The sequence below is a fragment of the Tripterygium wilfordii genome, chromosome 2 (genome assembly GCF_013401445.1).
Source record: "Tripterygium wilfordii isolate XIE 37 chromosome 2, ASM1340144v1, whole genome shotgun sequence".
Taxonomy (NCBI): domain Eukaryota; kingdom Viridiplantae; phylum Streptophyta; class Magnoliopsida; order Celastrales; family Celastraceae; genus Tripterygium; species Tripterygium wilfordii.
The window spans coordinates 4,828,548-4,899,991 of NC_052233.1; the positions used below are offsets into that span (position 1 = coordinate 4,828,548).

General features: G+C 37.6%; 3 protein-coding genes, 4 long non-coding RNA genes and 1 pseudogene across 7 annotated transcripts; 2 read left to right on the top strand and 6 right to left on the bottom strand.

Annotated features, from left to right (window-relative positions):
• The first annotated feature begins 1,863 nt into the window (after positions 1–1,863).
• Positions 1,864–3,279, top strand: LOC120010029. Its single transcript, XM_038860719.1, has 3 exons — positions 1,864–1,959; positions 2,223–2,471; positions 2,533–3,279. Exons 1-3 carry the CDS (start codon positions 1,864–1,866, stop codon positions 3,277–3,279), a joined length of 1,092 nt encoding a protein of 363 aa, XP_038716647.1.
• A 1,997-nt stretch (positions 3,280–5,276) lies between these two features.
• Positions 5,277–10,170, bottom strand: LOC120008300. The gene is made up of 2 exons (XR_005470432.1): positions 9,893–10,170; positions 5,277–5,669 (listed from the first exon to the last, which is right to left on the bottom strand). It is a non-coding gene; the product is annotated as an uncharacterized LOC120008300 (long non-coding RNA).
• An 11,273-nt stretch (positions 10,171–21,443) lies between these two features.
• On the bottom strand, positions 21,444–21,543 carry LOC119983889 (annotated as a pseudogene).
• Positions 21,544–25,711: 4,168 nt separating this feature from the next.
• Positions 25,712–28,270, top strand: LOC120004851. The gene is made up of 3 exons (XR_005469657.1): positions 25,712–26,112; positions 27,871–27,987; positions 28,103–28,270. It is a non-coding gene; the product is annotated as an uncharacterized LOC120004851 (long non-coding RNA).
• Positions 28,271–36,663: 8,393 nt separating this feature from the next.
• On the bottom strand, positions 36,664–40,200 carry LOC120005860. Its single transcript, XR_005469924.1, has 3 exons — positions 39,879–40,200; positions 36,844–37,187; positions 36,664–36,733 (listed from the first exon to the last, which is right to left on the bottom strand). It is a non-coding gene; the product is annotated as an uncharacterized LOC120005860 (long non-coding RNA).
• Positions 38,184–39,870, bottom strand: LOC120005866. Its single transcript, XR_005469925.1, has 2 exons — positions 38,851–39,870; positions 38,184–38,757 (listed from the first exon to the last, which is right to left on the bottom strand). It is a non-coding gene; the product is annotated as an uncharacterized LOC120005866 (long non-coding RNA).
• A 6,876-nt stretch (positions 40,201–47,076) lies between the features above and the next one.
• LOC120016060 (calcium uniporter protein 6, mitochondrial-like) lies at positions 47,077–49,615 on the bottom strand. The gene is given in 3 exon segments (XM_038868643.1): positions 47,077–47,346; positions 47,349–47,769; positions 48,821–49,615. Coding segments are annotated over 3 exon segments (915 nt in total). The 5' UTR covers positions 49,259–49,615; the 3' UTR covers positions 47,077–47,290.
• Positions 49,616–53,497: 3,882 nt separating this feature from the next.
• Positions 53,498–56,970, bottom strand: LOC120010059 (zinc finger BED domain-containing protein RICESLEEPER 2-like). The gene is made up of 4 exons (XM_038860748.1): positions 56,825–56,970; positions 55,497–55,579; positions 55,157–55,251; positions 53,498–54,919 (listed from the first exon to the last, which is right to left on the bottom strand). Exons 1-4 carry the CDS (start codon positions 56,968–56,970, stop codon positions 53,498–53,500), a joined length of 1,746 nt encoding a protein of 581 aa, XP_038716676.1.
• Positions 56,971–71,444: the final 14,474 nt, after the last annotated feature.

Below are 71,444 nucleotides of genomic sequence, written 5' to 3' on the forward strand. Positions count from 1 at the left end.
ATCAACTGTTTCGACATTCAGAGTTCTATCGAGTGTGACAAAAATAAGTTGGAGATCTTCTGCGTTGGACAAGAAATCCGTCAATCATGAATTATGCAGGGACATACCTAATAAGCTCATATATTCTCTCATTTTAGTACTCTCTAAACTTGGTTATTGTTAGAGGAATGACTTTAAAAATGACTTATTACTTTGTTTTCCTCTTTTTTAGTTTTCTCGAACACTTGGATGATTTTTGATGGAAAATGGTTTATTTTGAGTATTTTGAAGAACTGTCAATTGGAGAATAAAGCTAAGACCGTGAAGAATGTTGGAGAATATTTTGAGAATTTTATATGAAGTCAATTAACCCAGAATTTCAAGACATGTTGAGCTAAAATATGATCTCGGCAGAATTGCGCTACCTGTGAAGAAGTGGGTCTAGAAGATTCCACAGAATTTTACCAGAGGCATATGAGATAGCTTTGGAAAGCTAGGACATCAAGCTTCAATTTACATATTTTTAGAGATTTTTCTGAAGGTTGTAACGTGGTCAGAATCAGTAAAAGATACAACAGGCCAGCTTCCAAGTTAACTTAAGAGTCAAACTTTCCTTCTATTGTTTTTATTGGTCAGGAAACCTTTGTAGCCGTGAGTTTCTTTGAGGGTTTAGTATTTGTTTTAGAGGAAGTTTAGGGTTTGAAAGAGGCTATTTAATGAGGACTTCAGAGGATTCTCATATACGTTCGGACGTTCAACACTCGAACATTAGCCGACTTTCTAGGGTGTTCTCCAACCTTTCTTGTGGTATTCGTTCATGACTATGTATAAGTAAACGCTTTTGCTAGGGCATGATGAAATCTTAATATGATTCTCTAGTTTGTTTATTGTTCTTTTCTTTGATTGCTCTTTTGATGTTGGATTTCTAATCACTATGCTATATACTTGTTTGATTGCTTGGATGATTGGCCACCAACTAAGTTTTCAATTAGGTAATTTGATGCAAGCTCACGTAGATACCATACGGAGTTTGGGACCAGCTTCTTGTGATTAAGAATTGAGAACGCCTAGGGTAGATACCATACTCTTAGGGTTTATTGGCATGTTAATGAATTCTTGCACTTAAGGACATCTTGTATGTTCATATTTGAGTTAGATACCATAACCAAATTGCATGTTAAGATAAACGAATTAGCCTAGATACCATAGGTAATTCACGCCTTAGTGAATTCCCCAACAACATCGATTGAGTAGATTAAAGGTGAGGTAATCAACAACTAGAGAGGATTATTAAGATGGATTCCTTGTCCTAGTGCTTTCATAAATTTGCTTTCACAACCAAAATCAATAATTTTGTGTTTTCTTTAATTCGTTGCTTTAATTTCGTTACTTGCTATCTAAAATCAATCATCTCCCAATAATTATTTCTTTTGCTAGGTTTAGTATAGTAGTTAATCGTATTGTTTATCCAATCCTTGTGGTTCGACCTCGTTCTTGCATAACCTATTCTACTATAGACTTGTGCGCTTGCGAGTATTTTAATTTGGGATTTTTGTTTGCCTATTTTAAGTGATCAAAAATTACTATCATGTTTTTGACGCCGTTGTCGTGGATTGTGTTATTCAATTTGATTAATTATTTGTGCTTTACTTACATTTAATTTTGTTCAATTTTTTTATTTCAGGTTGTAAAATCATTGCATTTTAGCTCGAGGCAAATTCTGTAGCTTGAGCCAAATCAACCAACGAACATATTTTTGTGACTGATTGGTATTAGACCAAGAGGAACGATATGATTTTAGTTTTGACTTGCGGTTGAGCTTAAACTTCGTGACATAAAAAGAAGCTAAGGGAAGAAAGAGAAGAAACTTTTGGGAAAGGTACAATGACTTGTTTCTATGACATTAATTCTACTTCAGCTTTAGAAGCAGAACTGGCAAAATTGAGACATGAACTGAAGCTACTGGCTGGAAAGAAAGAGGTTTGTGCCTTGTGTTCTAGCACTATACATACTATTAAAACGTGTCCACACAATCCCGTATGGCAAGAAGAGACTACTTCCCAAATATATTCAAAAAATAGAGTTGGGTACAATCCCTACTCTAACATGTACAATCTGGGTTGGAGAGATCACTCAAATTTTTCGTGGACAAATAAACTAGGACAGTCCTTAATGATTCCACATTTGAGCAACCAACCGAGTCGAAGAAGCTTTGCCTTGAAGATATGTTGGCCCTATTCAAGCAACTTACGCAAGCTTCAATTCAGAAATTAGAGATACAATTGGGACATCTAGCTAATGTGGTGAATGAGAGGACTCAAACCGAAGCTAATTCAAGAGGTATGGAGCATGCCAAGACAATTAGAACACTTCATAGCGGCAAATCGGATGGTAGAAAAGATGAGGATGTCATTTTGGGGGATGAGAGACTTAAAGATACACCAGTTTTGCCTCTATATTCACAAGAGGAAAGTGACCAATTAATCCTCCTAGTGCACCACCGGTTGCCCCATGGAGAGAGTTTACATACCTCCTCTACCTTTTCCTCAACAGTTCCAGAAGCAAAAGAAAGACAGACACATGCTGGATATCATGAAATTGTTCAAGAAAGTTCACATCAACATTCCGCTATTGGATGTAATTAAACAAGTTCCATCATATGCCAAGTTCCTCAAGGATATATGCACTAATAAAAGGAAATTTGCGGAGCATGAGAGGGTGATGCTAAATGAAGAGTGCAGTGTTGTTCTACTCAATAAATTGCCACCAAAGTTGAAAGATCTAGGGAGTTTTAAAATCCCTTGTGTTATTGACAATTTACGATTTCAAAAAGCTTTGATTGATTTGGGTGCTAGTGTTAATTTAATGTCTTTATCTATTTTTCAGCAATTAAGTGTTGGAGAGATGCAACCAACGTCAATAAGCTTACAACTCGCGAATCGGTCAGTCAAATTTCCACTTGGAATTATTGAAGACGTGTTGGTAAAAGTGGATTGTTTCGTACTTCCGACAGATTTTATTATACTTGATATGGAAGAACGCCGAGAAGTTCCCATCATCATGGGTCGTCCATTCTTGGCAAAAGCTGGCACTATTATTGACGAGAAGAAGGGCTTGTTAACCATGAATGTTGAAGGAGAGTCGGCGGAGTTTCGAGTATTCAAGGCCATGAAGAGACCGACGAATATGGAAGAGTGTAACCGGCTGGACATTATTGAGCAGCCTGTACACACCAATTTTGGTTCTCAAGTCAACAATGATGAGATAAAAACCAGCCTAGAGCATCCAGACTTAATGTAATCTGCTAGTGATGATGTTTTAGACAATGTAGCTATGTTAAATTCTCTTCCAACTCAGCCACGAAGATGGAGACAAACTACTGAACTTTTGGGGCCACCTAAGAGATGAGTTCTGCCCTCCATACAACAAGCTCCGAAACTGAAACTTAAATTGCTGCCCACTCATGACATGCCAATTGGACCGAAAGAGTTCTCTCCGGGCCAAAAAGTCCTTTTGAACAACTCTACGCTCAAGCTATTTCCATGGAAATTATGTTCAAGAAGGCACGTCATTTTCAAGTTGCTCAAGTCTACCCCAATGGAACTATTGATAGTCAAAACTTGGAGAGGGACAAAGAGTTTAAAGTTGATGTGCATTGCCTCAAACCATATCTTGAAGTTGGCTATGATGCTGCCAAGTCCATCACTTGAATGAATGCATTGCTCTACGTCTTGCCTAGACATTAAATAAAGCGCTTCTTGGGAGGCAACCCAAGCTCTTTTTCATTCTATTTTTTTTATTTCTTTACTTAGTGCTTAGATATAAATCCTGATATTTTGATTTTGTTTCCTGTAGGATCTATTGGACATGGGTAAATTTAGCTCGAGCTACAAATTTTCCACTTGATGGTTCGTTGAGACAGCTACAAATTTACCTCGAGCTAAACATTTTCGATTGAGATGACTTGAATGAGAAGCTTGTCCAAAGACCCTCAATATCAGGATGTATCTTTTCCTTCCCTTCTTATTGTGTGGTTGTGATTTTATTGTGATCAATGGCATTGAGGACAATGCACAATTTAAGTGTGGGGGTGGGATACATCATGCATGATGAAAATTTTCAAAAAAAGAAAAAAAAGTTTATTGTCATGTGCCATCTCTTTTGCAAGTACATATGAAATAATTTTTAGTTTTGTTATCACACAGATGAATTTGAGTTAAGAACATACAATCTTATCTAGGTTTCTTTAAACTGAGTCTTGTTTCATCTACTCTTTTTAGTTAACAATTACACTTGCACATTACACATGTTTGTGGGGTATGCCATTTGAGATTAATCATGAATGTTGTCAGTATTTTAAAAGGAGTTGTAATTTGTTGAGTTAGATACCTTGGCATGAAAAAGAAAAAGGAGAAAAAAAAGAAAAAAAGAAAAATCAATAAGTATATGCAAAATAATGGTGTGTTTGTCTTTGGTTTTCTTTGTTGAGTAACCGGGCCTCTTGCCTAGCAAGCAGTGAGTTTCGAGTAAAAAGGTAGAGAGACCAAGATGAATAATTACATGGCTAGCGAAGCCTCGTAGCCTTTTTTACTCGAGTCAATAAACTCGTAAGGGTGTCTCTACACCTAATGCCCTAAGACAACTGGTTGGGAGTCATTGGTTGAAAGCTCGTTACATGGGTCAATTAGAAAGCTTAATGAGGTTTAGCATTGCACAAGTCATGGGAAAAAAATTAAAAAAAAAATCTAAAGAAAAAAAAGTGTGAAAAAGGAAAAACTATGCCTTGGTATTTCACTTGATGGTTCCAATAATTCTTGTGATACTGCAATACTTGTGTTATGATCAATTGAATGTCAAACATTCATGTGTGATTCATGCACAAAATACATAATGACACTAATGAAGTAGATGAGATGAGAACTTGGTTGAAGTTGTCGATGATGTGAATTGTGGAGATCGAATACTTGAACTAATTTGTGTGAATACAACTCTAAATTCTCTTTTGTTGATAAGCTTCATAGATTCATGAAGCTTCTTCTTCGGTTAGCGCGTGTCCAAGTTCTTCACTAGTTCGCGCCTTCGTTCTTCTTCAGAGTGTTTTCTCCTTGTGTGCCCTAGTGAAGGCTTAGGTCTTCATCTTGAAGTATTGGGCTTCACATTGGGCCGGTTGTTATTTTCTTGTTTGAGGCTTTCTTTTATCAAGCCGACACAATCTCTTTCACATTCAAACTTGTATTATTTAATCCTTACTTTATCCCTGTCTTATCAAAGCAGGTTACCGTTTCACTTTAGTCATCTTTGTCTAAATGGGCTATAGCCGTTGTAAGAAATTAGAGCAATGAATAATATTGTTGTTCTACTTCTTCAATCTCTATTCTTCTTCTACTCTTTCTAATTTCTACAACTATTCAAAGTCATGGTATCGGAGCAGGTGGCTACATCGATTCCTGCAAGTGGAACAAATATGACTCCAACAACTACAATTGCTGAAGTATTACAATCTATAGCTTCATGCTATGATGATGACTCGCAAGTTTCGGCTGGTGAGTATAACATATCTTCATCAACTACACTGGAAGAGATTTCATAGATTTTGAAGAGTGCTAAAGCTCTCAATTCTACCATCAATCAATCTGTTGCAACTTACTCCAATCTGATGTCTGGAAACTCTTCTGGTATCTTGCCAACACCTATAAATATTGCCAGCCAATATATGTAAGGTATATCAAATTCTAAACAAGTTCCTCAAGACCAACCAAGAATGACAAACACCAACATTCATACATCAATTTTCTCTATTCCATAAACTCTACCCACAGCAAACACTTTTCCAAACATGCCTAATGGATTTCCTTCAACTCCAGCCAATAACTTTGGACAAAAAAAATTTCAAAATCGATATAGTTGCCTCCGTAGTGATTTCTCTATATCAAAGCTTATTTCTCTGGAATTGAATGGAAATAATTATCAAGTTTGGAGTTCTACTTTCATAAATGCATTGGAATCCAGGAATAAGGTTGGTTTTGTGGATGGATCTCTTCCTGTCCCTGATTCAGTACATCCATATTTTCAACTTTAGAAACAATGTAATGGTCTGATAAAGACTTGGCTCACAAACAATGTCTCATCTAGTATTCTACAGAGTATTTCTACCAGAAAGACTGCTATGGATATTTGGATTGACTTGAAGAACAGATATTCGGTGGTTAATGAGACTAGAGTTTTTGAGGCAAAGAGGGAGATTTCTAACATGAAACAGGAAGAGCTCAATATCATAGACTTCTTCTCCAAAATGAAGAGTCTATGGGATGAATTACAGGAATATGAGGAGCTACTCGCATGTAAATGTGGTTTGTGCAAATGTGATGTGTCAAAACCAGTGCTGATCAAGAGGAAAAAGGAAAGGGTTATGGAATTTTTTATGGGGCTCAATGAATGCTATAATCATATCAGCAGTCAGATACTCACAACTGAGCCATTCCCTAATGTTGATAAAGCTTTGCACATGGTCATGCAAGAGGAAAGGAAACAAAAAATTACTGAGAAAGGTGTGGTCATAACACAGGATGCTGCTACTATGGCTGTCAAGAATGGGGGACCCAAACCTCATCACAATGGCAATTCCAAACCTCACTACAAGAACAATCAGACCAAGAGAGAACAAAACACATCAATCAAACGACAACAAGGCAGCAGGGACAATCTATCTTGTAACTACTGCAAGCTTACAAATCACACCATCGACAAGTGTTTTAAGATGCATGGCTTTCCTCCAGCCAAGAATTTTCCTCCAACAAAAAGGCAGAAGCCAAATTATCCTAATTCAAATACACACTCAGTCAATCAAGTTGCAAGCAATTCAGATCAAAGTTCTGGAGTGTAGTTATCTCATGATCAGTTTCAACAACTTATATCTGTTGCCAGAAATAAGGGCAGTCAAGATGAAATTGCCGCAGAAAAGCAACATCATGTAGGCACCACTGCTTCAGTAGCAGGTAACAACCTAACCATTACTCAAGTATCTGATAAATGGTTAATAGATAGTGGTGCAAGTGATCATGTCATGTGTCATGCATCTTTATATACTACATGCCATGCAGTGCACAATTCCTTTGTTTACTTACCCAATGGTGATAAGCATAGCATCACACATATAGGAATGATTAAAATGACAGAGGATATTGTCTTAAAAGATGTTCTTTGTGTGTCTACATTCATCATTAATCTAATTTCAGTTAGAAGTTGACCAAAGATGGTAGATATTCAGTATGTTTTACACAAAATAGGTGTGAAATGCAGGATTTAGGCACTTTGAGGAAGATTGGAATGGGGAGAATGCTTAAAGACCTATATCTTTTGGAGAAGAAACAAGAACTGACTCTAGGACATCAAGCTTTTGCTAATTCAGTTATTGATCCACAGACTTGGCATAGAAGACTTGGACATCCCTCCACTAAGATTTTTAAGTTAATTTGTGATGTACCTAGTGTTCAAATTGATGATTGTAAGGAATGCCTTTTGGGCAAGATCAATAGAAAACCTTTTGCTTTGAGTACTACTTCTACTGTTGATTGTTTTGAGTTAGTCCACACAGATATATGGGGGCCAAATGCCATTATTTCACTTGATGGATATAAGTATTTCTTGACAATAGTTGATGATTTCTCTAGAATGACTTGGATATTTCTCATGTCATCCAAATCTCAAACCATAAATTATGTTAAAGGTTTTATTAACTATGCAAAGACACAGTTTAACAAACAAATCAAAGTGATTAGGACTAACAATGGTGCTGAATTTGAAATGGGAGAATACTACTTGATGGAGGGGATTCAACATCAAAAGACGTGTACTTATACTCCTCAACAAAATGGAATTGTTGAGAGAAAACATCAGCATCTTCTTAATGTGGCTAGAACACTAAAAATTCATAGTAACATTCCAAAAAATTTGTGGTCTTTTAGTATCCAAATTGTAGCCTTTATAATTAATAGGATGCCTAGTAGAGTAATAGATTATAAATCACCTTATCAGATTTTATATAATAAGGAAGTTGACTATCAGATATTTAAAGTATTTGGTTGTCATTGTATAGCAAAGAATAACAAACCTAGTACCTCTAAATTTCAACCAAAAGGGAGGTCTTGTGTGTTCCTAGGATATCCTCTAGGGACAAAGGGATATAGATTGTTAGACTTAGAAACCAATGAGATTTTCATTTCTAGAGATGTTAAGTTTTTGGAAAAGGAATTTCCTTATAAATCAGTGAATGACTCAAAGAATTCTACAGCTCAAACATAAGAACCTATTGTAGAACATCAAACTGTTCATATCAATGAAAATAATAGAATTCAGAGAAACAGAACAAGCCCAAAACACTTAGCAGATTATCAATGTGACATAGCATCATTTCATTCACATGCATCCAAAACAAATGACATTACATCTCATGATCATTTTCTGGCCACCATCACCACCACCAGAGAACTTAGGACTTATACACAAGCTGTTAAAGATTCAAAATGGTGTTCAGCCATGGACTTAGAGTTACAAGCATTGAAGAATAATAATACATGGGATCTTACTACTTTGCCTAAGGGAAGGAGAGCCATAGGATGCAAATGGGTGTACAAAATAAAATATAATTCTGATGGATCTATAGAAAGATACAAAGCTAGACTTGTTGCTCAAGGTTTTAGCCAAAATGAAGGGTTTGATTATAAAGAGACGTTTGCACCAGTGGTGAAAATCACCACTGTTAGAGTTTTTCTAGCATTGGCAAGCATCTATAAATGGCATGTTCATCACTTAAATGTTCATAATGCCTTCCTAAATGGTGACCTTGAAGAAGAGGTTTACATGAAAATACCTCCAGGTTTTCACACATAAAATCCTAATTTAGTATGTAAGTTAAAAAAATCTATTTATGGGCTTAAACAAGCCTCAAGGCAATGGAATAAAAAATGTAAACAATCTTTACTAGATTTTGGTTTTATACAAAGCAAAGCAGATTATTCTCTTTTTCATTATCATAAGGGTGACAGTGTTATACTCTTACTCCTATATGTGGATGATATGGCCTTAGGTGGCAATAACATCCATCTAATTAATGAAGTCAAGGAACACATAGCAAAATGGTTTAAAATCAAAGACCTAGGTGTTCTAAAATATTTTCTGGGCCTGTAGATTAATACTACTCAAAAAGGCATAACCATAGGTTAAAGAAAATATGCCACCGATCTTTTACAAGACACTGGTTTCTTGACTGCCAAGCCCAGTACATCTCCAACAGATCTCAACATTAAACTATCAGTTAATTCAGGAAAAACACTTGATGATCCATTACAATACAGAAGGTTAATAGGAAAGTTAATGTACTTAACATTAACACGTCTTGACATTACCTTTGCAGTTAATAATTTAAGTCGTTTTATGAAAAATCCTACTGATGTTCATATGCATGCATGCTACTCATAGAATTCTTAGATATATTACAGGTTCCTTAAATCAGGGACTTTGCTATGATAGTGCTAACCCCTTGCAGGTCAAAGATTTTTGCAACTCTGATTGGGCTTCTTGCATTGACTCAAGAAGATCGGTCACAGGCTACTGTGTCACCCTTGGCTCGTCTCTGGTTTCTTGGAAGTCCAAGAAGCAAACTACAGTTTCTAGATCCTCAGCCGAAGCTGAGTATCGTGCAATTGCTGCCATAACCAGTGAGCTTACCTGGTTATCAAATCTCTTCAAAGAACTACAAGTTTCAATCATTAGACCTATGCTTATCTACTGTGATAGTCAAGCAGCTATTCATATAGCAAACAATCCAGTTTTTCACGAACGAACTAAACACATAGAACTGGATCTCCACTTCACCAGAGACAAAATTGAAGAAGGACTGATTAAACTAACTTACCTGAAGACTGATGAGCAACTAGGCGACATTTTAACCAAAGCAGTTCCTACTCATCGCCTTCGAACTCTTACCGACAAGTTAATCATGCTCAATCTTCAAATTGACCATGCTTAACTTGAGGGGGGTGATAAGCTTCATAGATTCATGAAGCTTCTTCTTCGGTTTGCGCGTGTCCAAGTTCTTCACTGGTTCGTGCCTTCGTTCTTCTTCAGAGTGTTTTCTCCTTGTGTGCTCTAGTGAAGGCTTAGGTCTTCATCTTGAAGCATTGGGCTTCACATTGGGCCTGTTGTTTTTTTCTTGTTTAAGGCTTTCTTTTATCAAGCCTACCCAATCTCTTTCACATTCAAACTTGTATTATTTAATCATTACTTTATCCCTGTCTTATCAAGGCAGGTTACCGTTTGACTTTAGTCATCTTTGTATAAATGGGCTCATAGCCGTTGTAAGAAATTAGAGCAATGAATAATATTGTTGTTCTACTTCTTCAATCTCTATTCTTCGTCTACTCTCTCTAATTTCTGCAACTATTCAAAGTAACTTACAAAAACTATCATTTGTTGCTGCTTTTGGATGATGACATAATGATGATTTGTGTAAATAAAGGTTTGTGGGTATCATTCTGGTAAACCCTCACGAGACTATAACTCGTCCACTAGGGACACCTAGGGGATTAAAGGCTTGTTGCATACGCTAAATGTAACCGTGATTGCTACGATAGTGAGGTTCGGGGGTATTTGATAAGCTCATATATTCTCTCATTTTAGTACTCTCTAAACTTGGTTTTTGTTAGAGGATTGCCTTTAAAAAGGACTTATTACTTTGTTTTTCTCATTTTCAGTTTTCTTGAACACTTAGATGGTTTTTGGTGGAAAATGGCCTATTTTGAGTATTTTGAAGAACCGTCAATTGGAGAATAAAGCTAAGACCTTGAAGAATGTTGGAGAATATTTTGAGAATTTTCTATGAAGTCAACTAACCCAGAATTTGAAGACAGGTTGAGCTAAAATATGATCTCGGCAGAACTGCGCTACCTGTGAAGAAGTGGGTCTAGAAGATTCCACAGAATTTTACTAGAGGCTTATGAGATAGATTTGGAATGCTAGGACATCAAGCTTCAATTTACATATTTTTTGGGATTTTTATGAAGGTTGTAACGTGGTCAGAATCCGTAAAAGATACAGCATCCCAGCTTCCAAGTTAACTTAGGAGTCAAAGTTTCCTTCTATTGTCTTTATTGGTTAGGAAACCTTTGTTGCCGTGAGTTTCTTTAAGGGTTTAGTATTTGTTTTAGAGGAAGTTTAGGGTTTGAAAAAGGCTATTTAAGGAGGACTTCAGAGGATTCTCATATACGTTTGGACGTTCAACACTCGGACATTCAGTAGACTTTCCAGGGTGTTCTCCAACCTTTCTTGTGGTTTTCATTCATGACTATGAGTAACTAAACGCTTTTGCTAGGGCGTGATGAAATCGTAATATGATTATCTAGTTTGTTTATTATTCTTATCTTTGATTGCTCTTTTGATGTTGGATTTCTAATGACTGTGCTATATACTTGTTTGATTGCTTGAATGATTGGTCACCAACTAAGTTTTCAATTAGGTAATTTGATGCAAGCTCACGTAGATACCATAAGGGGGTTTGGGACCAGATTCTTTTGATTAGGAATTGGGAACGTCTAGGGTAGATACCATACTCTTAGGATTTACATGGCATGTTAATGAATTCTTACACTTAAGGACATCTTGCACGTTCATATTTGAGTTAGATACCATAACCAAATTGCATGTTCAGATAAACGAATTAGCCTTGATACCATAGGTAATTCACGCTTTAGTGGATTCGCCAATAACATCGATTGAATGGATTAAAGGTGAGGTAATCAATAACTAGAGAGGATTATTAAGATGGATTCATTGTCCTAGTGCTTTCATAAATTTGCTTTCACAACCAAAATCAATAATTTTGTATTTTCTTTAATTCCTTGCTTTAATTTTGTTACTTGCTATCTAAAATCAATCATCTCCCAATAATTATTTCGTTTGCTAGGTTTAGTATAGTAGTTAATCGTATTGTTTATCCAATCCTTATGGTTCGACATTGTTCTTGCATAACCTATTCTACTATGGTCTTGTGCGCTTGCGAGTATTTTAATTTGAGATTTTTGTTTGCTTATTTTAAGCGATCGAAAATTGCTATCAATACCCATGCTTTAGGTAGTGTGGTCAATTGACACCACTAAGTTTGTTTTCCCATATAGATATATATATATATAATTTGATTTTGACCCCAATAAAATTTCAAGTTTGACACCACTAATACTAATATTTTATATATTCATATATGTTATTACGCCAAAAACAAATGGGCTGAATATTATTGTAAACTAGTTGCACAACCAAAATAACTACAGTTCCTTTTTCAATTTGCTAAGAAGTTAAGAAAGGAAAAGAACTTTAAATTACCCAATAACACAATTCAAATAAATTTTGAGCATTTTTAACAAACGAGAATTAATAGAACATAAAAAATAAGGACAGATGAAACCAAGTAAAGACAATGTTTAAAGGGTTTCCAAATTAATTGTTGTCCCAAACATGATTGCCAACAACAAAATCACTACGCCTCGTACTTTTCATAGGCATATTAGGGTCTACGGATATCAAGTGATATATGTCATTATGCATATACAATGAATACTTGAAAGTTGAAATAAAGATTTATCGCATAACTATTTTAACCTGAATGAGGAACCCAAGTACTGATGGCACGAGGAACCCAGGTACGTGTGTTTGATGTATCGGTGTGCCCATTGAAAAAAATGTGTGAAACTTCTTTATATGCATGTGTGACCGTGTTAATTTAGATCGAATTGTATTTAAATAAAAAAAAATAGAACATGTCACGCCCCGTTTCGGGTGGGGTCGTGAGATGAAAAACACACATACAAAATTCGACAGACGTGGCACAACATTGTAGTACAATGAACACCAACCTGTACAGAAATCAACAATTATCCTAAAGAGGACTGCAATGGCACTAAACCTCTAGAAACATAATTCAATACTATCATAGTAATTAAGACCTCAATGGTCCACATCAAGCAGAAACAACAAAACAACCCACCTAATCAGAATGCTAGACCTCAGTGGTCAATATCGTAGCGGAAACAAAACAACAGCTCAAGTCAAATGTGACTGAGTTATACATAAAGTTCAACAATTTAAAATGTCTAACAATCTTAAATAAAGGTAAGGAAACGGACATCTAGTAAACACGGGCTACACCACACTATCACGTTTCCGACAGCCGATCCTGAACATCTTCCTGACATGAGGGGGGGGAAAGGAAAAGAAAGAAAAGAAAGGCATGAGCGAAAAGCCCAGTAGGGAAACAAAAAAATAGAACGATAAACAACGAGGTATAGAAATGCAATACCAGAAGGAACAGTACTAGATTCGGGCCCCTATAAAGATTTACAGCACTCAAAGTGCCAAGAGAGTATAAACATGGCACATAACAACAATGAATATGGATAAATGGTTACAAGGTACAATATCCAATATGCATCAATGAATGCAATTTACAACATATATATACATTTAAAATATTGTATATATTTAAAACAATATGTGGAACAATTGAGGCACACCGAATGCCGAAGCACTCGTTGACCAAGTGTATACAAGTACACGTAAGGTCACAATCACACACAAGGGAGGATCCATTTAAGGAAAGTGTACTCCCAAACAACAAGGATATCCGGACACCTAAACCTGTAGTGGGTTGTACACCCCCACACCGAACAATGTGATACAAGAACAACACAACCAACAATTGTCCACAAAACTTGGCTCAATATATGCCACATTACAATACAGTTCAAACATTTACCAATGATATAATTTTTATATCATTACAAGAATTTACTTTAACAACAACAGTACAACTAGGTTGCACCCAAAACAGTTCACAATACAATTTTCTAAAATCCCATCTTGCTGTCCAATAAACTCGGGATCGTCCTAGGAGTCGCGCAATGTCCAGGCCGAAGCCCCGGCGTCACTCCCGAACTCCTCATCCATTGAACTCCACAAGGGTGTAAAATAGGTAAAATATTAGGTTTAAATAAATTGACAATTTTCCTCTTTAATGCATTAAAAGTATTCGATATGAATAAAAATATTTATGCAATATCTTTGTTACAAAAAAATTATAGTCAAACATGATGGATGCAAGACGGTCTAAGCCCACAACAATGGCTTAGGCCACAACAATTGTCCATGGAGGAAGACAAAGAATAATAGAGGACAACAATTATCCATGGACAACAATCAAACAATTGTAGGAATAAGAAATTGAAGAATTTAGGAGGTTCCTACAATGATTCAATACAAGGCATAAAAGAAATTATTAAAGAGCGTAGAAATTTTCCCTACAAGGATTAAATACAAGATATACAAAGGATTATTAAAGAGGGTGGTAGTTTCACTACCAAGGATTAAATACAAGATTTACAAAGAATTATTAAAGAAGGTGGTAGTTTCCCTATCTCTTGTAGACACAAACTTCACAAGCTTAAGCAATCAAGTACTATCCAATGAGCCAACCTAATGACAAAATAACATATCATTGTCTTAATTTATCAAGTCTAGCTTCAATTTAACAAAACCCCTAAATTGGGTCAAATCCCTAGAATTGTAATCTAACCAATTTTCAACTAAACTTATATCTATTGAGATAATAATACTTATCCAAGTGTAGGGACCTTTGAAGAAGTTCCTAGTGGACAACAATAATAGATTTATGGTGTCAAACCCCACTTTATTGTGACCCCATACAAGACCAAGGAGGTTCAAACCTCTTTTGATTTAGCAAAAACCAGTAATTTTGGGTGGTCTTGGCCGGTGATGGATGGCTGGCAGGCGGAATGATGTGGTTGGAGTGGCTGGCAGGCGGTATGATGTGGTTGGCGGTGGAAAGTCGTGATGATAGGTGAGAAGAGAGGGCAAAAGATGAGAGAGAATATAAAAGATATACTAGGACTGCACTCTACTCGCGCACTTTGTTAGGTTTTGATTTTTTTTTTTTTTTATGGAATCTGATTTGTCAAAGGACCATTATGTCCTTAAATTCCCAAAATTTACTGTTATACCATCAGCAAAATTTACAGCTTTATTACTATATTTAATTGAATATTCTTTTATGATCTAAATTCATAACACTATATGGTTCAATGGATGGTACTATTAAGGATACTTGTCCACTTTAACATACCCACAAATACAGGGTATTAAAGAATATGACCTAGAAAAGTTCAATTACTTGGGTGCAATATGTGGGATCAACTTTGAAAAAGAGAGCCACTCCTATTAGGCTATTATTTTTACGTGTGACAAATTCAAGCATACATTTGATCAACTTTCAACTATTAATATATTTAAAATTGTTCAAAAATTTCTGAAATAATAACAACTAAATAGATTTAAATATAAATATGTGTTCCTCTGTAGAAGTTGCCGAGAAAGAACATGGCAAACAAGAAGCATATGATTGGTACATTTAGAACAACAAATGTCGATGGAATAAGCATTTCTCAAGCAACGAATCAAGTCGATAAACTTCTTGATGATTTAGCACGCGATATCTTCCAAAGAACTTTAGAAGATCCACTTATGTTTTCTTCTGTACGGCAAATTGCATAATATTTTGCCCTTCATCAATACGGAGGAGAAGATTTCTTAAATTTCACGAAATTGGTTGGGAATATGGATGCGATGATCTTGTAAGGGGCACAATATTTCTTTAACAAAAACATATTTCGTTAACCTTTTCAAGCAAAGATTAAGCATACCATTATATTGCATGTTATAATATAAATAAAATAATTAAAAACTGTTAACAACACAAATATGTGTCATATACAAAAACACATTGGTGGTATTTTATTTTTTTTTAAAAGCAATAAGACTAGCTAACCAAACATTGGTGGTAGTTTGTGATTAACCTATCTCTAAAATTGATTAATATTTTGGTTTCTGGAGTTTAAAAAGTGCTTACATTATACTGGTAGGTACATTATAGGGACCCACCATTATACGGAATACTCAGATGGACGTATTTAGGCTGTATACGTATTGAGAAAGAAACAATACTAATTCATTTAATAATTGGTTCTTATTTTATGACGTGTTTAACAACAGTAATTAACATTAATATTAAAATTAAATTTCAAATGTTGAATGAATTATAACATAAACAATGCCTAACAGTAATTGTTAGAAAACGATTCATATATACATCGAATAGTATTAAATTGGCACAAATTTAATCCTTAAAACACATTATTTAAACCAACTATTGAACATGAAAAAACTATCTTAAGCTACGTGTTTACCTCATATATGCCTAGGTGCGTTTATTAAAATTACATTTATTCAAACTCAACATTCATGTACGAAAGAAGAGCCAATCACCTAAAAGACCTAAATCGACTGAAAAATCCAGACATAGGTCAGGTTGAACAGCCTAAGCACCAATAGCTGAGAACGAGAGTCCACAAAGCAGGGCCAACACTGTTAGCGAAAATACCAAGTATAGAAACCTTTGTGTGTATAAACAAGGTATACCAGAATCAACAAGTATGAAAAACTTACGAGAATTCCAAGAGCATAAGCCTGTCGATTTGATTATGCTAAGACTGAAGAACTAAATTAAGAGGCAAAAACAACCAACATTATAATCACATCCCTGCAGAAAGACATAACACTTTCCTCGGCCGGAGAGAGAACAAAACAGCCGACACCTAAGACAGAACCTTCTATACATATGAACAAAAACAATCAACCCAGACCTTCCTTATCAACAAAAGACGATAGCTACAGCCAATCCATCATAGGATATGGGCCCAATAAAATAAAGCAAAATAGCCCAAAGCTTACCAACTTTAAACACCCATAAGAAAGACAATGAACCTTAGTAGGCAGAATTTGCACCGACTCAAAAAATACGGTAGAAGTACACTACACAATAGTCAAACAGTCTTGAATGTCCTCTCCAACAAGACTGATATAAGCATAAACTTACATACCGCTCGAACAAGACCTCGTACTTGCATACACTGTGCTATTAATACTCTTGTGCACTTGCGAGAATTATTACATCAAGTTTTTTGGCATCTTTGCCTAGATTAGCTTTAATTTAATTATGTACTTAACTTATTCTTTTTTCAAAGTGTAAAAGATGGCGGAAATAGTGCAAGCTGAGATGATGGGTGATTATGACATCCCCACCACTCTAAAATCTCTGTGTTACATTACATTGTCAATAGTAGCTAGAAATTACGAGCTTAAGACCATTCACTTCAATATGATGCCTTCTTTTCATGGTCTAAGTTTGGAAGATTCCCTTAGTCACATTTGTGAAATTTTTAACGTGGTTTCTAGCATGTCTTTGACTACAAGGATTACCGAGGAGTCTTTGAGGATGAAAATTTTTTCCTACACTACGAAGGACAAAGTAAGGACGTGGCTCAACAGTTTGAGACCAGATTCACTGTTTCCATGGATAGAGGTACAAAATAAATTTTTAGAAACATTTTTCTCAAGTCAGAAAATTGATGCTCTCAAGGATAAGATTATGCAATTCGAACAACAACTTGATGGGTCGTTTTCTGAGGGAAATGTTCAATACTCTGTTAACTCAATGTCCCCATCATGCTTTATCTTTATTATTATTGATACGTATTTTCTATAAGACACTGACAGTTCCGAGTAAGGATGCAGTCAATAATTATGCAGGGGGATCCATTAAGAACAAGTCTGCAGGAATGTCAAACTTTGTTTGACAATCTAGCGATTGAAACTCAATATTCAAAAACGTGAGGTATGCAAACTGGTGTTTATGAACTTAGTAATTTTGACTCTTTTGCACCAAGATCGTAGGTTGATGCCATTGCTAGTAAGTTAGACATGCTTCTAGCAATGAATGGGCGTACAATTCCACTTGAGCTATGAGTCATATGCCATGTTTCGGGCCATGCTGCAATTACATGCCCCCAAGGAGTGGATTTCCCGTAGTTTGTGCAAGAACAAGCAAACATGATGAACTCCTACAATTGGAATCCAAGGTTTGATCCCTACTCTAACTCCTATAATCCAGGTTTCCAGGCACATCCAAACTTTTCTAGGGAGAACACCCAAAATCAAGCCAATCCACCTACCACCACATTGGAGGACATGGTGTGACAATTGGCAATTAGCCAATCAAATCTGGAGGCACAAGTGGGTCAATTTGCAGAGGCATTGAGTCGAAGGGAGGCTGAAAAGTTTTCAAGCCAAACTGAGATCAATCCGAACAATAGGGAGCAAGCCATGGAAATTACAATTTGTGATGAGCAGTAAAGCTAAGTTGCTACAGATTTTGGAGAGCAGAAAGTTGGTGATTATAATATGACAATGTCAGTAATATCGAACAAGATTGTAACATATCGAGCACAAGAGCAGCCACGACGTACGGTCATGAATGGTCGGTCTGACATCGATAAATCTACTTCACCTATGAGATCTTATGTCCCCTCGATCCCATTTCCAGGGTGTCCTATGAGAAAGAAAGAAGAAGTGTCGTCATTGCAAGAGACAACCCCAATTGTAACTCCAAAGACGGATGGGGAACCCTCTGTTGTGCAAGAAAAGAAGAAACTGGATGAGGATGAGGCAGTGAAATTGCTAGAAGAGTGTAGTGCCATATTGCCAAAGACGTTGTCGTCAAAGCTTAAGGATCCAGGGAGTTTCACTATACCTTCTTGCATGATCGGACCTCTATTTTGAGGTCCTAATACCATCTAATTAGGGGGTTCTAGTATCTAAAGTAATGTATTTGTGTTTAAATAAGTTAGTTTTACTCTTATGGTTGTCTCTCATTGGTTTTGCAAAAAATATGACTAAACCGGCAAAGTTGAAAACTTTCGGAACTGAAGAAAAGTGCATAGAGATGAAGAATTGTCCGAACACCTTTATTGGATGTTCAGATAGTTGAATCCAAGGGCAAAAAGGTCAAAGAATCGTGAAGATACAACCAAAAATGCAAATCTACACAAACTGTCCTAACACCTTATAATCTGTCTGGACAGTTGGAACCAAAAGATTTAATCGTCCACACAGATTTCTCAATTGTCCGGATAGTTGCCCGATTTTTGCATTCCAAGAATTGTTAATTAAGCTCAGTTTTTGGGTATTTCTAAAATCTAATCAATGGGAGAAAACTTTGTAAGAGTAAATAGGTAACTGTACTTGTAAAAAGAGGGGAAACCCTAAGATTTGAGTTTTCTTTCTCATTCATTTACTCTTGAACATCTAGCCACCATAGTTTTTCTCTCTCTAGGGTTTTGCTTAGTCCTTGTGATTTTGTTTGTAAACGTTGATTTTCATCTATAAAATTGATGTTTATATCCATTATGATGAGCGGCTAAGTTTTCTTTCTAGTTTCTAGTCCCGAAAGGTGGGTGCAAGGTTTCGATTACTCAAGGTATGTTCAAAATGTCGTAGCTTCGATCCCTCTCTTTTAATTTTGTGATAGTTTTGTGATTGGATATATGAGAATGACATATTTGATTATATTCTTGGATTGTCTAGTCTAGGGATTGCATCTAATGTGTTCGATTGAGAATTGTTAATCCCATTGCATGATTTTCTTAATTAATCGAGTTTTCCATTGCATAGCTATTAATTATGTGTATTGATGATGGGGTTTTGGGTTAATTTAGGAACGTGCATGGGAGAGTTATGGTTAATTGATCTTTGAGTGTGAAACTAGAGTGTTAACCAAGGCGAGGCCCAAGGGGGAACATTAATCCATAATATAAAGTGATTATCCCTTTGTGTTCATCGTAGATTAAGAGACCTGATGGCCTACATGTATGAATTGAAGTCTTATATCCCAATTCTCTTTGCATATGCATGATTGATAGTATCACACAATGCATTATGTATGGTTGTGTGTGTTTGCAATGATACCTTGAGTATGAGAATTGAGTAGCCACCGGGAAGGATTAGAGACTAGATATTTTTAATTAATTTTTTTAAATCCAATTCTCACTTACTTTAATTACAAAATTTCTCATGCTACCGAGTCATTCAGCCCATTTCATTTGCTTGCTTTTGTTTGACATTCATTGTGTTTATTAGTGTTAGCTAGTCATTTGCATAACATTTACCACTACATTTACATTGCTTCCTCGTGGATCGATACCGGACTCACCGGTTTATTACTTGCTGATACCCTACACTTGAGATAAGTACACACACACACTTTGGTGTCGGTCAAGTTTTTGGCGCCGTTGTCGAGAAAATGAGTATCAAAGACGGAGCTGGATGGCTTGTAGATGCTAACTCTATGCTATTAAACGCCATCAAATAAGGAAGAAGCACGGTCACACTTCAAGGGTAACTTCGTTCCGCCCTTTTACTTGCTTTTTAGTGTAGAGTATTTAGTGTAGTGCTAAAAAGAGAGAAAAAAATACGAAAAAAAATTGTGAGGAGAACTTGGCGGATGGGGCTAACTTAGATTCCTATGGGCGATGGATGCCACCTTGTTTGCTGCCTGGTAGTGATACGTTGTTTGAGAGAGCTTTGCGCATTTTTTTCTTTCTATCACTACTTGCTACTTCTTGGTGTGTTATTGTTCCTAAGATTGATTGTTGTTCTATTCCTATCTCTACTCTTGTTCTTGCTTGATATTGTTCTTGGTTGTTCGTTGATTGAAAAAAAAAATCTTGTGTTACTTGACTTGGTTGATTGCTACTTTTGTGTGCTACTTGCTATTGTTCCTTGCCATCATGTCTCAACCTAGAGATAATGTTAGTGGACATGGGTCTAATAGAGATGGAGGGGTAGTGATATAAAAACGAGTGATGCGGGGAGTGTACTTTTGGGTAATATGAATCTTGATGCATTACGTCGTCTTTTGCAACATGTGAATATTGATGAATTAATGAATCTGGTGCAAGGGCAAGACACTTAAGTTAGCAATGCCCAAAATTTGCCAAATGTTCAAGTTGAGCATGCTTTGCAAAATGCGCCCCAACCACTCCAACAAGACAATGCGATGCAATATGCCCGCAAAATGTCTATCAACCTCCCAATATGCCTCCCACGTATCATATGCCTACCCCATATAATTATGTGCATCCCATGTATTACAATATGCCACAAATGCCACAAGTGCCACAATATGCTGACTTTGGGCAAAACATTCATGCACCTCCTCCTATAGAGTACATTCATGCCCAAGCCCAAGAGCTTTGCACTTTGGGGGAGCTTACGCGTCCGGCAAGGCACACTCAACCTTCTTGCATCATCATGCCACCGAACCAACAAAATGTGAGCCTTAAACCGTCCTTGTTCCAAATGATTCCCAAATTCTTTTCCATTCTCTTTGAAGGATCATGCAAAACAATGATTTGACAACTTGCGCCCCCAATCCATTACGACTTGGGCGGCAATGCAAGAAGAATTTCTCAATAAATTTTTTCCTTCCCATCGTACCATATCTTACCAAACATAAATCATGAATTTTCATTGCAAAGAACATGAAACCTTCTTCCAAGCTTGGGAGAGGTTTAAGGATTTGTTGTTTATGTGCCCTCACCATGGTTTTCAAAAATTTCAAATTGTGAATTTTTTTCACAAATCTTTGACTCCATCTTTGGAAAAGTTGGTTTCAACTATGACACAAGGTGACTTTTTGAATAGGGATGCTAATAAGGCATTTACTTTCTTTGATGGGTTGGCGGATGAATCTCGATCTTGGGAAGCTCCTCCACTAACTCAACATGATGTTGTGCCAAGCTCTAGTGGCAAGTTTTTGTTGAATGAAAATGATGATGTGCATGCTAAACTTGCTTTGTTGTCCAAGAAATTGGAGTCCCTAGAGTCACTAAAGGCCCCTATAAATGTGGTTGGTGTTGATGAACATATTGCTTGTACTTTGTGGGAACAATTCTCAAAACTTTAGGAAGCCCTACCCTACCAATAACCAAGGCAACAATTCTTAAAATGTTCAATCCCAATCACTCCCCAAACCACCCCAACAACAATTTCCTCCTCCAAGTGTTGCACAACCAACTCAACAAAACCTTACATTCCACCTCCTAAGAGGTCTCTTGAAGACACTCTCAACATTTTCATGCAAACTCAAATTGGGGAGAATCAAAAGGCCAACAATTTCAAGAACAAACCAATAGGGCCATTGAGGATATTAGGAGTCAAATGACCAAGGTCATACAAGCTCTCACCACCTATGAAAGGGAAAATTTCCCGCTCAACCTTACCCTAATCCTTCCAAGCAAACCAATTTGATAAATTCATCTAATCGAAGTGGGAAGGTTAGTGGACATGAGCAAGTGTAATCTATCCTTACTTTAAGAAATGGAAAAGTTATGGATAGACCTATACCCTTTGAGACTAATGATGAAAATGATGTGGTGCAAGACTTTGGTGATGGTGTGAAAGAGAGAGATGAAGAGAAAAGTGAAAATGAGAAAATTCTGCTTAGTGAAAATAGAGGTAAGAAGCAAAGAGACCAAGTAGAAGAAAGTGAGAGACAACCAAGAGAGCCTAGCAAAGAGAGTGAGTACATCCCCAAGCTACCCTTTCCCCAAAGGCTAAGGTAGAGCACCAATGAGGCATTGCATAAAGAGATGTTTGAGCTATTTAGACAAGTTAAGATCAATATACCTCTCCTAGATGCCATTAAGCAAATACCCTCTTATGGCAAGTTTTTTAAGGATTTGTATACGGTGAAGAGGAAATTAAATGTTAAGGAGAAAGCTTTCCTAGCGGAGCAAGCAAGCTCCATTATTCAAACCAACACTCTTCTTAAGTACAAAGATCCCGGTTGCTCTACTATCTCTTGTGTCATAGGGAACCATAGGGTAGAGCAAGCATTGTTAGACTTGGGAGCAAGTGTGGATCTATTTCCGGACACAATCTATCAAAAATTAAGGTTAGGTGAATTGCAACCCACTAGGATTACCATACAATAAGCTGATCGATCCGTTAGGGTTCCTAGGGGTATTGTTGAAGATGTGTTAGTGCAAGTGGATAATTTTTACTATCCCATGGATTTCATTATATTAGATACTCAACCTCCCACTAGCTTTAACAGTTCCATTCTAGTCATTTTAGGTCGCCCATTCCTAGCAACTTTCAATGCCTTAATCAATTGTAGAAGTGGGTTGCTACAACTTTCTTTTGGGAATATGACTATGGAGATGAATATCTTTAGTGTGACTAAGGTTGTGGGTGAGTGTGAGGATTTAAGGGATGTAGATTTTCTCCATGCCCATGTTTAGGATAATTTGGAGTTAACCCTTGCAAAGGATCCGGTTGAAGGTGTGCTAGCATTGGGTGCGAAACTTAGTCAACCTTTGTGTGAGAAAGATGACATTGAGGAATTAGAGCCTCCTACACGTAGAGTTGAATCATCCCAATTGCATCCACCAAGACCGAAAAGAAAACCTTTAGTAAGTGGAGTGAAAAAGTCTCCTAAACGTCACTTTGTGCAATAAGTTATTGGAAAAGTTAGGAAAGTGTTGCTACCCAAATCTCAAGTACCATTTTTTCCCAGAGATTTACGGACCAAGAAAAATGGACCTTTAGATGTTCGCCATATTCCTCAATATGGAAGTAGTGACTTTGAGGACACTAGTGGAGGGAAAGTGTTTAAGGTGAATGACCAATGCTTGATACCATTAATGGAGAACTTTGATGTTTTGGTTGTTGCTTGAGATCTAAAGGATCCCACGCCCACCTAGTTGGTGGGAGATTTCACCCTTGTTCCATAGTTTGGTTTGATTTAAATTATTATATGTGTCTTGTATGCTCACAATCCATTTCTCAATTTTTTTTCCCTCTCCTTATGCACTTATTCAAGTTGGGGGCGTGAGAATTGTGAAATGGTTTTGCGTTATCTTGTGATTTTCTTACCCTTAATTTTGGTGTGTCTTTGTATTTTTACAGTGCATTTCACAATTTGTTCTTTCCTTGTTTTTCATTCTTGACATTAGGGACAATGTCTCATTTAAGTTGGGGGGTGAGGAAATTGTGAATTGGTTGTGAAACTTTCTTTATTTTGGTGTGCCTTTGTGAATATCTAAGTTTCGAAAATTTTGAAAAAAAATCTTGTTGTGTCATGCTTGGATAGTATGGTTGGTATTAATTTTTTCAGGATACGCTTTATTTCTCATGATTCCAACCTCTTTTGAAGAGTATGGTACGACTTCCTACCCTCTATCCTATTGTGTTGTGCTTTGTTATTCATACATGTTAGATGGACTTTAGGAAGGGATAGGTATACGCTTTTGAGATTCACTACCAATTTGAACATTAATTTCTTATTCTTATTCAAACATGCAAGTGTAGAGTAGGTTTCTTGGTTTCTTTTACGAAATCGATGCATGTGATTGAATGTGATGACTATGATCAATTTCTCTTGGAATGATTGGGACCTAGTTTGATATAGAATTGTGTAGTTGAGAAGGCATCTTGGCATTGAAGCATTTGTATAACTGCGTTTTTGGCTTCTTTTGTCTGAAAATTACTTATTTACCCTTCTAATTCTTTTGAGTCATTCTTCATTGATATACATTGGGTATTAGGTGATTCTTTTCATCAATTATTCATTTGACATCCTATGAGTGTGCTCTTCAATAGCTTTGCAAACATTACATTTGATTACTGAGAAGTGTGATTTTCGTATTTGCCACTTGCTTGTGAACTTAGGATGGAATGATTCATAGGTTGAGAGATTTGAGCTTAGCCTATTCATATGTGAGTGATTATAAGCCCTAAATTTCTTTAAGCCTTTTGATTTCACTTACAAGCCTTGTGTGAACCACTTCCTTAAATACTTCTCACCTTTGGTTGCAAGGTTGAGTAGGAGCTTGAAAAATAAGTCGGTAGTGATATTATCCCTTTTTATCTTGAAACAAATTGAGGTACGGTGTACAGAAGAAAAGAAAAAAATGCATAGAAAAGAGAAGAAAAACATCAAAAAGGGATGTATGCAATAAAGTTAATCCTTTGTGTGTAAAGGAGGAGAAGTGTTTGAATTTGTGGTACAATGGAAGGGGTGACAAAAATGAGAACTTAGCTCACATGTTGAACTTAACCTTGCAACTTGTTATCTAGATCCAAATTCTTCCTACCTTTTCCCATGGCCACATTACAACCCATTTAACCTTTTACTGAATTTGATCCAAGGTAAGCAAGTGAGTTGGTGAATGCATTAATTGCACTTGTAGGTGATTTCTTTCTCAAAGCTATGCCCATCCAAATTATCTTTTATAAACACATACATTTAACTCAATTGTGTAAGTCATTCACTTAGCATAATGTTTTTATGTTTTTTTGTACATTTGGAATTGGGGATTTTTAAACACCAAAAGGGTCCATAACAAGAGTTTACTTGTGTCATTCACTTAGTACTCTGTTCATTTTCATGCTTATGGTTGTTGAGTTGCTTGTGAAATGATATTACATTAAGGATGTTACTAAGAAGAACGATTTGACGAAGTTGTTTTGTTTATTCGTTGTGATTGGTTCTTCAACTGGAGTGATACTATTATGGAATTTAGGCTCGACAGGATTGATTTAATAAGTAGACTCAGCCCATTAATCAACATAGTACAAGTTATTGTAACAACGACCCATCTCCATCACAATGTAAGCCCAATGGGTCGAGCCCAACTAGAGTTCCTGCTTCAGCATAGTCGTTGCCTCAATGGTCACTGAACCTAGACTCTGTATTTGTGTCCGTATTAGCTTCCACTATCTTGTCATCTTGTAGAGTTCAAATCTATATATATCGGGTTTGTGTAAATCAGTTCAATTAAGGAAAATAATTTCTTCTCACTTTCTTTGGATTGTGTATGGTGTGGCTTTGGCGTGTTGGTTCTTTGGGGATGACTTTACTCTCAAAATTGCGTGTCCCAAAGCTTTGGGTGTTCCTCTTGTTCAATGTTTGCCATCTTTGTCAATTGGAATGAATTTGTTTCTCATTGGGTCACTAGGTTATGCGGCATTCTTGAGATTCATTATTTGCGGCATTGTCATGTTTTTATATTATCTATTGGTTGGTGTCCGTGCGACTTATGATCTGGCTCATCAAAATCAAGAAGAATCAAAGGTTGGAGAGAGTACATAGCTTGCCGTGCCGATGAAGGGGTAAGGGGATAGACAGCTGGTTCACCTGTAAGGCGTTCCGCTGATGATTTTCACATTCCTTTATGTTCCTCAAGATACTTAGGATCTTGCTCTGCGAGTATTTGACGTAAACTGTTTACGTCTGCACATGGATTTACAATGTTCAAGGCTTTCTTCTTTTCTAATTTATTATTTTTTACGTACTTGTATAGACCATTCTAAAATGATTTGCTACAAAAATTACTTTGGTGTTTGCAAAACAGTCAATCTATTATTGTTCATAGTATGTATTGATGTTCTCCTGGTGCAATAGATTACAGTTGATCCGAGCTTGAAATAGAACAATAACAGTTATGCTCCATCATATGGTTCTCCTGAAGGCCAAGTTTGATGTTTAAGGGGCAAAGGATGCTTAGAAGTTTAGGAATATTAGGACAAGACCTAATTTGCTTCAATAATTATATCAGAATATTAAATATAGTAGTTTAACAAGAACAAATGCATCACTAGATAACTGTATGATCCATGGACTTGCATTTCTTTTAAGAACTGATGTCAAAAGTATAGTTCTAAATTAGCCACTCATTAACTGAACAAATATTCTATGTGCAAACTAGATGATTCTTTAGGACTGGGACTACCCTTCCGTACATGGGCGAAGTCTTGCTTTAGTGAGTTCAAAAAAATTTAGTTAGTCCTAAGGATAGAGCAAACTAAAGAAAAGACCCTCCTAGAATTTTCAATTTAGACACTCCCGTTGCAAAAACAAGAAGACATGTGACAATTATTACTTATCCAGTTATGCTAAATAAAACTTTTGATTTTTAATGTTATTTTTCATACTTTTAAAAGTATAATTAATCGAACCTTAAAAAAAATTTCCTAGGGCAATCCCGCTTAACTCTTTGCCCACCACCCTAACATGAAATGTTTTGTCCGCCCCTTGCAACTGGCAACCCCTCATATTGCATCATAGTTTTGCCCCAGCTTCTGTATTCCCTTTTGCATTTTTTTTAAATGTAAATTTGATATCTTGCGCAATCTCTGATTATCTTTGGCTTGCTTTGGAGGATGATCTGCTGAACTGTCTTAAAACTTTGGAAACTGCATCTTTCTTTGTAAACCTGATGTAATTGATGCTGCATGATTTTAATATTATCTAAGTTGTCTTTCTTGTATAAACTGGTATTTTTAGGTTCTTTAAGTTGTCTTTCTAATGCTGTAGATAATCTGTTCTAAATATTTATTGCTTGGAATTACAAGACCACAAATTTCAGTAAAATTTAAAATGATGCGGAGTTATATCTACTCCTTTGTTATTATCCAAATTGTTTTCTGCAGCTTGGCTATGTTAACTAGGTCAGCAAAAATTGTTATATTATTAAGCCACTTGTTAATTACAGATTACAAAGATTAGATGTCTAGCTTAGACTTCGATTAGTTAACCATAATTTTCTCATATTTCAAAAGTTGGACCTTCCATTGGCCTTAATTTCTACATGCATAAAATCCCAATAACCAAGTTTATAGATGCATAAAATATTTGACTCATATGTAATTATAGAAGGATCCCTAAGACTCCGTTAAGATTTATAAATTGAGAGTTCTTAATGACCGTGCTTCATAAAAGATTGCGAGAAAAGTTGAAGCAGGAATTGAGTAACAATAGAGGAAGGCAAAAAGCTGAAGCAGTACATAGTGATCAAAATAAAGAAAAACGAAAACTCAACTGGTTATGTAAAATTGTTAAATGCCATTTTGATCTTTTCCTATTTTTAGGAGAATAAGGAGAGACGCGAAATAGATTCTCAAAAGATTGGTGATGCAATGAAAGCTCTCCTTGGATTCAAAAAGAGAGATGGACAGGACATCCTTGATGAAATGAAGTCTATGAAGGTATTTGGTTCTTGTATGCCTAAAGTTTGTAATGTCACACATATTCTATTTGATTACTAATTCTATTCTTTTTTTTTAACTTATTTGTGTATAAACTTTTGGTTTTTCAATCAAGACATACCATTGTAAGTGCCTGAGTGGGGATGAGATATGCTCGAGGAATGGCAAAACATAGCAGTGGAGAAGGTGGCATTGTTGTGCCATAGATTTCTATTTTGGGGAAATCTCTTATGCATTTGAATTTAGGAAGATGCTCAAATAGGCGGATGGTTGGCACAATTATATTTCTCAAACCAAGGCTAAATGGGACTGTAGCACTTACAAATTAGAAAAGATTTAGTGCGTGTTTTACTGTCAATTTTCATGGAAATTTGAGGATCAGATCTTTGTTGTTAAATTCAATGTTCTGTTTTAAGGTATTTGTTGCCATTTATGTGGTTTGTTCATTGAAGATGGAAACCAATATATGATAGAAGTTGCTGAATAACAAAAACTGTTGGGAGGTATTTACTTTTCCTCTTGAAAAGGATCTAAGGTCTCCGTTTAGCTAATACTGAAAAGATCTAGATGAGTACAACGAGGGGTGAATTGTTCTATCCTTAAAAATATGCCAAATTTAGGTTTAGATGTCATGGGTCCATACACCTCCACTAAAAGCACCTAATAGTGGAGTGAGAGGGTACTCATTATATAGTATTTCACTGGTACTCATTATATAGTGTTTCACTATACCACATCTAAGCGATGTGAGATGTGTGATAAACCACCATGCTTCCACATTAACGTCTACGTCCGCTGCACTCTACTTGAGGCTTTCACTCGGCTATGCCTTCCCCTTGGTAGTTGATTTCACAGAATGGTAGGTAGCCCTTTACGTGACCCAGCCCATAACATGACAAGTCGACACGCACTAAAGGCACAAAGATGAGCTTTCGCTTTGATACCACTTGTCATGGGCCCATACACCTCCACTAAAAGGACCTATTAGTGAAGGGAGAGGGTACCCATTATTAAGTGTTTCATTGGGCCACATTTAAGCAATGTGGGATGTGTGACAAACCACCACGCTTCCGCACTGACGTCTATGTCGATTGCTCTCTACTTGAGGTTTTCACCTGGCTAGGCCTTCCCATCGACCCATCTTGTTATGGTCGGGCCATTTTCTCAATCCTAGACAAGCCTTGATCATAAAGTTCGATGTTAGTTCTGCCAACTGTGGTACCACAGACATCTTTCATGTGCTCAATTTTTTATGATTGAAGAAGGCTTTGTAATGTTGCTGATATTGGGACTTGAACCGATGAAGTTACAAGAATTTTTTTTCTGTGACGAGAACCTCCTTTGATACCAAGAAAAAAAAAGGGGCTGTAACGAAACAAATGATGGAGACAAAACAGAGAATTCTTACTAATCTTAGATACCTTACAAGACTTAGCAATAACTAATTTATAATATACACTTAACTAAACACACAACCGATTGCATTCTATAGTTATCGACTTTATCGATTTGTTAGCATGTGAGTTGAATGATAGATAATGCTTGCATGATAGACCTAATGCTTTCGTGATAAAGTTGATGAAACAGTGTTTGGTCTTATCTGCTAGTTTCACTTGATTGGCTTGAGTGCACAGTCTGTTAATAACTGAAGATAGATATTGACTTCAAACTAGAGTAATCTGATGCTTCTTGCTTGCATTAGAATGGAGCTAACACTTGACATAAGGGAGTTTCACTTGAAACGAACCTCTAGGAGTCCGTTTGGCTACCCCGGTAATGTAATGGTAATTGTATTCACATTACATTGTGAGCCCGTTTGGTTCCATTTATTTGCAATGGTAATAGGAATCCCATTACTAGTAATCAAATTAATGTAATACAATTACAAAGTAGACACATTCAAGTGTTTGGTTAACATAGCTAAATTGCAGTGCATTGTAAATTGATTTCCAGATTTGCCCTTCAATGTTTGATTTTAAAAGTAACAATTATTATTACTTTAAATATAAATTCATTTTTAATTATATATAAAGACACACATATATCATTTTCTTGTTAACATTTTTTTGTATCTATATTATTTTTCTGCATATATATTATTTTCCTGCATCATTTTCTGCATCTATATTATTTTTCTACAACATTTTTCTGTACATATATCATTTTCCTGCAATAGTTTTATGCAAATATATCATTTTCCTGTAGCATTGTTCCTGCATATATACTATATACAACTATTTATACAAGACAAATTTTTTCTGCAACATATATATTATGAATATATGAAGAGAGTTTAACCTCAACAGATCCAAAATGTTTGACAAAAATAAATATAATAATAGTTCTCATTTGACATGAACTCCCATGGCTTCATGTCACTTGGAATTGGAAAGAAACCAACTAACCCATTCCGCCTTCTCATTTTCTGGAATGTCATTAAGAAAATAGTCCAACATATCTTGATCATGGATTAGTCTCTTTGCCACTTCTTGTCTTTGTCCAAATGTTAATCTTTCGATTTTTCTCAATTCATTATTCAATTTGTGACAACTTTTTTCTTTTTTCAAATTTCTTGTCTACCTTCTCTAAGTTCAGCTCCGACAACCTCAGTTAACCGGTCCAATGATGTTACCAAACTCTCAGTTGCTCGACTTTTTTTTGGCTTCCTCAAAGACTTGTCTCGAAAAGGCTCATTACCTAAATTGTGCGATGTAGAATCACCTAATCCATCTCCTGTCTCTGTATCATTACCACCATCATTTTGCTCTTTGTTCACATCTTCAAGTATGTCTCCTGGTGCTTCAGCCATCTTACAAATAGCTCTTTCTTTTTGATAGGATTGTCCCACATCGAAAGATGTGGGAGCTAAGATGTTGTTTATAGGGGGAGGTATGGGTCTCCCTTAGTACCCAAGGTTTTTCTAGTATGGGCTAGGAGGCCTTGGGTACAGCCGGCCCATATGGGTGGGTGTCGGTTGGGCCTTGGGTGCTGAGCGTGTATGGGCACGACTCTATCAATGGTATCGAAGCATGATCCTGTTGTACCTTCAACTTGGGACCGTGCCTGTGGAGTGGCCGGCCATGGTGCTCGACCAACGGGGGTGCGCCTGCCGGAGTGATCGGCCATGGTGCTCGACCAACGTGGGCGTTGGTCTTGAAGGGGAGGGTATTGATAGGATTGTCCCACATCGAAAGATGTGGGAGCTAAGATGTTGTTTATAGGGGGAGGTATGGGTCTCCCTTAGTACCCAAGGTTTTTCTAGTATGGGCTAGGAGGCCTTGGGTACAGCCGGCCCATATGGGTGGGTGTCGGTTGGGCCTTGGGTGCTGAGCGTGTATGGGCACGACTCTATCAATGGAATTGATAGACACAAGTCTATCTGACAAGAATAACAGAGAAACAGCAGAGTATATATAAGTGCTATTGTTTATATTACTGAACTGGTATTGTCTATTACAACTGGAAATGAGAAAATACAGCAAGAAAGATGATAAACCCTAGACTTCGAGGGCTAGGACCTCCCCACTCTCTCCAGAGAGAAAAACACCACAAAATATCCAGATACCCTTTTGCTGCTGCCGCCTGACCCTATATACGAAACATAGCAACATAAATCAGAGAATAAAACCAGTAAAACATCAACACATGGCCCACTTAAACACTGCCACGCGTCCTCCTCTTTTCATAAGTTTTGGTAATAACAGGTCTATCATTACTCCCCCCTAATGCAGCAACCTTGTCCGCAAGGTTGAAGGCAGGAAATTGAGACTGAATGACATCAAAAAACTCCCAGGTATTATCACATTCTGGAGCGCCCACCCATTTAATGAGAACTTCCTGGTTGCCCGAGACCAAAGTGCGAACCTGTCTAACCAATTCAGGGGACTGAACTAATTCCATCGTATCAGAGAGAGATGGAGGAAGAGGTTGAGGTGTGATTCCGTCAGACATAACCTGTTTCAATTGAGAGACATGAAAAACCGGGTGAATGGTAGAAGTGGCAGGTAAGTCAAGACGATAAGCCACGGCACCAATTTTCTCCAAAATGAGAAAAGGTCCATAAAACCGAGGCCGGAGTTTGTGGTAGCGATGGCGAGCCAGAGAGTGGAACTTGTAGGGCTGCAACTTAAGGAAAACATAGTCTCCAGGGGTGAAAGAAACATCTCTCCTCTTACCATCGATATACTGTTTCATCCGGTTCTGAGCTTGAGCCAAATTTAAATGTAAATTACCCAACAGTGCATCTCGATCTTGAAGTAAAACATGAACATCCTCCACAGTTGTGGGATCGCCAGAGTATTTAAGAAGGGCAGGAGGGGGATGACCATATAAAGCCTGAAATGGAGTCATGCCCGCGGACCGATGGAAGGTGGTGTTATACCAATACTCCGCCCATGGAATCCAACGAGTCCATTGCTTAGGATGGTCACTAGCAAAACAACGCAAATACTCCTCCATACATCGATTCACCACCTCGGATTGCCCATCTGTTTCAGGGTGATAGGCAGTACTCATTTGTAGAGTAGTACCAGCTAACTTGAACAGAGCTGTCCAAAAATGACTCACAAAGATACGATCCCTGTCGGAAACAATTGAGGAAGGAAACCCATGGAGTCGAACCACCTCTTTCAAGAATAAAGCTGCCACATCCTTGGCTGAATAAGGGTGACCTAAAAGCAAAAAGTGAGCATATTTTGTGAGACGGTCGACCACGACCAGCACTGTATCATAACCCTGAACGCGCGGTAATCCACCAACAAAATCCATCGTCACAGCCTCCCAAGAAGTCTTAGGGATGGGCAAAGGCTGGAGAAGTCCCTGAGGGCTAAGAGTGGAATACTTATGGCGTTGACAAACTTCACATTGAGTGACAAACTTCTTAATATCCTCCCTCATTCCAGCCCAATAAAGAACATGAGACACCCTTTTCAATGTCCGCAAATAACCCGAATGACCTCCCTGGGGGGTGGAGTGAAATTCAGGCAGTAGAGTGTGAATGCGTGGGGAGTCTCGCGGTAACACCAACCTCCCATGGTGTAACAAACAACCACCTCGCCAAGAATAAGGATACCTGCTTGTCGGGGACACAATCAGAGCTTGGATAATTTCCTTCAAATTAGTATCACGCATCACCTCATCCTGTAAGTCACCCAAGGCTGAACAAGAAGCCACGGAGAGGGCAGCAAAATGAACTGTGGAGCCTGCCATGGATAAGTGGTTCATGCTGCCATTAGAATTAAGTGTATCAAGAGACTCTTCGCGGCGCGATAACGCATCAGCTGCCATATTTCCTTTGCCGGGTCGATATTGCACCTCAAAATCAAAGCCCATAAGCTTCGTAAGCCACTTTTGTTGTCCTTCATGTACCAAGCGCTGATCTAGAAGGAATTTGAGGCTGCTTTGATCCGTGCGCACCAAGAAGCGTCGACCCAAAAGGTAATGCCGCCATTTCAAAATAGCTAAAACTATAGCCATGAGCTCTCTCTCATAAACAGATTTGGACTGGGCGCGAGTTGACAGAGTCTTACTGAAATAAGCTAATGGGTGTCCATCTTGCATAAGACTGCACCCACACCAGTGCCGGAAGCATCAGTTTCCAACACAAATTGTTTAGAAAAATTAGGCAAGGCTAACACTGGGACTGTTACCATGGCTTGCTTTAATTCCTCAAAGGCTTGTTGGGCAGAATCATTCCAATGAAAATTGCTCTTCTTCAGTAAAGAAGTTAAAGGAGCTGCCATCTTTCCGTAGTTACGGACAAATCTACGATAATAGCCCGTCAAACCCAGAAATCCGCGCAAGGACTTGAGAGAAGTAGGCACCGGCCATGAAACCATGCTTTGTAACTTAGAAGGGTCGGCCTCTACACCAGCAGCAGTGATGATATGACCGAGATATTCAATACGAGACTGAGCAAACACACACTTCTTCTTGTTCAGAACCAAAGAATGTTGTTGGAGTATGTGAAAAATACTCCGCAGGTGCTGCAAATGAGTAGACCAGTCTCTGCTAAAAATCAGAATGTCATCAAAGAAAACCAGAACATACTTACGAAGGAAGGGCTTGAAGATATCGTTCATCAGAGATTGAAAAGTCGAGGGCGCATTCATCAACCCAAATGGCATAACAAGAAATTCGTAATGCCCTTCATGTGTGCGAAAAGCTGTTTTGGCAGTATCCTCCTCCCGAACTCGAATCTGGTGATAGCCCGACTTTAAATCAAGCTTCGAAAAAATTGTAGCGCCTTGGAGTTCATCTAACAGCTCATCTATGACAGGGATTGGAAATTTATCAGGCACCGTAATCTTGTTTAAAGCCCGGTAATCAACACACATACGCCACCCGCCATCTTTTTTTTTCACCAAGAGCACAGGGCTAGAATAAGGGCTTATACTAGGCTTGATGATACCAGCAACTAACATCTCCTTGACCAACTTTTCAATCTCATTCTTTTGAAAATGCGGGTAACGGTAGGGTCTGATGTTGGGTGGATTAGCTCCTTCAATGAGACGAATAGCATGATCTGTGTCTCTCTGAATAGGCAGCCCCGGACTAGGCATGAAAATGGAGTCAAAATCAGTTAAAAGCTGCTGTAGTTCCAGAGATAATTCCACAAGAGGCTGATCTGAATGATCATCCAAACTTGATGAATGAAGATGAAATTCCCCAAAGTCCACCAAGAAACCCAACTCCTCTTGTTTCAACAATTTCAACATTGATTTAAGGGATACCACTGTCTTGGAAAGAGTGGGGTCTCCTTGCCAAACAACCTTGCGTCCAGCTACTGTAAACTTCATAGTTAAAGTTTGGTAATTGGAAGAAATTTCACCCAGAGTTTGCAACCAAGACACTCCGAGGACCACATCAGCGCTACCCAAATCCAAAACATGGAAAGAGTCGCGTAGTTGAACACCCTGAATTAACAAAGAAAGATCTCGACACAACCCAGCACCTTTGACACAGAGTCCATTACCAACCTGGACCGTGAATTTACGGCGAGTATCAACTGTCAATTGCAGTAGTTGGACCACCTCGGAAGAGATGAAATTATGGGAAGCCCCACTATCAACCAGCACAATAACATCTCTACCCTCGAGAACTCCTCTGACCTTAAGGGTACTGCCTTTAGAAGTAGATAACCCAACAATAGAATTCATAGAAAGTTCAATCTGCTCCCCTTTATCATTCGACTCTGGTAAAGCTGTAGGTGTCTCAGCCACTTCGGGTTCCTCCATAACTTCTGAATCATCAGCCACAATCAACACTTGTAGCATCTTATTTTTGCAAACATGACCGATATGATACTTGTCATCACAATGAAAGCAAAGCCCCTTTTCTCTTCGTTGCAAAGCTTCCTTCTCAGATAACCGACGGAATGAATCCCGTTTGACTCCTGGAGGTGTGGTGGTAATCAGCTTTGTATCTCGTGGGATGGGTTTGAACTCTGCTGAGGGTCGAACAATTTCTGGTGGTCTACCCAAACTTCCTGGCAGAAGGGTTCCTCTAGTAGCTGAAATCGGAGAAGAACGCAAGGATGGGGAAGGGAGATGTGGGCTTTTGGCTTGGAGCAAGGCCTCATTCCTATCCTCCACACGCTGGGCCAAATCCATCAGGCCCGATAAAGTGAGTGGTGGGTGTAGTCTAATTTCGGCCCGGACCTCTTCCTTTAGGGCATTGATGAAAGCTGCCGCTAACATTTCCTCACTCACGTCATGCAGAGGAGCGGACACCTGTTCAAACAGCTCTCTGAAATCAGCCATTTTTCCAGTCTGTCTCAATGAAACAAGGTGCTCGTGACTGCTACCGACTTGCGAACTACGGAATCGGTGAAGCAGAGCCGAACGAAAGGCTGGCCATGTAGAAATAGGGGACCTAACTTCCATCCACTGGTACCACCCTAACGCCTTTCCTTCTAGACAAACAATGGCAGCGGCAATCTTCTCGCATTCTTTGACCTGATTTAAAACAAAATATCGCTCCACTCTAAATAACCACCCAGATGGGTCCTCACCAGAGAATAATGGCATCTCCAAACGTCTCTTGTGCACATCTCCGTCAAAGAAGGTCCTTCTATCACCCACGTTAACATCCGCCACTGCGTGAGAAGAGTCGCCTTCGCAGGGTTCCTTCTCTTTACCCTTATCTTCCACTGCTTTTCCTCTTAACAGATCTCGCATCTCAATCATACAGGATTTCATGGTTTCCATGTCTGCTTTTAGATCTCCCACTGAGCTCTTCAATGAACCCACCTCCTTTTCTAACTCATCCGCGCGACCCTCCATTCGTGATTTAACCATCGACAAGACCGACTCCTCTGATACCAATTGATAGACACAAGTCTATCTGACAAGAATAACAGAGAAACAGCAGAGTATATATAAGTGCTATTGTTTATATTACTGAACTGGTATTGTCTATTACAACTGGAAATGAGAAAATACAGCAAGAAAGATGATAAACCCTAGACTTCGAGGGCTAGGACCTCCCCACTCTCTCCAGAGAGAAAAACACCACAAAATATCCAGATACCCTTTTGCTGCTGCCGCCTGACCCTATATACGAAACATAGCAACATAAATCAGAGAATAAAACCAGTAAAACATCAACACATGGCCCACTTAAACACTGCCACGCGTCCTCCTCTTTTCATAAGTTTTGGTAATAACAGGTCTATCACTTTTCCAAAAATCAACATCAACACATCATAGTGATTGAATGATTTTCCTCTTTTTGCATCAAGATGACTCTATGAAAAAATAAGACAAAAAAGAGAGAATCACATTAGAACATGAATAAAATACAATGACAAACTAAAAGTTTTCAATACACACACATATATGTAAATTAACATATTACCTTTACAAAATCATCTCATACATCTGTAGAAGATACAAGTGATTTCTTCTCATCATCCCAACCGAATCCACTTCCTCGATTTGTTCACAAATCATAGATAATCTCATAATTTTTTTAATGTTCTAATACGCGAGTCAACATGCTTCTCTAAGATGTTATGACCGGGCAACATCATTCTCAACATGTTTGTCAACTCTATTTGATGTCCTTTTATAGATTCACCTTTCTCATTATTATTGTGAGTTCTCTTTTCTTTCAACATAAGCACTGCATCCACAAGTTTTTCATCTTCTTCCAGTGACCAAACACATTTTTTTATATCTTGCATCCATACCTAGTCAAATCTGCATTTTTAATCAAATGCACACTCTTGTAGGAACTACAAAACTAAACCAGGCACAAACGCCTACACATACATTATCTTTCAGTGTTAAGGAAAAAAAACAACCAACAAAGTCCATGTTACTAATGGAATTAACTATTGAGAATGGCAAGACCAAATAAGCAAAGCAAAGCAAGATAAAACATAATGACAGCTTCTCAAAAGGGAAAGAGGTAGAGATCTTAGCCCATCTATAAAAAGTATTCCAAATAAATATTATGAATATATGGAGTTTAGATTGAACATGATATGATATGCATAGTCTAACAATTGTAATATTCCAAATAAAAAATATTCAACTGACAATTCTACTTGTTTTTCACTCATTGAACATTTGCACAGATAAATCCTTCCTCCAGTCATTCCATTGGGTTGATGTTTCAACTCTTGCAATCAACTCACCATCCATCTCACTAGTATCTTCTTCATCGTCTTCTAAATCATCTTCTAACAGATCAACTGACATTTCTTGTCCTATCAAGTTATGAAGAAGACAACAAGCTACAATTATCCATCCTTATGTCTTAATCAGATACCACGAAGGACTCCTAAGAATAGCCCAACGCAATTTCAGTAATCCAATGCATCTCTATATAATATTCCTACTTGAAAAATGTTTCATATTGAAAAATTCTTTAGGGGTAGTAGGTTGATAACCAGGCCTCCAATCATTAAGATAATGGTGCTGTTTGGGAGTGTTGTCAACTGTTGTGAAGTGATGTGTGGTGCTGTGAGTTATAAAATTGTGATGCTGTGAGGTGAGTTGGAAAGCGCAAAAGCTGTTTGGCGCATCACTTTTAAAACTGTGGTGCGGTGTTGTGAGATGCGTTTGACGTATCTAAATTACGGTTATATTAGATGACTAATAATATTAATATAAAATCACTTAACGTTTACATTGTACATTAATCTAAAATAAAATAATTGACCTAATTTGATTACGTGAGACAATTCAACATATATTAAGCTGTTTGGGAGTGCTGTGAGGTGAGGTGAGGTATTGTGAGGTAAAAAGTTGTGGTGCTGTGAGGTGAGTTCTGCTGGCAAAAAGCGTTCGGCGTGTCACAAAAACTGTAGTGTTGTGAGGTGCGATGCACCTGAACGCAGTGCAAACAAACTGCCAAACAGATACAATATCTTTGACCCGTAAATGGACCTAGAAAGTCATTTCCATTTGTGTATCCAGCATCTACAAGGTAGTAATATCCTTAAAACATGAGGAAAAAACATATTCAGCCACCATAAAAACTAGGGAAAAAAGTATAGAATACTATGATATACTTGATTGAATTTTCACGTAATTCACCTTGTGAAACTTTTAAGCCATTTCTTCTACTCACGGCATCTCAAAATATTCATCCATCAGCAGCTGAACCTTCCCAACCAATAAGTACACAGATAATTTCCATGTCTGGTGAACAAGCTACTAAGATATTTGTTGTAATTTCGCCTTTTCTAGTCTGATATCTAGGTTTGTAAGCTGCAGGAACATTGACTCTTTCATATGTCTCATCTAATGCCCCTAAACAATTCTAAAACAAAAGATGAAGGAAAAAAAGCTTTAGTGTTTAACCATTTACTAAAAACTAAAACCTACAATTATTGAACACTAATAAAATAAATACCTTAAACCATTTCCACCTTCAATCTTTAGAATTTTCAGGTACAGGTTGAGGCTTTTTGAACAATTTTTCTTGTAGTTGAAGCACCGCATTTAGTACTAGCTTGAAATGCCTACTGATCGTTTCTCCAGACCGAAAAATTTTCTCCTTTATAGAACGATTTTTCTCATGATGAGCAAGTATATTTAGGAATGTCGCTACTTGCTCATCGATTTTCACGTTTCTTGTGTCACTCAACCTTCCTATTGTATGCAACATTACACATAATATGTTGAATGTAAACCTATCCATTCTAGGTAGATTAAAACATGTGACATCATTGGAATATACCAATCGTTCTAAAGCTTGGGATCTCTGGTAGTCCCTATTAAAATATCTAGACCTCAAGCTATATTTTTTGTGATATTGAACTACAGCAGCATAAGCAATGTGGAGGAGGGTGACTAAAATGTTTAGCCGATCCATATACCTCTTCAACATTAGGCATATGAGTATCTTTCTCTCGTCCATGCTTAAATGATCAATTGAAAGGCACACACCTAAACGTTACATGAAAAGAAAAACACCACATCTATATATACATATATGTGTGAGATTTTAGAGCACACTTTCTCACCAAACATTGACTTCTCACATGACTTTCACCACACATAGAATTACATAAAAATATAGAGATGTCTCACACCACTAGCAATTACAGAGCATAAATATATGAAAAAGATGCTATGTTTCCTTAATCTTATTAGCTTTTCTACATTCAATTAGGCAACAAGCAACAAAATCAAGCCATGTAACAAATATCACACACAATGACGACTTCTCAAAAGGGGTATGCTAAAGCCAAAGAACAAATTAGCATAGAACTATGAAACAAGCAAGATAACATCATTTTTTTCATACATGAATAGGCTATTATAAAAACTACATTCTCTACGCATTCTCATAGTGATCCATTAGGAAATGATCCAGTAACAAATCAAGCGAAGAAGATGATAAGTGAGAGAGGCTTGGAAGAATCGAAGCAATGATACCTATTTATGAGGTAGAACAAGCGTCGATCACTAGAGAGTGAGATGAGCTTCAATTGCCATGGATCATGAACTATAGAGGGAGAATCGCCATAGAGATCATGAGAGAGAGGGACAGTTTAGATTAGCCGATAAGTGAGAGAAGCTTGGAAGAATCGAAGCAATAATCTTGTTTTTGCTAGGTAGAACGGGCGTTAATCACCAAAGAAGGATACAAGCTTCAATCACCAGGGATGGATTTGGAGATTGTGAGAGACACAAGAGAGATCACAAGAGAGAGTTTAGATTAGGGATTTTTGATAAGGGCAACATTGTCCATTTGATATTTTTTACATAAAGTAATAGAAATACCAGAATACAATACGTATTCTTATTACATATTTTTAGTCTTATCTAAATACATGTGTAATTAGATTACCATTGTGAGGTATTAAAAAATTAAACAAACATGGTAATGGAATAGGATTCCAATTACCATTACAATTCATCAACATCTAAACGGGCTCTATAATGTTTGGTAACCATTAATTTAAAAATGTAGTGTAATCCAATTACTTGGTAATGAAGTTCCTCACAGAAACAAGTAATTCAAATATCATCTAAAATTTCGTTTTGTGATTACAAAATCAAATATTTGTTCCTTGGACAAATACATCCCCAATGATTATAAATTATTTACAGTTGTATTCTTATATATTAAAGTCCAGGATAGGCTTCAGGACCGAGTCTGATTGTGTCCGAGATATGAGATCCGGGATGGATCGAGTTTGAGATCCAGGATTAGGCTTGAGATTCGATCGGGGATCTAGGATCGAGGTCGGGATTTAGGATTGAAACCAAGATCTAGGATCGGGCTCGGGACCCCAAATCAGGGTCGGGATCGAGCATCGAGGTCAGGATCTAAGATCTGGGATTGAGGTCAAAATCTGGGATCGGACTCGAGATCGGGATTCAGGATTGGGCTCGGGATCAAGGATCTGGGCTGGGATCCTGGATCAAGGTACGGATCAAGATATGGGATCGAGGTCGGGATCTAGTATCGACGATGAGATTCGGGATCAGGCTCGAGATTAGGTCTAGGATCGGGCTCTATATTCAGGATCAAGCTTAGGATCCTGGATCAAGCTCGGGATCTAAGATCTGGGATCGAGGTCGGGATCCAAGATCTAGGATAGAGGTTGGGATCCTGGATCGAGGTCGAGATCCAAGATTGGGCTCAAGATTTGAGATCGAGGTCGGGATCCAGAATAGAGACCAAGATCCGAGATCGAGGTCTAGATCCAGGATCAGACCTGGGATTCGGGATCTGGGTCGAGATCTAGCATACAGGATCATGCCTATGATCCAGGATCGAATTGCGCATGGGATGGGATCGAGCTCGGGATCTGAGATCGGGCTTAGGTCAGGCATGGTTTCCAGTTCAAGCCCGAGTTAAGCATGAGCTGAGATCGAGCCCGGTCCCAACGGGGCCTTTGGATCGGCCATGGTTAGCTAGAGATTCGGGATTGGGCCGAGTCGGGGTCCGGGTCAGTCTGGGATCAGGTCATGTCGGGGTCTTGGATCGGGCCTGGTTCTAGCCGGGGTCATGGATTGGACCATGGTCAGTCATGAGATACGTGATCGGGCCGAGGTCAGGTCGAGGGTTGGGATGGACCCGAGTCAGGCTTCAGGACTAGCTTTTGATTTTTTCAATAATGTTTTTAATATATGTACATGTATAGGAGGGTAATTTTGAAAAACACTAGAAAATGGAATACATTTTCATTTTTTAAATCAAATGTCTTAATAGGATTACCTTGTAATGACATTACCACAATTGGATTACTTGTAAATGTATTACAATTACTATTGCAATACATTGAACCAAACGGGCCCTCAGAGCAATTGCAATGGAGGCTTTTTAGGGGGCATGGATTGTTTTGTTTGTCCCATTTGTTAGGCATAGAGAAAAAATGTCGCAGAATGGGTCCAATTTGGTGGCTCCATTTTGCTTGGACCAACATGGTGGAATGACAAAGCCCATGCCCTCATGTTTGCTCTCCATGTGGGTCCCATCACTAACACTCACATTTTTAGACAGAAATCATTATTGAGTCTCACATCTATTACACAAAAAGTAAAGCCAGTAAATTCACACTATTGTACAAATATATTTTGTTGGCCCAACCATATCAGCACAACATTTTTTCCAATATATTTTATTGTCCCCAATAAAAAACCACCATTGTGGTTACTCTTACTTAGAGAGCTAGACTTGACCATGTGTAATATGTATTCCTTATCTCTCCTAACAACCTTATCACTACAATTATCATCACACGATTTTTGTAGCATAGCCAAATTTATGTGAGCTTCAACTTGTACAATAAATATGATTAATGATTGTCATGTCATTAATGACATTAGAAGAGGGTTGGATAAATGTATGTTTTGGCAAGCCGTTGATGTTTTCAGGGAGCAAATGAGTGGACTCATAGCATTGCACAATAGACTCATATGCAGGATGGTGTGGCAGAAATCCTCGATCCGTTTTTATCGTTGTTCGAGGCTTCTTTTGTTAGTAATGCTAATCTTCCTAATGTTATGCTGCCTCCTAGGATTCTAGTGAGACTTTAATCTTAAAAAAAGGGAAAATTTCATGTCGGTATCACTTGTGAAACTTTTGGACACTTAAGTCCAGTCCAAAAAACTTTATCCCTCTAAGGTATCACTAGTATGCTAATTATTTTTTTACCCTTGTCTTATTCCTCCCACGACAACTACACTTCTCTTCTTCTTCAATCTCCTTACTGTTGCCCGTTGGTATCCAACCTAAACTGAAGCTCACATCACCATGAACATACTCCGATTGACCTTCCATCACCACCAACGACCGTCCCCGAAAAATGATCGGAAAGTCGAGACCACCATAAGACAAAAGCCTTAGATCCGGTCGATTTTGACGACGGTTTGCTACACCACCACTACCGTTGGACTCCCCTCACTGAGACGCACAATGCTCAGCCAGTTACGGCCAAAAACGACCACCGGATATGGCCGTTTTAAAACAATAACATTGGTCGATCAATGTTACTATTTCAAAACAGTAACATTGGTCAGTCAATGTTACTATTTCAAAACAATAACATTGGCGACCAGTGTTACTATTTGGAAAAAACTTCTGATCCGGTCAATTTCGGAGGCGGTTTGCCATACCACTATCACAATTGGACTCCCCTCATTGAAGCACACAATGCCCAGTCATATAAGGTCCAAAACGGCCACTCGATATATTTGTTTTAAAATAGTAACATTGGTCGGCTAACGTCACTATATTTAAAACAGTAACATTGGTCGGCTAATGTTACTATTTTGAAAAAACTTTAGATCCAGCCAATTTCGATGACAATTCGCAACACCGCCATTAGGGGTGTCCATTCGGTTTTCGGTTCGGTTTTTAACCATAACCGAAATGTCCGAATCGATTCGGTTATGATATTTTAGAATCCATAACCAAACCATATATTTTGGATAACCAAACCAAAATAACTATATTTTTCAGATCGGATCGAATCGGTTTTCGGTTTTTGAAGAAATGGAAAAAGTATGAATAAATCTCAAATAGAGTGAGAAAAAAGCCCATGATCGACCCCAACTCCATCTAAGAAAATTTAATAAAAATTCATGATAATGATAATAAATGTATTATCTCATCACAATTAAAGAAAAATAAATTTACAATACCGAAAGAAATAATATGATAAAGAAAAAAAAGAGAAGAAACGAAACGAAACATACATGAAGGTGTCTCTCCACTTTCGCTTTAACAATAATCATTCTTAATTTATATGAATTTTAAAATGATAAAGTGACCATGAGTTTCAACTAATCAATCTTAATTTATAATTTGTGTAATAATTAGGTTAATTGGTATCTAAATATATAATTTGTTATGAAGATATAATCAGAGTTTTACAAATACTACTTTGCCTCTCATAGTCTCATATTCCAATATGTAACTTATATATATATATATTCTAATTTAATATATATTTATATAATATATATTAATATTATTCGGTTTTTTCAGTTATAACCATAACCGTAACCGAAAAGCCATAACCGCAAAAATATCCAAACATTTACTAAAATCATAACCATATCCGAAAATCGAATAACCACGGTTACGGATCAGTTTCTCAGTTGCGGATTGGTTGTGGACACCCCTAACCACCATCACCATTGAACTCCCCTCATAGAGACGCATAATGCCCAACTATATTTGGACCAAAACGACAGCCAGAAAAAGAAAAGAGAGAGAGAAAGACGTAGTAAAGAGAGAAATGTAGTAAAGAGAGAAATGCAATAGGAGAGAGAAAGTTATTGTGATGAGAGAGACGCAGTAGGAGAGAGAGAGTTGTTGTAATGAGAGAGAGATGTAGTAGAGAGAGAATGTAGTGAGATAAGAGAGAGATGTAGCATATAAAGAAAGTAACAAGAGATAAATCATATTAGATCTAATCCTCTTTGAAAAAATGACAAAAAATGAATCAGATAAAATTTAAATATTATAAAAAATAAAAATGAACTTTTGAGGGATAAATTTTTTGGAGTGGACCTAGATGTCCAACAGTTTTGAAAGTGATATTAATATGTTATTTTCCATAAAAATAACCAACTTTGTCCACCACGATGCCCTAAAAACCATAGTTTTCAGACTCGACCCGCGTATTGAATCGTCAAGGCCGAAGGTTCAAGGGTTTCGAGATTCAACCGTTATAGTGGAGGTCGAACCACGGATTTTTAATAAATAGTAAAATAATACATATTTATAATTTAATAGTTATGTAACATATACAAATATATAGTGATATACTATGTAACAAGAATCTCCATACCTGTATCATGTCAAGAATGTAACCAAGTTAGTTCTTCCAAGTTTCAAGTTCCAACTTCTGACTTCCAAAATGCATACCTGCATGTTCAGCTTTACATTTTCTACAATTCTTAACTAAATTTAAATTCTATAGCAAATCCAACTTCATTAAATAATTCATGAACTGAAGACAAAATTGCAAATAAACAAAGTCCAAACACAAAGTTCAAATTCAAACTTCAAAGTTCCAAAGTCCAAATCCAAAATTCCAAACACAAAGTTCCAAATAAACAATAAATGAACCAACACCAAGTACTAGTTATTTTGTTCATTAACTTGAGTTGCTCCACCAACATTCTCAAGGAAAAATGGGGTACTCAGTTCCAAATAAACAAAATCAAAACAGATTCCAATAAGATTAAAAAAAAAAAAAACACTAAAGAACTACAGAGTATAGACTATAGACTACAGATTACCAAGTAGTCAAGTACTTCAATGATCAATCCAACAACAAGAACACTAAACTAACTACAGATTACCTAACCCAAGTACTCAGAAGATTTACATTGATAAAAAAGAAAATAGCATAATGTTATAGTAGAATCGTTACCATGAATACATGAACACTACTTCTTTACTCTTTGGTTCATTTTCGAAAATCCAATAACATGAAAACATGAACACAAAAGCATATGCACAATTGCACGTAAGTGACAGAACATGAGACTACTCTTTAATCTTAATAAGTTAATCGAAATTCAAAAGCCTACCCATCAAAATTATACAATCACCAAATTATATATACTCAATCGAAGACTATCAATAACAGAGGTTACAATGTTACATAATACATACCCAATCGAAGATCGGACCTCAGATGAACAGAAGTTACAGAGCTGAGCTTCACCGCGTCTAATCGGAGTTGACTGCGGAGACAATGAATAGAGCTTGAGCTTCACCGTCTAATCAGAGTTGATTGCAGCGACAGTGAACAGAGCTGATCGATCATCAGAGCGTTGTTGGCAGAGAGTGGAGTGGAGACAAGAGGTGAAACCGTGGCCCGTGAAGTGGCACTCTGTGTCTATGAGCTACGAAGTTGCGAACTGGGTGGGTAACGTGGGTTACTAACTAGCCTGGGTAGAGTTTTTGAAAATAAAATTATATGTTTGCCCCTAAACTTTCAACTAACCAAAAAAAAAAAGCTACCTTTATCGTAATTTCACAACCAGCGGGTTTTCAGCAAACCGTGCGATTTATGGGTCGAAGGTTTTAACAAGTTAACTCGCGAGGTTTGACGAGTTGATGTTGAAACGGTCTGATTGTATGAAACAGCCCACGGGAACCCCCGGTTCACGGGTCTCGCGATTCAATCGGCGGGCCGGTTCAAGTCTGAAAACTATGCTAAAAACTGGGGCTAAAAACAAACTATTATGGGCTTCAATGGTCCATATGTGCATATATGGCCCAAAAACACACCATTCATTTTGATCCACTTTGTGACTGCTCATGTATGATTCAACTGCATCAAACTGAGTAAAGATGCTCACCTTCTTTATGGCAAATTTCCATATGAGTATAAATGTGACAATTTTAATAATATCTTTTTCTTTTTAAAAAATTAAAATATTTTTTATTATTTTAATTTAGCTTATAAGGATAAAATGACGTTTTGAATATTAAAACTCATTTTCCCATGTGGGAAATAGTCGTGCTCACCATTTTGATAAGCTTGACAATTCTTTATAAATGGACAATAGAGAGTGGAATGAATAAAAGATTTCACCCTTCCAAAATCAATCAAATAAAAGAATGGTTGATTTTCATCCTCATTCCACCATCTAAATACCAACCATATGCCTATAATAGTTTTTTTTTATATTAAAACTCATTCACCCTTGTGGAGGATGATTATTTTCACCATTTTGCTGAACTTTGCTAAACCATGAAAATGACTATTCTCCATAAACGAGAATAGATAGTAGAATGAGTTTTGGATTCCAATCCTTCTCAAAATAAACCAAACAAGTCATTCTCATCCTCATTCTACCCTCTAAATATGAACCAAATGTCCCTAAGTGAAAAAATAGGGATCGCTATCCAAGAGCACTCTCTAAATACCAACCAAATGCCCCCTATGTGAAAAAAATGGGGATAATTACGCAAGAGACTGTATGGAGCTATTAGAAGAGTTGGCAAACCTAAACCTCTCGCCAGTACAGTCTAGAGGTTTAGGTTTCTGAGGGTGGCAATAAATTTAGGCTGCATGACTGTGTTAATCACAAATTCACAATAGAGAACATGGCCTTAAGGTAAGAAATTAATATAACACCAAAATAAAATGGAAAGTACGAAATCAAGATCCACAGGAAATTATTAGTGTAAGCATTCTTCCATTTCACGAGCTAAAAACGAGAATTAAAGACAACATAGTACCGTTAAGAAGCCTAGCTTCCGCATGGTGCCAAAACTGGAAGGTGGGGGTACAAGTTGAATGTAAAAAGTTTTCCAATCTACTGAACGTAAGCTCCATGAGAATAAATAACAAAAAAGATGCCAATCCTCATGCAAGGCATCCTCCCAACTCTAGTTTTACGCCTACACGATTTTTGATAGACCGGTGGCATCTAGAGGTGTTTTGCACTTGTTTTGCAACTCTTTGAATCTGTCGACATCAAAATGGCGCTTCTTGAACAGTTTCCTCTGCCTAGAGAGAAAGAGCCTCTTCATGAAGTCCTGGTAAGTAGGATCTCTCGAAGTGAACAGAAAATAACCATAACCTACAACTATACCAGTTGTTGTGACAAAAAATGCAATAGGTTCCATTACATCCCATGAAAATTCCCAGAATGTTAGTCGAAAGAAGAGCCCAACCTGAGTCAAAGCTAACCCCATGCCACACCAAAGAATGCACCGGACCTGCCTATGTGCCAGCACATCAATCTCTTCCTTTTTCTCCTGCAGTCTCTTTAGCTCATCCCTCAAGGGGTCATCTTCAGGAGTGAGAGCTATGGGCACCGCTTTTCGAACCAGATCCACCACCTGTAGATTAAAAATAAGATTAAGCATACATAAATAAACATGTTTGGCAGGTCCACTAAGCCATGACAATGACATTAATGCAAGGAAAACTACAGTTATTTGCCTGTCAAACTTTTACAAGTTCTTGCAAACAGACTTGAATTCTAAATTTACATAGTAGTACACAGGTCTAGAGCAAAGTTTGACGCTGTACAGACTGAAGGTAGATTGCACCATCCCATGTATGCTAAAGTATATTAAGCAAATTAAACAAATACCCCCAACTCTGCAATTATATTAAGCAAACAGCAGAATGGTGGGAAGAATGCTAGGCAGTCTTCCAGCATAGATATATAAAGTGTCAAATTACTTGGGAGTAGAAGACACTAGAATGAGCTCAGTATAAATATATCCAGTACAGAATCCACATTCCACAAAATTCAATACCAATGAGAATTCCCCAATTGGTCGAGCAATAGTATTTGGTCCATTTATGCACCAGAATTGACAAAAACAAATTAAGAAAAAAAGATAATGGCTAGGATGGAAGAGCAGGAATCTTATCTGCTAATCTAACAGCAACTGCAGGCTCAATTACATCATAAAATAGAAAACAATAAACAAAAAAAGGACATCTTCCTCAAATTAAAAAATATTCAATGGGTTACGACAAATAAAGAACATTTGTAAGAGAAGTCCAAAAGGGACTCAATAATATTTTATCAATAAGAAAAATGTAGGTAAACTTACCACTATAAAGTGTGCACTTGGCAGTCCCATTGTAACCCTGGAAATCATCAAAAGAGCCAACCAAGATCTACCCACCTGACAATTTTTATCTTTTCTCCTTTTAAGTTTAAGGTTTTCGTTTACAAAGAGGACTAAGAATTGCAAAACCAAAAATTGGTTTGATAATAACTTGTTCATTTATTGTGCTCATGATCGGTGTTACAAATGATGTAAAAATCAACAAATGATATGGGGAAGAATATAATAGCAGAACTTCCAAAGCCAGGCAAGGGAATGCATTTAGAGATGGAGGCAGAGAAAGACGGGGAACGAATAATGATACCTTGTCGGGATGAAGGTAAACCTTATCTCGGAAGAGAAGGACAACGCCAGCCTCATCGAGAACCCGTGCAAATGCAGCGGCCTCATCCAGAGATCTGGCAACCCCCATGCTCTCACAAGCCTTGAGAAGCTCCTGATATCCTATGACTTCCTTCCCTTCCATCCCAAGCTTCATCTTCAGGGCCTCTACATTCACCAGCCTCATCAGCTTCTTTGCCTCCGCAAAGGTTATAGTATCCATGCGTTCCGTACAACCACCACCTCCTTCGGACGATGATGGCGGCAACCCCGTCGATGAAAACAGCACTGCCGCACCATAAGACGACGGGTAAGAACGCTCCAGTGTCCTCAATCCCGACAACAGAGACTTTGGGGCCAGAGCTTTCCTTCCAAATAGGCTTTGCCTCACTACACCACAAGTCCAAAATCCCCTCCACATACTGCTACTCTCCTCAACAAATTCGTTTCTTCCTGCGTATCGTGGATGATTAATGCTAATAGCAATCCATCTCTCTGCGTCAAAGGACTGGACTTGCCCATCTTCCTACACACGGATCTAACAACTCCATTTATGATTACCCAAAAGAAGAAAGTTCCACTCTTACCGAGAAAGGAACGGTTTTGCCTCTGATTTAAGAACTCCAACGTATATAGAGGAAATCCAGGGGGAAAAAAAAAGGAAAACCCTAACGTCGGTCGACGGCCAACAACTTATGGCCGATTAGGGCGAGGGCGATGGCGATGGGAAGCATTTAAAACAGCCCAACTACCCAAAAACTAACAGCCTAACTCCATCGGCACGTACTAGACTGTTAGTGCTGTGAATCCGGATTGTTGACCGTTTCACCGCGTCCCTTCCGGTCAAATCCATTATACATCTACTGGCCCTGGCCCTGGCCCAGGCCCTCTGAGCAATGATTCAAGAACGAGTCAATAAAAAACACTATCCTATGCCTTTAAAAAAAAATTTTTTTTTTAAAAACCCTATACAGAAGTCTAAACACGAAGTCCAAAAGCAACCGACTGGTACCTGTCGGACTAGAGCTGAACTTGAAGAGCTCGACATTGAATAATTCACTGATGAGTGGTCCTTATTTCTTCCATTAAATTTTAAAAAAAATCATAAAAATAGAAAATGATAAGTTTTTTAGATTTTAATAAATAGATTGGTTACTTGACCCTAGATGTGGACATCGAATATAATATATTAAACGATGTGTCCAAACTCCAACACTATAAAATAATTTAAATTTATCTTTTTTTGATGAATTTATTTTTAGAGGAAAAAAAATAATGCTGTTGGATTCAAAAGTTGTATACTTCCAATTTCTCCTTTTTCATGATTTTTTTTTTAAAAAACATTTATGGCCCAAATATGGTCCACCTATTCACTGTAGAGCATCTCATCTCATTTAGGGGTAAGGGGTGTTTCAAAATTGAATCTGATAAGAAGAATGAGCTAAAGAGACCCCTAGTTGATACTCTGGGGTATTCTCCTACATCGAAGTCAGTACAGGTGTTATTCGAGGAATGAGAGTGCTCTCATGTTCCGAGTTCTCCCTTTGCTAATAATCAGAACTTGCGAGCTTAGAGACTTCGAATTATCTGGCACAGAGGCCCCCCTTTTATATTGACCTGAGTAGTTCAATTATAGTAAGAAAATGTTTATTCCTCGATTTTTAGGAAAGTTTTTCGGTGATGGATCCCCCTTCTTCATTTCCTATTATGAGTATGATTTTCCTGGAGCTTTCGGTTCCCTACGGTGTTAGTCACATAAGGATTTTCAGGATAGTTCTCCTTGCGTGCCGTTTGTATTGCTCAGCACCTCTACTATGCCTTGATCAGTAATCCGGTGAGGGCTTGTTCGACACTTCCGCAATATAATTGCTCGGCATCACTGCATTCATTAGCTCGAATGATGGTGGCGTCAACGAGCTATCCCATACAACATCTAGAAGAGCTTGCACTTTTATGGCTTCAATCTTTATGTCCATCATGTCTTTCAATTGTTTTTCTACCCTCGCTTCATGCGTTCTGAAAGGTGACCTCTTTGGATACTTCTAACAAAACTTCTATATTGGGTGTTGTGTCTTGATTTTGATTCTCCCGTGACAGAGCGTTCTACTGCTTAGGGTTGTTCGACTAAGGGACACTTTCCCTCGAGTTGGTGTTGTCGATTCACTTACCTCTAGTTTTGAGCATTGTTATTTGGAAAGTTGTTTCTTTTCCACAGACAATGTCAATATGATGACGTCCAAAACTTGCTTGGGTTTTTGGCGTATCAAGATGATCAGGCTAGCTGACAGAAAGTGGTTACTCAGCCATTATTTGGAGATCTACACAAGAGAAGAGAAAGTTACGGAGTCCCCGAGTTGATCCTTGAAGGGGGACTCTCTAACGCCCAAGTCAACTCGAGTGATATTCAGAAGCATAGAGTGGTCTCATGCTCGAAGATTTTCCTTTGCTAGTTATCAAAAGTACGAGTTTAGAGACTTGGAATTACCTACTACGGAGACTCCTTTTTATACTGACATGGTTAGTTCAATTCTCGTAGAGAAAGATTTCTTCCTCTTTGATTCTTAGAAAGTTTTCGGGAGTGGATCTCCCTTTTTCCTTTCATAGTAGGAGTATGATTTCCTTAGAGCGTCTGGTTCACCTAAATGTTAGTCACCTGAGGGTCAGTGAGGTGATGTCCTTCGGTTGTTGTCTTTATTGCTCGGCAACACCTTTGCTTGGTATGCTGGTGACGTGTTTTCTCGAATCTTTGTGCCACATGTAGACATATTAATGAAGGGTATTTTTTGGTATTATCAAAATCATTATGCCAACAAGTACCCGATTTGATGGGATGTTCGCGGTCTGGTCGTATCCCTTTTTGGTGCTCAATTTTTTCAAAAACACATCATAAATATGTAGTATTCAGTCTAACGAATCTAACAATATTTTTTGTTTGAAAAAAAAATTAAATCCATCGTGATCGAAAATATCAAATATTTTGAGTTTATATTAGACGAAATAAAATTGTTATGTCTTTTTAATATTAAATTTAATTTTTGTTTTGAAAAAAATATATCATTCAATTCGCGAGGCGGATTTCAACATATTTATGATTTTGAAATAAAATTTAAAAAATATCTCGAAAGTCAAAACGCGGCTGTACACGGTTTGATGACCCTTCACCCATGTTGATGTTCATAAGGATTGTTCTGCTTCTGTCAGCAAGCTCCTCTCCACGCCTTTGCTTTTTTATCGTCCACTTCAGAATTCATATCTATGAGATTTTTTATTAATATTTTTTTTAATCCTTTATATGGGTAAATGCCCAAGGGCGTAGAGAAGGGGCTATACTATGTTGTGTCTAATATTAATTTAGAGATTCGATCATTTTAAGGGTCAAACATAGGTTCAAAGTTTACGAATTGGAGCTGTATTTATGATATAAGTGTGTTCGACGTCATTGTATTCGGACAATCATTACTCACTTGTTTAAACTCTTATTAAGACGATTTTTATAACGTTCAAAAGAAAACTTAAATACCCACATATTTGTGTCTAATACATGTTTGGACATTCAAACATATTATAAGTCAAATCGAGAATCAAATAATTTATCATATGTTGTAACGCCACACTTCCTTTTCCAAAGGTAATTACATGGCACGGTAATTCCTCACACATTCCTAGTTACCTTGGTCCATACGATTAGCATACCGTAAGCCTTAATTATTGGAAGGGTTTAGTGCATATAGGTCATTGAAAGATACCCTTATTTGTAATTAGGTCATTGAAAGAAAAAAAATTCAAATTGAATCAGTCAATGGTCTAAATTTAAGCAATTAAGTCACTCTTGTCAAATTCCGATCAATTGTTTACCGGAATTTGCTGACATGCCATAAATCTGTCACTGTGGAGGCCATGACGTGGTTTTTTTTTTGACGTGGATTTTCTTAGTTTTAATCAATAAAAGAACAAAAGAATAAAAATGGGAAAAAAATTATTCTCTCTTATCCTTCCCTCCCAGCCGCCGCCACCCCCGTCCTCCGCAAGTCAATCTGAGTCTGAAGCGCGCTCCTATGCAGTCCCAAATCATTCTTTGTCTATGCCCAGGTCCGACAAAAGAAAGTCGAGATCGTTGATTTTTAATCTTCATGTTGATAAGCAAAGTGAACTCTAATGTGACCCAGTTGAGATCGTTGATCGTTGATGATGGGGTGGAGAAGATTGATAGGGAGAAGGGCGGGCAAAAAGAGGAAAAAAAATAGATCTAGGTTTTTAATTTGTTTCTCTTGATGCACATGCGACCCATATGGTTTCACTGTGACTACCGATTGGCTTGCCAGGAAGGTTGCGGTTGCTCCGGATCTGGCTATGGAGGAAGGTTGCGGAGGTGGAAGAGTGAGCGGTGACGGTTACAAAATTGGTTAATTTTCATTATTTTTTATTTGTTGATGTATGCCACATTTCATTATAATTTTAATTTTAATTTTTTAAAAAGCGACATCATTTTTTTTACTTTTTTATATTCCACATGTCAATTTTATTTTATATTCCGATGAATTTATGACATGTCAGCAATTTCCGGCATGAAATTGACCAGAATTTGACTGGAGTGACCTAATTGTTGAAATTCAGAACATTCAGTGACCCAATTTGAAATTTTTTTCTTTCAATGATCTAATTACATCTGAGGATCATCCGAAGACTTCATCTCTTTTAATACATAAAAGAGTACACTTAAATCATGGAAAAATTGATTTGAAGTAACGTAAGAAGTGCCAGAAACCTTCAAAGTAAGCTGATAAAAGTATTGAAGAAAAGTAACCAATCTTTTCACATTCCCCCAATCTTCTTGCTTAGGCATGCCACCTTCCACCGCAACCTCACTTGTAATTTGTGGCTCTAACTCCTCGAATCTTTCAAATGCAGTTTCAAACTTCATAGCAGTATCTAGCATCAAATAAGTCGAGTTCCACCTAGTGCACACATCTAAGCACAATGAGGCCTTGCTTGGAATTCTCTCCATCTCCGCACATTCTTTGAATTTTTGAATCCTAGCAGGAGAAGCTCTGATAAACTTAATAACTGCACGAACTCGATCAATTGATGCAATGGATTCTTTCATGCCCTCCATAACAATTAGATTGATTATGTGTGCAACACATCTCACATGCACATAATCACTTAGCATGAGACTTGCAAATCTCCTCTTCAAATAATTGACAAGATTATCATTCGCACTGGCATTATCCACTGTAATAGTAAACAATTTCTTGATCTCCCATTCTTTTAAGCATTCTTCGATTACTCTACCCATAGTCTCACCTTTGTGGCTCTTAATTGTGGTGAAGTTGATAATTTTCTTCTGCAACTTCCACTCCATATCAATGAAGTGAGCAGTGACAACCATATAGTTTTGTCTTTGCTCTGATGTCCACGCATCTGTGGTTAAAGAAACCTTTGATCCATTGTTTTCGAACACCTGCATCATTTTTTTCTTCATATCTTCATATTTGTCAACAACGTTCTTTCTAACAGTTGGCCTTGAAGGCGCATTGAATCTTGGATTCAATGCATGCACAAAACTCCTAAATCGTGGCTGCTCAACAAACTTGAAAGGCAACTCGCATTCAACTATCATGCAAGTTAACTCATCCTGTGCAACCTTCGGATCATACCTCCATGTTGAAAGGTCCCCCTTGCTTGCTTGATTGCTTTGCAATGACAATTCAGTTTGTTGACCACTTGGCTTAGGTATGCGTGGGCATCGCATCAAGTGTTGCTTCAATGTGGATGTTCCATTCTTTGATGAGTTGTTCTTGTATACAATCCCACAATGATTGCAAGTGGCAGTCTCACGGGTTTTGTCCTTTGTAAAATCATACCACACTGCAGACCTAGACATCGGTACTTTTCTTTTTCTCTTCGAAGTACCTGTGACACCTGTAGCCTCACTTGCATTTGCTTGGGTGCCTAAGTTTGGAATGGAGCTTTCTTCACCCGTGCCAGCTCCACCTCCATCTTCTTCTAGCATGTGCTCTTCTTCAGAGTTATGTTCTTCAAAACTATCGTTAGAGTGAGAGATTGATTGATAGGTAGACATCTACAAAAGGTCAACAAATTTTTTATAGTTAATTGTAAATATAGAATGGTAGAGTAAAACCTGTAGAAGTGTAGAACAACTAAAGAAGTAAGAAAAACTTCATTTTCAAATTTCAATTAAAGCAGACTAAGCATATAAAAGTGTATGACATATAAAACAAGTCAATCAACTAAACGAGTTAACCTGTACAACAACTACTTAACTAAACAACAAGTAAAACAAATAGATTTTACATGCCAAATTGTCTACAGATGAAAGACACATGATAATTGATAAGACGAAGTAGACTAAGCAGTAAGCAGTAGGCCAGTAGCCATTTAAACAAGTTAAACCTTCATTTAAGCATTCTGAATTTTTAATTAAAGCAAACTAAGTAGTAGACATTGAAAAGTAGCAAGAGCATACAATGTTTTAAAAGGCGGGTAGCCAAGTACAGAATTCAGAGTCTCAACACAGAGAGGTCCCCCTTGAGCAGAGACTCTTCAAAGGATTGAATCGAAGAACACAACAACAGATGAGCAGAAGCAGACAGATTACAGAACACAATGGTACAAGAATATTAGATAGAATGAAGAACCTGAGTCGACCAGCAGACTAGAACAGCCGACTAACAGGAACACCTCTAGAACCGATGACAGAGAATACAGAATAGCTCCAAGCCTCCAGCAGAGAGTAGAACAAGCGACAGCAAAAAATAGAACAATAAATAGCACAGAACCGAGTCAAATCCCAGCGCAACAAGCGAAGAACATTCGTATGCGAATTTTAGGGTTCAACTGTTCAAGCATCTGCAATTGCAAGGTGAACTAGTGAAGTCGCGCAGGCGGCGCAGCAAAGGACTAGAAGAGGGAGTTTAACTGGGCTGTTCTGATTGGGCCAAAGAAGAAAATTGGGTCAAAAGACTAAAGAAATTGGGCTGAAAGACTAATTTGTATATATTGTTTTATTTATATAAAATTATAAAAATATTATTAAACATAAATTACTATTCGGTTTTCGGTTTGAAACCGAATTATAATTGTTGAGACCGGACCGTAAACCGAAAACCGAATAACATGCATTTTCTAACCCGAAACCGGACCGTAAACCAAAAAACCGGACCAAATGATTTTTTCCGGTTTGGTTTACGGTTTGGATTACGGTTTGGTTTGGTTTTTTACACCCCTAGTGACATATATGCACTAAACCCATTATTGGAATATATTGACTATACTGCAATACATCATCACGAACTTAATATTCGAACGTAATCCATACAAACATAATTTTCAAATATATATAAACTCATTCCTATATAGTCACCTTACCAATAATCTCTAGACTTTATTCGAGCTTGATATTCCCTTTTCACCACTAGCGATTATCTACATGTATAAGGAACATGTAGGAGGATTAGCCAGGCTAATCATATAACACTTATAAACGAGAACGTAAAACTTTTAAATTCGAAAGAGTATTAATTTCTCAATTTCAGTAGCATTCATCAATAGCACTTAGAAGTTCATGTAATCGGAAGCAGTGGTAAATCAAATGTTTAATCTGATAGATAAATTTATTTTCAAATAATATAGCATTTCAATAATATTATAAAAACTTTCCTATCTAACAATTCCAGTCATAGATATTAAAATCCCCAACATAAGATTTTTCTCGAATTCGTAAACCGGTTAGCAGGAAGGGGATAACCACTTGTATACCTTCTTGTCGGAAGGATCGTGGTATTCAATCATAACTAGTGTGTGGGAGTAACCGCTCTGGCCACACACAACCTAATCACACTCTGGAGCTAGTTTGCAAAACCCACAACCGGGCCAGGGTTGGGGTGGCCATGTGCACAGGCATGCATATATCAATCTATCAATTCCAAAATAATCAAGGAACACAAAACAGGGAGTTTGAAAATACATTATCAAAGGCATAAAATCGTATTTAACAGGGATTAAATGTCCAGCAACCATTGATATCATTTCAGGTATATAATAAATCCCTTTACAGAACTCTTTCACCAACTTGTCACCATCATTCAATTGGCGAATAAATTCATTCTCCATGGAAATTCAAATTTCAATTTACCCATATAGGACCAGTTGTACACAGAATAGTTTCTCAAAAACATAGTAATTCTTTAATCTCAATCAACACTTCAAACGAGTATAAATATATTCACATAAAATGGATTTTCCATATATAAATATTTTCTTTCTTGAGGAAGAATTTATCTTATCAAATAGGCACATAAAATAGATTGCATATCACGTCAAACATTTCAAAACATTTTGAATGTTGTAGTGGTGGCAACCCTAACCTTTGTCAACACTTTCAATCTTGCGTAGGGCTTTTTCTTTCCTTTCATTTATCGTACACAAGACTCGGCCCAACATCCTTGGTTCCTAGTCAACTACTTCTTATGGGTTTCGGAAAATACACTTGACACCATAAGCATTAATTCTGTCGATGCTAAATTTGCACCGAGGTATAAAATATGTTTAAAGTAGAAAGATTCAAGAGAATGACAACAGAGTTTACGTGGTTCGGCAACTTGCCTATGTCCATGGAGTCTAATCTTTTATTAGAGTTGAGTGTTGATGATCCTTACAAATGTGGAATGATATGTATTTATAGGCTTGGGATTTGTCAGTTGATGCGGATAAACTGCTTCTGGATAAGATTCTTTTGTCTAGGAGCTGCCAATCCTCTAGAACTATACATTCGGAGTGTGTAGTAATTTACTCCACAAATACCCCCAGCCTTTTATTTACCTAAATAATTTTAGGATAAATTTAAAGGCTTTTTCATGTTTATCAGGAAGTAGTTTCCTAGTTGAATTAAGATGCTCTTAGCAAGTGATCTCCTAGTTGGATTAGGAGTCTTGGCATCCTCTATAAATAGTTGCACGGTGTGAAGATTTTTTTTTCTTTTCTGAACTTCACATGCTTCAAAGGTCGTCTCTTTTCTACTCTTCAAGAGGTAATTCTTTTATTCGCTTCAATCTTTTTGTTGAATTTTTCTTTTTGATAGAGCGTTTGTACGGAATAAATGCTCTAGAAATATCCGAAGAAAATTACTCGAAACTTGGGGTCTGGCCCCCTTGCCAGATCCCCTTGCCTATCCCATTGGGGGTTCGGCCAACCCCCATGTGGGGGACTCGGCCAACCCCTATGTGGGGGGTTTGGCCCCAACCCCCACGTGGGGCACTCGACCGACCCCCATGTGGGTGGTTCGGCCAACCCCCATGTGGGGGACTCGGTCGACCCCTATGTGGGGGGTTCGGCCCCAACCCCTTGTAGTACCCGATTTTCGTCCGGCCAAAAAAAAAATTAAAAAATTAAAAAAATGAAATCCAAAATAAAAATTAAAGGAAGGAAAATGAAGTCCAAACTTGTGTCTTTGCTTAAAAGCCCGTAGATTCATAAATTCAAAATTTAAGGCGCAATTCCTAAGTTTTGGCCCAATTATCAAAAACAAAACCCTAGAAAATATCTAGAGAATAAAAATAAATTAAATGAAAAAATTGAAAGTGGAAAAGACAAAAAAGAATAGCCACTTTGGTTAAAAGGAAAGAAAAAGTAAGGGTAAAAGGGATAAATTAAAAGAATTAGGGTTTTAGGAGAGAGGGGGTCTCATTCTCTCTTAGTATAAAAGAAATGCAACATTCTTTGAGAGGGGGGAAGGGAAGCAGCCGCACAAGGAAAAGGAAGGTGAAAGAAAAAGAGAGGAAATCGGCTGCACAAAAGAGGAGAACAAAAAAAAAGAAGGATTTTTCGGGGTGAGAAAGCAGGAGAAAGGAAGTAGCCGCAGCATAGAAAAACAAAAAGGAGAGGTTTGGTGTTGCTGCACAAGTAAGAGAGAAAAGGAGAGGAAAGCTGGGAGAAAGCAAGGAAACAGAGCAATCGGGAGAAGAGGTAACGGTTTTGTTTCCTGTTTATTCATTTATCTTCGTATTGATACCTGGAATTTGCACTGTGTTAAAATCTGGATTTGGTTTTTGTGACTTGAAGTTGTGTGTATCGGTAGTGTAGGCTATGTTGATGCCCCTGTTCATGCTCAGTTTATACCTAGTTCATATCCGATTATTCTCTGTTTATACTCGGTTTGGATCTCCCTGCTTACTCTTTGTTTACTTGGTCATTGTTGTCCCGGTTATTCTTTGGATTTGATATCAACATGTGTTGATCCATATCAGACTCTAACTCTGACTCTGTTCGTTTAGTTTTTGTTAGTTATTTGATATCAGTGCGTGTATATAGGTATGTGTACATATATGTGTTTGTATATGTATGATGGCCGATATGTGGGTATATATATATATATATATATATATATATATATATATATATATATATATATATATATATATGGTGTGTGTATGTATATATGGTGTATGAGTGTGAGCGTGCATATATATATACAGTGTGTGTATGTGTATATGTATATATTCTGTATCTGTGTTTGTATGTATACATCTCGTTTTGTATATTTGTATATGTGTATTTGAATATTTGTGTTTGTATATGTGTGTTTATAATGTATATGGATCTAATTTGAGTTTCTATGGCATTTGAGCACAATTTTGACCCATTTTTGTGTTTACTTGTTGGGCTTGGGTCGAATGAGCCACTTAGGCTGGAGAGCATACTTAGAGGATTTGGGTTGGATTGAAGCAATAGGCCTCGCGGGTGATATTGGGTTTTTGTACATTTTATTATTTGTCATGCATAATTATAAAGTGTAAGCCTTGTAATAGTATAACAAAAAATAGTGGATGTAAAATAGAAAATGCATACATGATATTCTAGGATGCTAGAAGTATATAGACATTAGGAAATGATTTTTGTGAATGATGATTGCATTAAGATGCATCCTTAGGATTTTGATTTCTCTCACTATGCCATGATGCTTAGATGTATGCTAGGATTGTTTGAATGCAATGAAAATGAATGCAACACGTTAGTCATTAGAATTAATCCAAGCCGTCTCACCTTAATAAACACACCAAGATTAACTTATGGAACCTTTGTGTTTTGTTTAAATACCAAGGAGCCTTCAAGATATTGGGGTTCCATTGGCATTCATCCAAAACATTTGGATTTCGTGGATCCGGAAAGCAAATATGTTTTTAGGGATTAGGAGAATTTATTTAAGGACCCAAAGGGGGGTTTAAAGATATTTGGCCCGTCCGATGGGCCTTAAATGGATTCTTTCTTTTCTCATGAAGAATATAATTGTGAGTAAGGCTTGAATTGAACCTTTTTCATTGATTGTGGGCCTTTTTTGGTGCATCAACCAAGTTCCCAAAAATCTCTTCACCAAAACCATCAAAACCCATTCCAATACCCATTCCAATGTTCCTATCCAAATAGCCTCTTTTCCAAATCATCCAAAACATCAAAACCCACTCCGATATGGATTTTTTCATCCAAGACCAAGTAAAACATTTTTGGCCAAGCCGGGAATGGCCGTAGTGATCCCGTGCATCTTTGTTATCCAGAACCACTTCAAGTGGAATTTTTTATTAAATGTTTTCGACCAAGCCGGGAATGGCCGTAGTGATCCCGTGCACCTTTTTTTGTCAACAATCACTTCAAGTGGAATCTTTTATTTAACATTTTTGGCCAAGCCGGGAATGGCCATAGTGATCCCGTGCACCTACTTTTTTATTAAAAACCACTTCAAGTGGAGTTTTTTATTAAATATTTTTGGCCAAGCCGGGAATGACCATAGTGATCCCGTGTACCCTTTTTTTTTATCAAAGACCCACTTCAAGTGGAGTTTTTTAAAATATTTTTGGCCAAGCCGAGAATGGCCATAGTGATCCCGTGCACCCTTTTTTCCTTCTTTTTTATCAAAACCCATAAAAATAAGATTTTTAAAGTCAAATCTTGGTCTAACATTAAAGGAACATTTCCACCTATTTGATAATACAAGATTTTCCGGGCATATGGAAAACTTATTAAAACATTTGGGACATACATTCATTCCTCAAAACAAAGTAGAGCCAAATAGGAAAACATTTTTGAAGGTAACCGTTTTCGGGAGTTGTGGGGTGCCTAACACCTTCCCCATGCTCAATAGACCTCCTCACCCACTTTTCTCGTAGACCAAAATAGATGTCCAATTACTTCCTAAAAATCAATTGGTGGCGACTTCATTGTTTTTTTTATGCCGGTTGCTTCAGCTGGCGACTTCACTGGGGATCATGGTTGTTGCACCAAAGGGGTCGGGCCTTGTTGTCTTGGTGTTTTCCTATTTGGTTGATTTGTTTATTTTGTTGTATAATAGTCTTTCAACATTTTGAGGAATCTAATATGTTTGTTCATGATTGTAGATAAAATAACAGGTTTTTGGTTTCATAAAATTTGAGTGTTTGAGTGTTTGTTAAGGATACGGTATGTTCCCCCGCACACACATCACCATTCACATGCACACAAATGGCCCATAAAAACTGGGTCCTACTAGTGAATAGTGACGGTTGATCTTTGCTTTTGATGGATTTTGTCCTCACGTAAGCAAGGAAAAACATCCTCCTGGATTGACGTCCCTTCAAGATATTGGGGGATGGGTTCCACTTCCAGATATGGGGTGTGAACTAACCTGATCCAGTGGCCTCTCGCGTAGCCGCGTTATAGTTAGATATGCCACCCATATGCACATTAGATAACCCTTAGATCTGGTTCGAGACCTTCAGAAGTTTGTAGGAACCTGATTTTTTTAGGAACAATGGGGGAAACTCTCCTATCCTTGACTCTATTTATTTCTTGTATTTTTATTCTTCATTTCATCAAACCATACATATACATCTTTTATACACTTGCCTTGAATATGTTAGCCTAGGTTATGATCTTACACGTTTGTTAATCATCCATATATGTTCATATATACTTGTTAAATCATCCATACATGTCCATATATACTTGTACATCTGTTAATCATCCATATATGTTCATATATACTTGTACACTTGCCAATTATCTCTACATATCCATACATACTTACACATTTGTTGATCATCCATATATGTTCATATATACTTGTTAATTACCCATACATGTCCATATATACTTGCATAATTGTTAATTACCCATACATGTTCATACATATCTTATACTCTTCACATAGGTATAGTCATTGGAATTTAGTTTGGAAAAATTTTCAAGACATCTTTTAATTGAAATAGGATTTGCATAAATAATAACTATATGCATGCACATTTGTAAAATGAATGAGAACTAATGTCGTTGTTTTCATAATGCACAAAAAATCATAAATAATCATAGCGCCCAAGAAGCACCATCGTCACCCCTATCAAACTCGCTTTATGATAGTTTTGTGTATGGAGGGATGCAGAACAAGATAAGTTTGGCTGATACTGGGGCAGTTTTTGGAAAATTGCCATTTGAAAACTCGATTGATGTAACTGGGGCAATGCTCGCTAATATATGTGATCAGTTTGGAGAGTTTCAAGTTGCTGTGGTGGAAGAGGAAGAGAGTTCAGCAGCAAGACCTTGCTTTGTCATCTCGCGTCCTTCAAATTTCAAACTTGGCAACTGGACCAGTCTGGAGCTCCCAATATCTCTCAAGAATCTGCAAGAGTAATCCCGAGTGCACTACCATCGTGGGCCCAACTCACGGCCTTCGTTTGGGTCTTTTGTAATGAGCATGCTTTACTTTGCTTTCAATAAATTTTATAGTATGGCGATTGTATGTTCTATCTTTGTACATATTTCCTTTTTCCATGAAATGAGAATCTTTTGATAGTTATCCATATTCATGTTTCTTCATTCCCATTTGAGTTTTTCTTCTCCATTCTCAAAGCCATTTTTATTCACTTCTTCCACAGGATTGAAAATGATGATAACGAAGATGACGAACTTAATGAACCAGATTTTGATGCACCCATTAGCAATGTTGAATCTGACTATGAAATAGAGGAAGAAATTGAGATTTTACCTGAAATGTTAAGACAAGTCAATCAAGAAGAGAAAATAATACAGCCACATCAAGAGGTAACAGAAGTTGTTAATTTGGGAACTGAAATGGAGAAAAAGGAGGTTAAGATAGGAGCTGCCCTCGAAGGAGAAAACAAGAAGAAATTGATAGATTTATTGCACAATTACCAGGATGTCTTTGCATGGTCTTATCAGGATATGTCCGGTCTTGATACAAGTATTGTCGTTCACAAGTTGGCATTGATTCCAGAATGTACTCCAGTGAAATAAAAGTTGAGGAGATTAAAGGCAGATATGCTTTTGAAAATAAGAGATGAAGTGAAGAAGCAGTTTGACGCTGGTTTTTTAGCAGTGGCTAGATACCCCGAATGGGTGACAAATATTGTACCTGTTCCCAAGAAGGATGGTAAGGTTCGGATGTGTGTCGATTATAGAGATCTCAATCGTGCAAGCCCGAAGGATAATTTTCCTCTTCCCCATATCGATGTTTTGGTGGATAATACGGCTAGACATTCAACTTTCTCTTTCATGGATGGATTTTTGGGTTACAATCAGATCAAGATGGCACCAGAGGATCGTGAGAAAATGACTTTTATTACCCTCTGGGGAACCTTTTGCTATAGAGTCATGCCGTTTGGTCTGAAGAATGCCGGTGCTACTTATCAACGAGCCATGGTCACTTTGTTTCATGACATGATGCATAGAGAAGTTGAAGTATATGTCGATGATATGATAGCAAAGTCCAAAGAAGGTGAAGATCATATTGTGAATCTCCAGAAGTTGTTTGATCGATTAAGGAAGCATCAATTGAAGTTGAATCCAGCTAAGTGCACATTTGGGGCAACCTCGGGGAAGTTGTTAGGTTTCGTTGTAAGCAGGAAAGGAATTGAGGTAGATCCTGATAAAGTGAAGGCGATCTTGGAGATGCCACCCCCTCGGACAGAAAAGGAAGTTAGGGGTTTCTTGGGAAGATTGAATTACATTGCCAGATTCATTTCACAGTTGACAGCTACTTGTGAACCTATCTTTAAATTGTTGCGTAAGAGTAACTCTACTGAGTGGAACGAAGATTATCATATTGCATTCGAAAATATCAAGCAATACTTGAAAAGTCCTCCAATGTTGATGCCTCCTGTGGCTGGCAGGCCGCTTATTCTCTCTTTGACTGTCGCAGACAGTTCGATGGGATGTGTGCTTGGACAACATGATTCATCGGGAAGGATAGAGCATGCCATTTATTACTTAAGCAAGATGTTTACTAGTTGTGAAGCAAATTATTCGATGTTGGAGAAGACTTGTTGCTCTTTGGTTTGGGCTGCACATCGACTTAGACAGTACATGCTTTATCATACTACATGGTTGATTTCTAGGATGGATCCTATCAAGTACATTTTTGAGAAACCTTCTCTTTGAGGGAGGATAGCTAAATGGCAGATGTTGTTATCAGAATATGATATTTTGTATGTCACACAGAAGGCAATCAAAGCGAGTGCAATAGCAGGTTATTTGGCAGATGGAGCAATTGATGATTCTCAGCCAATGGATATGAAATTTCCAGATATTGATGTCATGACTGTGTCGATAGAAGGGGGGAATCAGAAGGATTTGGCAAAATGGACTATGTTGTTCGATGGTGCTTCTAATATCGTAGGATGCGGAGTCGGTGCAGCGTTGATATCACCTGAAGAGAATGTTATACCGTTTATAGCTAAGTTGTATTTCGAATGTACTAACAATGTGACTGAGTATGAAGCATGTACGATGGGAATTCAAGCTGCTATTGATATAGGGATTAAGAGGCTACAGGTTTATGGTGATTCACAGTTGGTGATTAGGCAATTGAATGATGAGTGGGAAACCAAAGATGACAAGCTTATTCCATATTACCAGCATATCAAAAAGTTAGTCAAGTTTTTTGATTGGGTTGAGTTTGATCATATCCCAAGAGAGGAGAATCAAATAGCGGATGCTTTGGCAACTTTGGCGGCAATGTTTGATGTAGACCCAAAAGGGGAAGTGCAGGTGATTAAAATCGAGAGACGAGAAGTTCGAGGTTACTGTTCAAATTTGGAGGGAGAGCCTGATGGTAAACCGTGGTATCATGATATTCAACAGTACATTGAAAAGAAAGCATATCCATCAGGGGCATCAGAGAATGATAAGCGTACCATCAGGAGACTGGCAGGATCTTTCTTCTTGAGTGGAAATGTTCTTTATAAAAGGGAATGATGGAATAGTTTTTTTACGTTATGTTGATGTTGGTGAGGCTAAACAAATAATGGAGGAAATTCATGAAGGAATATGTGGGACTCATTCCAGTGGATATGCAATGGCACGGAAGATTATTCGTGCAGGGTATTATTGGTTAACCATGGAGAGGGATTATATAAGTTATGCAAACAGATGCCACAAGTGCCAGATTTATGCAGACAGAACACATGTTCCAGTTAATCCATTGCATGTGTTGACATCACCATGGCCTTTTTCGATGTGGGGGTTAGATGTCATCAGTCCAATTGAGTCGAAGGCCTCTAATAGGCATAATTTCATTTTGGTTGCTATTGATTATTTTACCAAATGGGTGGAGGCTGCTTCGTATTCTAATGTGACGAGTAGCGCGGTTGTTCGGTTTTTGAGAAAAGAAATTGTTTGTCAATATGGAGTCCCGGAAAGAATTATTACTGACAATGGCACGAATTTCAATAGCAAAATGATGAAGGATTTTTGTGACCAGTTCAAAATTTATCACCATAATTCGACTCCTTACCGTCCGAAGATGAATGGGGTTGTCGAAGCGGCGAATAAGAATATCAAGAAGATCATTGGGAAGATGACAGAGAATTACAAAGATTGGCATGAGAAGATCCCTTTTGCTCTATATGGTTATCGGACCTCAATACGGACATCTATCGGGGAGACGCCTTTCTCCTTGGTGTATGGTATGGAAGCGGTTTTGCCTATCGAAGTGGAGATTCCATCCCTTCGAGTAGTTCTGGAGGCAGGATTGGAAGAATCAGAATGGACTCGAATGTGTTATGAGCAGTTGAATTTGATTGAAGAACGAAGACTAAGAGCAATTTGTAAAGGGCAATTGTATCAAATAAGATTGATGAAAGCACATAATAAGAAAGTTCGACCTCGCAGTTTCAGGGAAGGAGATTTAGTGTTGAAGATGATCTTGCCGCCTCAAAAGGATCACCGAGGGAAGTGGACACCGAATTATGAGGGACCATATGTGGTGAAGAAAGCCTTTGAAGGAGGGGCATTAATTTTGACAAGAATGGATGGAGAAGAATTGCCTAATCCGGTGAATGCAGACGCGATCAAAAAGTATTACCAAAAAAAAAAAAACTCTCTAGATTGAAAACCCGAAAGGGCGGTCTAGGCAAAAATTAGAGTTAAAAAAAAATCGCTGGATTGAAAACCCGAAAGGGCGATCTAGGCAAAAATTAGAGTTAAAAGCTCGCTAGATTGAAAACCCGAAAGGGCGGTCTAGGCAAAAATTAGAGCAATAAAAATCCCGCTGGAGTGAAAACCCCTCGTGGGCGCTTCAGGCAAAAATTAGGGAAAATAGAAAAGTCTCTACTAGAGTGAAAACCTTTCCTGGGAGCTTCAAGTGACATTGAGATCAGAAAAGGCGTGGAGAAAGCAATTAAGGGGAATTGACAGAGGCCATTAAGAGGATTTGAGAAGAATATGTGACAATTTAGTGAATGACAAATAGCAAGGTTGTACACGGGTGAATTGGTTATGTTCAGGGTATGCATGATGAGTCCGTGAAGGAGAAGATTGATATGAAAGTAGTCAGATTCAATAATTGCAAAATGGGGGCACACAAAACTGGGGCAGTTTTGTGCGGAATCAAAGTTATCTCATTTTATATCCTGTAAAGATTTCTGCTATTTCCTTTATTTCTAACCCTCTTGAATCATATATATACTTGATCAAATTCTCCTGTTATCTATCTATTCTAAATAAAATTCTCTGAGGTCATTCAATTCATTTCTGAATTCCTTATTCATTGCTTGTGTTCTTCATGGTTTTTATTGCTTATATATCTTGCCTTCAGACCATATTCATTGACTTGTGTTTTTCGTGATTTTTTATGTATCTTGCCTTCAGAAATCTCCTGTACTACAAGCATTGCCATACTATTGAATTTATTTGAAAGTTAAATAAGGTAATAAAAGAATCATGAAAAGTGCATTAGGACATTGTTCTTAGCAGGAACCTGTGAGATTTTGGTGTTCTTGACTGGAAAGGAGCTAAAAGACATTAAATGGCACTAAAAGGCATGGTGGAGCTGAAGAGATTGTGGTGTTCTTAACTCTAAGAGAGCTAAAAGAAATTAATTGGCGTTAAAAGGCATAGTGGGGCCAGAGAGATTTTGGAGCAGGAGAGATTGTGCTTGGCGTTAAAGGTATGTCAGATTTGATGGAAATCAGATGTAAGCAGTGAATCGATGGAAGGATCAGACAAAAAGAGAATGAAAGATACAAGAATAAGCCTAACATGGCAGATTGAAGATAGGATGGAATCAAAAGATGCAGTCTTCTCATGATGGATGATTGCAGGATGAAAGGGTGGAAATCAGATATGAACAGTAAATCGATGGGAAGATCAGACAAAAAGAGAATGAAAGATACAAGAATAAGCCTAACATGGCAAATTGAAGATAGGATGGAATCAAAAGATGCAGTCTTCTCATGATGGATGATTGCAGGATGATAGGGGTGATGGTGCTTACGATAATTAACCAAAATCAAAATTTCAAAATAAGGAAAAAATAAAATAAAATACAATTTTCTTCATGCATTCATACACTCATGGATATTTTCCTGCATAAAATTCAAACAAACATTGCTGGCCAAGCTGGGAATGGCCTTAGTGATCCCATGCACTTTCTTTTCTTATCAGCCAAGTTGGGAATGGCTGTAGTGATCCCATGCACTTTCTTTTCTTGCTGGCCAAGCTGGGAATGGTCGTAGTGATCCCATGCACTTTCTTTTCATCAGCCAAGCTGGGAATGGCTGTAGTGATCCCATGCACTTTCTTTTCATCAGCCAAGCTGGGAATGGCTGTAGTGATTCCATGCAGTTCCTTTTCTTATCAGCCAAGCTAGGAATGGCTGTAGTGATCCCATGCACTTTCTTTTCTTATCAGCCAAGCTGGGAATGGCTGTAGTGATCCCATGCACTTTCTTTTCTTGCTTGCCAAGCTGGGAATGACCATAATGATCCCACGCATTACCTTTTTCAGTTCCCGTACGAAACTCGGTTGACTACACCTTTGTTTGTCTTTTATTTCATAAAAGACATACAAAGGGGGGCAGCTGTAGTACCCGGTTTTCGTCCGGCCAAAAAAAAATAGAAAAATTAAAAATATGAAATCCAAAATAAAAATTAAAGGAAGGAAAATGAAATCCAAACTTGTGTCTTTGCTTAAAAGCCCGTAGATTCATAAATTCAAAATTTAAGGCCCAATTCCTAAGTTTTGGCCCAATTATCAAAAACAAAACCCTAGAAAATATCTAGAGAATAAAAATAAATTAAATGAAAAAATTAAAAGTGGAAAAGACAAAAAAGAATAGCCACCTTGGTTAAAAGGAAAGAAAAAGTAAGGGTAAAAGGGATAAATTAAAAAAATTAGGGTTTTAGGAGAGAGGGGGTCTCATTCTCTCTTAGTATAAAAGAAATGCAACATTCTTTGAGAGGGGGGGAAGGGAAGCAGCCGCACAAGGAAAAGGAAGGTGAAAGAAAAAGAGAGGAAATCGGCTGCACAAAAGAGGAGAACAAAAAAAAAGAAGGATTTTTCGGGGTGAGAAAGCAGGAGAAAGGAAGTAGCCGCAGCATAGAAAAACAAAAAGGAGAGGTTTGGTGTTGCTGCACAAGTAAGAGAGAAAAGGAGAGGAAAGCCGGGAGAAAGCAAGGAAACAGAGCAATCGGGAGAAGAGGTAACGGTTCTGTTTCCTGTTTATTCATTTATCTTTGTATTGATACCTGGAATTTGCACTGTGTTAAAATCTGGATTTGGTTTTTGTGACTTGAAGTTGTGTGTATCGGTAGTGTAGGCTATGTTGATGCCCCTGTTCATGCTCAGTTTATACCTAGTTCATATCCGATTATTCTCTGTTTATACTCGGTTTGGATCTCCCTGCTTACTCTTTGTTTACTTGGTCATTGTTGTCCCGGTTATTCTTTGGATTTGATATCAACATGTGTTGATCCATATCAGACTCTAACTCTGACTATGTTCGTTTAGTTTTTGTTAGTTATTTGATATCAGTGCGTGTATATAGGTATGTGTACATATATGTGTTTGTATATGTATGATGGCCGATATGTGGGTATATATATATATATGGTGTGTGTATGTATATATGGTGTATGAGTGTGAGCGTGCATATATATATACAGTGTGTGTATGTGTATATGTATATATTCTGTATCTGTGTTTGTATGTATACATCTCGTTTTGTATATTTGTATGTGTATTTGAATATTTGTGTTTGTATATGTGTGTTTATAATGTATATGGATTTAATTTGAGTTTCTATGGCATTTGAGCACAATTTTGACCCATTTTTGTGTTTACTTGTTGGGCTTGGGTCGAATGAGCCACTTGGGCTGGAGAGCATACTTAGAGGATTTGGGTTGGATTGAAGCAATGGGCCTCGCGGGTGATATTGGGTTTTTATACATTTTATTATTTGTCATGCATAATTGTAAAGTGTAAGCCTTGTAATAGTATAACAAAAATAGTGGATGTAAAATAGAAAATGCATATATGATATTCTAGGATGCTAGAAGCATATAGACATTAGGAAATGATTTTTGTGAATGATGATTGCATTAGGATGCATGCTTAGGATTTTGATTTCTCACACTATGCCATGATGCTTAGATGTACGTTAGGATTGTTTGAATGCAATGAAAATGAATGCAACGCGTTAGTCATTAGAATTAATCCAAGCCGTCTCACCTTAATAAACACACCAAGATTAACTTATGGAACCTTTATGTTTTGTTTAAATACCAAGGAGCTTTCAAGATATTGGGGTTCCATTGGCATTCATCCAAAACATTTGGATTTCGTGGACTCGGAAAGCAAATATATTTTTAGGGATTAGGAGAATTTATTTAAGGACCCAAAGGGGGGTTTAAAGATATTTGGCCCGTCCGATGGGCCTTAAATGGATTCTTTCTTTTCTCATGAAGAATATAATTGTGAGTAAGGCTTGAATTGAACCTTTTTCATTGATTGTGGGCCTTTTTTGGTGCATCAACCAAGTTCCCAAAAATCTCTTCACCAAAACCATCAAAACCCATTCCAATGTTCCTATCCAAATAGCCTCTTTTCCAAATCATCCAAAACATCAAAACCCACTCCGATATGGATTTTTTCATCCAAGACCAAGTAAAACATTTTTGGCCAAGCCGGGAATGGCCGTAGTGATCCCGTGCATCTTTTTTATCCAGAACCACTTCAAGTGGAATTTTTTATTAAATGTTTTCGGCCAAGCCGGGAATGGGCGTAGTGATCTCGTGCACCTTTTTTTGTCAACAACCACTTCAAGTGGAATCTTTTATTTAGCATTTTTGGCCAAGCTGGGAATGGCCATAGTGATCCTGTGCACCTACTTTTTTATTAAAAACCACTTCAAGTGGAGTCTTTTATTAAATATTTTTGGCCAAGCCGGGAATGGCCATAGTGATTCCATGCACCTTTTTTTTATCAAAGACCACTTCAAGTGGAGTTTTTTAAAATATTTTTGGCCAAGCCGGGAATGGCCATAGTGATCCCGTGCACCCTTTTTCCTTCTTTTTTATCAAAACCCATAAAAATAAGATTTTTAAAGTCAAATCTTGGTCTAACATTAATGGAACATTTCCACCCATTTGATAATACATGATTTTCCGGGCATATGGAAAACTCATTAAAACATTTGGGACATACAATCATTCCTCAAAACAAAGTAGAGCCTAATAGGAAAACATTTTTGAAGGTAACCGTTTTCGGGAGTTGTGGGGTGCCTAACACCTTCCCCATGCTCAATAGACCTCCTCACCCACTTTTCTCGTAGACCAAAATGGATGTCCAATTGCATCCTAAAAATCAATTGGTGGCGACTTCATTGTTTTTTTTTATGCCGGTTGCTTCACCCCTCATTGGGGATTGGAGGTTCGGCCGACCCCCACATCAGACACTTTTTTTTTAATAATTTATATATCTGGGATCTTACAGGTTTTGCCATGGGTAAGCTCAAGGATTTGATTTCTTCTCCAGAGAATTTAGCTTTTTTCTGGAGGGAGGCGTCTGTGGGATGTTTAAGATTGATCAAATCGTCATCCTTCTCGTTCTCCATCGTAGACCTTTTCTTTGGTGGGACATTGGCGGGACGTGAAGAAGAACTCATTGTTATAACAATTGTTGTTTTTTTTCCTCCGCCTCTCTGTACCTTTCTCATGTCCATTTATAGGTGGAAGTGATCAGAAGGTTGAGCTGTGATGAATAACAGCCGAGACATGTGGAGTAAATGTTGAGACGGTTGAATGACAGTTTTGAAGTAACTGCTAGCC

Bases quoted from the DNA above. Each gene is read 5' to 3' on its own strand.
- LOC120010029 (XM_038860719.1), top strand. From the start codon at position 1,864: ATGACTTGTTTCTATGACATTAATTCTACTTCAGCTTTAGAAGCAGAA. The intron at 1,960-2,222 runs GTTTGTGCCTTG...GCCCTATTCAAG, and splicing joins TACTGGCTGGAAAGAAAGAG to CAACTTACGCAAGCTTCAAT. The intron at 2,472-2,532 runs GTGCACCACCGG...TTTCCTCAACAG, and splicing joins GTGACCAATTAATCCTCCTA to TTCCAGAAGCAAAAGAAAGA.
- LOC120010059 (XM_038860748.1), bottom strand. From the start codon at position 56,970: ATGGAGAATGAATTTATTCGCCAATTGAATGATGGTGACAAGTTGGTG. The intron at 55,252-55,496 runs GTTCTTCATTCT...GCTTAAATGAAG, and splicing joins TAGTCTGCTGGTCGACTCAG to GTTTAACTTGTTTAAATGGC. The intron at 54,920-55,156 runs GCATGTAAAATC...GACCTTTTGTAG, and splicing joins TTTCATCTGTAGACAATTTG to ATGTCTACCTATCAATCAAT.